Here is a 72,089-nt window from a genome sequence, read left to right on the forward strand (position 1 = left end):
TCACAAAGATTCTATGTCATGCCATTGACAAAGAGCTTCATGTCCATTGCCTTGCCCAGTGCATTCACGCTTTGTTGCGCCACATACCACTGGCACCCCTAAGCTCCAACCTCTTTCGAAGAAACGCAAATGGGAGTAATCCCATAATCCATTTGTTTCTTCCCCAAGGCCCTGTAATGGAGGAAACTTAAATAGGCCAATCGTCTTTGGCTCCAACCGTGACGTCAACCTCTTTCTGGCCACCATCCACATTCCCCAGTCCACCCAAAGAGAAGCTTCTCTTGGCTCCACCAGTGATATGTTTGGGCCTCACGACTTCTTTGCACTTGCCGAGAGAAGCGCGTGGAGCCTAAGTTCAAGATGCCCCATGAGACGGCTCCCACCACCCTACCCAAATCCGTCGCCAACACCCATTTCATACCAACCTCCACCATATCGCTTCGGACGGCCTTCTATCCGGAGCATCCTATACCCACCTCAGCAACACCCTCAAGGATGCATTAGAATGGATTCTTGCCCTCCGCTTCCCTCACATTTTCTCATGCTCTATTATCTCACATAGTGGGTTACGGTCAACTTAACCCCTCTATATAGGACAAAATACACTTGGTCTCCCCCCTGATCCCCCAACTTTATGGTGGTTTCATGGGATCTTTGAGTGGGGGCGTCTGGTTGTTGGCCTCCATCCACATGTTGCACCTCCACTATGTGCATGGTACTCTGCGGTTCCATGTTCTTTCATGATATCAAAGCTTCGTCGGCTCCTGATCAGCTTTAGGCTTTGCATCCAAGGGGTGTTGGCCAGCCCCAGTTGTTGGCCTTTGTCTTCCGCGTGCTATGCCTCTATTCGCTTGGCGTTCTTTCATGGTATCAAAGCCTCTTCAGATCCTTCTTGGCTTCAAGCTTCACATCCAGGGGGTGTTGGAATGGAATCTTGCCCTCCGCTTCTCATGCTACCATGTGGCGGTCTATTATCCCACACATAGTGGGTTGGGATCAACTTAACCCCTCTATATCAGGAAAAATGCCCTTTTAGTCTCCCTTGATCCCCCACCTTTATGGTGGTTTCATGGGATCTTTAGGTGGGGGGGACACGGTCGGTTGTTGGCCTCTATCCACGTGTTGCGCCTCCACTTTGTGCATGGTACTTTACGGTTCCATGTTCTTTCGGGAATCCTATGTCCAACCTGGTCACTTGATTGTTATTTCCACACTATTTACCAAGGAAGATCGTTTCATCCACCTCACGGCACCACCTGGCTTGAACTTCCCATCTATGCAGACTCATTCACTTGGCCATGTACAACCCACTAGGCATCCTCTGACTATATCATATAGTCTACCCTTACCTTGAACAAGCCCTCACAAACTGATGAAGCCACCATTTAGACCATCCACATGGCTTACCTACAAAAGATATCTCCATGGACAAGGCATAGTAGGCCTTTTCCTTTTTCCAAATCCATAAGCCTGAAGATGAGGAGGATGACATGAGGAGTTCTCCATAGGAACCTAAGGTTTGTAGTTTTGGTGTCTATTTTGTAGGTTCTCAAATCAGCCTGTGTGGGAGAACCGTCGAAAGGCAAGGATGACATGAGGAGTTCTCCATAGGAACCTAAGGTTTGCAGTTTTGTGTCTATTTTGTAGGTTCTCAAATCAGCCTGTGGGAGAACCGTCGAAAGGAGGATGACATGAGGAGTTCTCCATAGGAACCTAAGGTTTGCAGTTTTGGTGTCTATTTTGTAGGTTCTCAAATCAGCCTGTGTGGGAGAACCGTCGAAAGGCAAGGACGTAGGTGTTGAATTTCATCCAAGGTACACCTGGGTACGGCATCACCTACATCTTGGACAAGATCTTGCCGGGATTTTGTGACTCTAATTGGGTAGAAGATTATGACTCTATCTAGATTGCCATCAAAGCTCCTTGTGTCAGAGCACACAAGTGAGCTAATGCCATCAATTTGTAACTTTAGTTTGCAATAGTAATTCAACATTATCCTCCAGATATCTTACTTTGAATTCTTTGTCTTGTGATCAAGTTTTGCATAGTGTATAATCTTACATTTTCAAATCCTCCTATTTAGACCTAGTACAAAGTACACACTATCACATGGCTTATCATTTATACCTTTTTCTAAATTCTCTTCTTTAGACATACTATGTTCACTCTCGATCACACAACTTCTCATCCTCTAGGCACTTCGCAATGAGGATACAACCCTTTATGGTGTACTCTAGTGTGTTTTTTCTACTTTACATAACTTAAGAATGTGTTGGTCTCCAATACTTGTGTTCTAAAATCTCATGATGTGAATGCTTCATTCAAGTTATTCAAACTTTGTGTTGCAACTAGAAAATTCGTGTACCAATCCATATCTGCACCATGATACACATTGACAATCCCCTTTATATAAATCATATATACACATTGAGATCCTCTTTGTATAGATCCCTTCATTTGATAATCTATAAGACAATCCATGATACCATACATCATCGTTACATATACGCTCTCAAAGTGTTATAAATACTTGCCTGCATCACCATGCCCAATATAATTTTTCAAGTGCTTGTTGTTGATAATCATCAATGGCTTGGGTGTTTTTGCTACCATTTTCTCATCTTCTTTATATCTTATGTTTAAACCTAATTGTCATCATCAAGAACCATCATGGAGTAAACCTAGAAGTCTCTATAGGAGGTTGGCTATGTGAATTATGTTATGTTAGTATTGATTATATTATTACTCTACTTCTAGAAGTGTTTATAGGAGTTTGGTTATGTGAATTATGTTATGTTAGTATTGATTATATTATTACTCTACTTCTAGAAGTGTCTACAAGCGATTGGTCGTACGGATGGAAATTTTGATTATTCTTATTCTTCTTTTTTATCTATTGAGGGTCATGTTTGAAGCTATGGAGTGAGTTCTTCGGTATGAGAGGAACACACCAAACCTAAATCGCATACATAATCTTGTAAGATACTTTGGATTTTCTCACCTATTAACTTTTCTCTAGTATGAGGGCTAATGCCCTTTTGGGCAAACTCCCTTCTTGCCACCATTTTAGCTAGGAATTCGAGTGGCCTTAAGCCTCATAAAGGTGTGTAGTACTTGGTAACAATGCCAAAATTTTCTATCTTGTTTATTATAGGTGTATTTACCCTCACTAGTTTTCCCCTTTTTTATCGTAGTATACAAGTGCGTTTCCTAAGGTTTACCCTCATTACTTGTATAAACAACTACATTATTGTTGTGAGGCTTGACAAAGCCTAATGTGTTCCATGATGGGGCCACCCATTCAACCCAATCATGGCATGACAAAGCCTAATGTGTTCCATGGGGCCACCCATTTAACCTAATCATGACGTGAGTAGTGCTTCTACTCATGGCGTAAGTAGTGCTTCTACTCATGGTGTATGACCACTAACAAAGTACAAACACTCAAAATGTGAGTAATGTTTGTGCACATTGATGCTTTTCAAGCAAAAACTTATAAAATTTCAAAGTTTAGAGGTAGTGCTATTTGAACTATCTGAGGCAGTGCTATCTTTTCTTAATACCCATCATGCTAAGTTTCTCAATATTAACTTAATGGACCTCATTTTATCTTAGCTATCCTCCACTTCTCACATAAGTCTAAGTATTCTCCTAGTGGCAGCAAACATGTATTTATTTGTATGTACAACAAGATTCATTTTTCAATAGTATAATCTCTATTGTCTCTCTACCTTTCATCTCCTTGTTGATATTCTCCATATATTTCTCTAACTACTCACCAATTTACCCTTTCTTCATCATCCATAAATCTATAAACATTTATAGTATCGTGTCCACGCTCCTCTACTAATGTATTGAGGCGTTACCAAAATCTCACTTAGGAATTAATATCCTCCTCTTCTAATTCACAATTGGAAATTTTGAGAAGTTCTTAAGTTCCTAAATACTACAAGTCCATATATAAAGGCTTCCTTTTAGCATATACTCTCCTTTTAAAAATATAAGGTTGTTAAAAACATTCAAGCTGTCATATATAAAGAAATAGGATTATTTCAAACATACAAGGGGTCATATACATGAGAAACCATTGCTACCCATCCATCAATCCATGAACATGATTGAAACACACCCACAATCTCCTCAAGTTTCAATCTCAACTGGTTTGCATGCTATTAATTATATCAACACCAAAGCCTAGGCCTTATTTTTGCATGAGTGACATTAACACCCAAAAAGATTTTTGCATAATAACAAAGAATTTATGATCATGCAATTTATTATGAAGAGCATATCTTATGACTTATAGTTGACATTTTGAAAATGTAACACCTTTCACCCCCTTGTTTAAGAAAGCATCACCCTTGAAGGAAGTCACAATAGTATTGTTTCTTAAAATTAAATCTATAAAAGTCCTCCTGGATATATATTGGGTTTAGAAGGCCGCTACCTTCTATCTCTTCTTCTTCTTTTTTCTTGAGAGGATATTTTATTTATTTATTTTATTTTTATATTAGTGCCAAAATGGACAAACCCCATGCTTCATGGTATATCATCCTCATCATCTTTAGGTTCATGGCAAAGAAATCATAGCCCTTTAATTATATATATATATATATATATATATATATATATATATATATATATATATATATATATATATATATAACCTCAAGAGTTAATGAATAGTGGTTTGTTTGAAAGTCAATGTTAAAAAAAATATTGAAGTTGGTCGGATAGCTCTTCAAGTAGAAACACTTCTTCATCTTTCTTAACCAATGGCAAACAATAACAATGCATAATCTTTCATGACCCTTTAGGCAATCAAAGTAACATTGCTATCTATGTGAAGCTTTGTCATTAAGGACCCCTTGCTAAGATTAACTTTTCCATCATGCAATGCAAAAGTACTCCTTGGCTATTATAAAAAGGTAAATTTTAACTATTGGTGTAATTAATCTTGTAGTTAGACACAGAAGCAGTCAAATAAGGTTTCTAAGAGGATGATTAGTATGTGATAAGACTACATCAAGACCAAGAGTATAATTTGTATGTAGGTGGGCATGTTTTATGTGTTTAGTTAAGTGTGGTTCATTCAAACCAAATAAATGACACATAAATTAGTCATTCTAACTAAACTAGTCTATGATGTAGATGTGTGTGATCCATCTTTCACTCATGGTTTGCACTATCATACTTCCACAAAAATAGAGCTCCTACATAATCTTGTTGATACTCTTACTAATAAGATATGCCAAATTAATAATGGCTAAAATAGTTTATCTACACCTTGTACTTCACCCTTCAAAGCCATCTCAAGAGCTTTATTCTTAGCTCACATTTGATAAAGTTATATAATGTGGAAGAAAAACATAGGAGAGAGGGAGAGAGGCAAAGAGAGAGATACATTAGACAATGAACATCTTTATTATGTAGAACAAGTGCCTGTGATTGAATAGGTTCAATCAATAACAAGTTAAGAGGGAAGATGACTTTATATAGGGAGGTATGTAGCTGGCTGACTGCTCAAGGAATAGCTGATAGCAACCACAACCTAGCAAACATGGAAAAAATAGATAGTCCCAAATAAGAGGCCTAACTTGTCCAAATTGGATCAAACTGAAGCTGTAAGTCTCTAGATTCTAGTTGGACTTGGTTGGTGGCCTCCCTCACCTTTTAAATAGACCCCCATTCCTTTGTATTTTCATCTTAGAGTAATTCTATGGTAGTGTAATTTTCAGTTTAGTGTAATTCTTTATCTCTCTACCCCCTTTGCAGTTCATAGTGTGCAGAAGTTTGAAGAAGATAAGCTGATGAAGATGCAACCATGGACACTCCACCATTGCAAATACTAGATACACCTCAAAAAGAGCACTTACCAACCTGGCTCCTCAAAACAAATAGCCACCCTGAACAACAAAGAAATCCAGTTTTGGCTCCAAGTATATAATTATGAGCTTGTAGAAAACACCACTCCCATCATCCCCCAAAAGTAGATAATGAACACATCATGTCTCAAAAGATCTCGAACAATGAACTTGGAACTCATCCAGTCCATAATCTCTGCTACACCAAGCAATAGACTTGGAACACATCCAGTCCATAGCTCCAAAATGAACTTGTCTTGCCAGATATTTTACCTACTTGGAACTCCGACACACTGGGTCCCATGCACAAAAAGTAAAGGCTTATGACATTCCCCTCTCCTACCCAAAAACCTCCTTTGGCTAGAAGCACACGAGGGGGAAACCATTTGTATAATTATAGAAGCTGACCATCCAAGTCCTCCCTTGGTTGTTGCAGCCTTGGGAGCAATAGAAGTATCACTGGAATTATCACAGCCATCATCTTGTATATGATCATTGCCCTTCTTTGAAAACTTGGCTCCAGCCTAGGCTTTACCTTTGGTCTTGCAGTCCTTGGCCAAGTGACCCTTCTTTCCACAAGAGTAGCACCAACACCATCCTGTCTTTTGCACTGTAACACGTACTTGAGGAGGGAAGCTTACCTTCCTTGTAGAAACAAGGAGAGATTCCCCCTCCAAGAGGGAACGCGTATCCACAACAATATCAAACTTCTACAAGCAAGCCTTTGTGCCACCGATGATTGAGCACTCCACCCAATCTCCAACACTCCTCCAATGGAACAAGGCACAAGGATCAATCAGTCCCCTCTCGAAACTGAGAACGAAAGGGGCTGGACAACAACAAACAGTCCACCAAAAATTCTAAGAAACACCCACCACCGAGAGGGGAGGGACATTGGGGAAGAAGATAAACAGCAAGGGCCACTTGTTGGGTTGCACCATAAGCAAGAAACATACCTTCAGCGTTGTCCAAGCTATAAAAATAGTCCACCACTGATCACCAACACAACCCCCTAGATTTCACCTGGACTCCACGAGGAAAATGCACAACAAGAGCACCATAAGAGAAAACACCGATGAAGAGAGGAGCTACTTCAGAGAAGAAAAAACGCAACCACTTGTTGAAAAACACGGCAACACTTCTTGCTCCAAAAACACAATCTCCAAAAGAAAATGCAACCTCCTTCAAGCTCCAGAAACGCAGTGCCACAAGGTAGAAAAACGCAGATGTGGGCAACCAAAACATAGGCGACAGATACCATGATAAAGTTGCACAATGCGAAAGCAAAAAATAGGAGAGGGAGAGGCAAAGAAAGACATCAAACAACGAACATCTTTATTATGTAGCAGTAGGCTTTACAATGGCAATACTAGCCAATAGATGAGTGTAGAACAAGTACTTGTGAATAGGTTCAATGAATAACAAGTGAAGAGGGAAGAGGACTTTATATAGGGAGGTATGTAGCTGGTCGACAACAGCCCACGACCTAGCAAACATGGAAAAAATACACAATCCCAAATAAAATGATCCCCACACACAATGAGATGCACAAATTCTAACGACATTAACAATGACTTTATGAACCTTGGAAATGGTTAACATGCTACCATGATTGCTAATTGTCTTCTTGGAAATCATGTAGACTCACGAATGTTGGTTCCTAATTGTCTTCTTTGGAAATCATGTAGAGTCACGAATGTAAGTGATCATCACTCATGAACATAAACCATAGACTCGCAGACAATTCTTTAAAATGTAAATGAAAAACAAAACCTGAATGTGAGCAAACCCTTGCTCACGACCTTGAATCTAAAAGTTTGACAAACAATGAATTAAGAAGTTCAACTAACCCTTTGAACATATATGTGATTGAACAGCTTTATTTACAAACCTGAGTGACCCCACACTCACAAACATGACTAACCAACAACCATGATTGAACCAAATCGCTCATGAACGTAAGTACACACGCTTTTGGACATATGATTGTAAACATTCATGCTCGCATATCATTCAAGATCACTTAAGCACAAGAAATGAGAAGGGAAGTAACACTTTAGGTAGCTCAAGGAGCAAGAGCCTTGAGAAATGATACGAACACCAAAATGGCATTGTATAGAATAATATCATAGCATGAGTTACAATGAGAGAGATATGTGGTACAATGAGGAAATTCTGTACCATGGTATGGTATAAAAAGACATGCCTATCTCCAAAAGGTAATCTTTAAACATACTCTCTGCCATCCCCACGACTAGGCGATTCTTGCGCTCTGCAGCACCATTTTGTTGCAGAGTAATGTCTAGAAGAATGGCAAGTGGTGGAGGTTGTTTTGGGGAGTGTGTATCTCATCGGAGCGATTACAACCCCGTTACCGTATTGTATTACAATAAAAGTTTTGGTCTATACAAGCTTGGAATGGCTAAGAGCTACCTCCACCACCTCATTTGCATTATCACATTACTGTTGCTGATGAAAACAGAAATTGTGTTGGTGTACTGGATCATTTACCAAAAAATGATCACATAATCACAGACTTACCCACAACTAGGGGTGAATCTCTCTCAAAGGGTAATCTGGTTCTCCCATAAACTTTTAAAAATCTGATCCATTTCGTAAAAGTCTTCAAAAATGAAGCATAAGAAGAGATTTGCTGATTTTGCCACACTTCAGTGGTGGAGCAGCCCCTCACAACTTCAAATCAGGTTGGACAGCAACAAGTAGCCTTCAAAACAGCCCTAACACACCAACCAGCATTGGAACGCTTCCAAGCAGCAGTAGGGCAAGCATTTAGAGTAAAACAGCTCATAAAAGAGCCCAAAAAGTAGTCCCAATGCCCAGGTGGTGGAGAGCAAGAACCATGAAAAAAATGTGAGAATTTTTATGAATGTTGCATCTATAGAACAGAGAAGGGGGCACCCATCTTCCATGCTTGCCCTTTGCCTTTTACACATGGTTTTGTCACTTGTCAACTGATTAATGGGGGCTGGCCATGCCCATTCACATAGCCACAATCTTGGACAGCCCACACTTCAATAATGAAGGAGCATCCAATTTATAACTGGTCCTTGGGTTTTTAATTTAGTGTGAACCTGCACCATTCACATTAGTCATAAAAGAGCTGCATTTCATAAATTGGAAAAAAACAATACTTTACCTCTAGTAAAACACATAAGATGCACATCATCAGGCCCAAACAGGTTTATGCACACGCATCTACGATTTTCCAAGTGCCCTCCACCCCGGGAAATTTTCTAGGCATTAAATATAAGCAATGTCCACACCGTAAAACAAGTTCACGCATACAAAGCATATGCCAGAAAACAATTCATGCATCGTGAGACTTTAATTCGGATAATCCTCCATCTTTCAAGCATTGTACACATGTTATCCAGATCCTCAGGTATGAAATCCTACCTGGGAGCTATGGTCAAATAACTCAAAATCATAAATCACAAAATTTACGCACATAATAATCCACATTGGTGAATATTTATGCAAAAAAAAGCCATGCTGGTGATAGAGGTTGCACCAGAAAGTGGTCACTTGCCAACCATTAAGGTGAGCAAGCAAGAAAGCCATTATAGTCTTATGAGGGTATATAAGATATCAACACCCCAAATAAATTTAAGCCATGCCTCCTTTTTCAACCCACACTCTAATATATGAAACTACCCCCCCCCCCCCCCAAAAAAAAAAAACAAAAACAAAAACAAAACAAATCCTTGATTTCAAACTTCTATCAGAACATCGACTTGAAGTAAACAATGACTGAAAGAATTGCCTTAAAAAGAAAAGTATGCATTGCGGGATAGTTGACAGAGCTTTTGGCAAAATCAATGACACCAAAAACATATAGATGATTCTTAGTACCTGTTTGGCCTCCGTAAGTTTCTCCATTTCACTGCCCTCTGAATAATGGAATACCGAAAGCGTAATCTTTTCCATTTATTATGTTTTAAATGTGGGAATCGACTAAGGACATGCTCTTCCATGAAGTCATGCCGTGTTAATATGCCAACAATAGGTGAGCCCTGCATAAACAAGAGCAAAAGAGATTAGCCTTAGCGCCATAAGGAGCTAATGCTAGTTACACATAAATACATCCAACCATGGGAGGAATCCATCATGACTGCCCATGAAGCTTGGTCAAACAGCCTTGCCTGTCTACGAGGATCTATTAGTATTCAAAAGGCATGTAAAGAAAAACTTACCTGTTGAACTTTGGGTACAACACAGAGGTGTCGCAAACCCAGCTGACGAAATAGGGTGAAAGCCTTTGCCAAGGACATTGAATCCACTACTGTACAGGGTGAAGTATTTGTAAATGGATGAAGGTCCACATACATTTCCTGCTCACTCAAACTCAGTTTTACATCATCAATAGTCACTCCCTTTCCTGTTGCTGGCTTCCAAAAATCTGAAGATTGGAATGACTTTTGAGTGTCAAAATCATTCTTTGTAGTCTTGGATGGAAGAAAATATCTGCCTTTCAACAAGACCAACAAATGTGCTCTCAAAATGAGGCCATAGAGAATGGGTGTTTCGGATGGCACATCATTGTCTATTACAGGAAAAGCATTATGATTGGTTCTCTGCAAGATATCTATTATGTTTTTGACTGTTTCAACTGCACTCAATGTGACAAGTGGCCCGCTGCACACATCAAACGCTGTCAAATGCTTCATGTATGGTTCAGGATGCTCTTCAAGGAACGGCAATCCTTTGATATGAATTATCTGATTATACACACTATGGTTGAATAGGTCCCCAATTGTCTTGGAGATTAAAAGAACAAGCATAGTCAAGGGAAGCATAAAAAGGTTGTTAGTGAGCTCAAGAAGGATCACACATATCGACACAGTCATTCTCATGGAACCTCCTAGAAAAGAGGCAGCACCCAATATGGCATATAGACCTTCATCTAGCTCTGAAAGCCCATCACTCAAAGACCTCATAATCATGCCTGTCATACGACCATATGTAGCTCCAGTGATGATTACAGGTATGAATAGTCCAGATGGAACTGGGGTCCCATACGTCACAAGGGAAAGCATATAGCTTGAAGTCAAATATATAGCCAAAGATCTGTATTGGAACTCATTAGTTGTGCCCACACTAAACAGGTTCCTTACAACATCATCATTTATGTTGAAAACTAGGGTGGCCAGGTCACTGTACTGGCCATCTGGACATGTGAACTGTTTGAAATTTCCAGAGCTTCCTGTGGTAGGGCATTGCTCATCGATGTCGGATGGGCACGTGGTGCAAAAACCCAACCATGGGAGTCCAATGATGCATGCAGATGTGACGAGTGAAATGAGAACAGCATGAAGGATCTTTACCATCGGTCCATGTCTGCAAAGAGTCGACATGTTAAAGGCTTTTCTTTCTGCTTCACTCAGTGTCGAAAAATAGCAAATGCTTTTAAAAAACCACATACTTGTTATGCCAGAGAGAATAGAATTCGACAATCTTGCCATTAATATATGTGAATAGACTTCCCAAAAATCCACCAATAAATCCTAAAATCACCACGGGAACAAGCTCTACAAGCCCAAACCCAACAGAAACATTTCCAATGTTGTACACAATCAAGCCACCACTGCCAAACAAACCACAGTTGTCATCCCCGCAATAGTTAATGCCTGTTTGCAGCACAACAGCAACCATTGCCGTGGTGAAAAATACCCTCCATAAAAGCGAGCTACGCCACCTGCAAAAAGCAAGCACCAGTCAAGCACTGCCTTGAAGTGCCAGCTGTCCTCAGTATTACCTTCAGTGCTTTAGTACTACAGACCAAACACTTCAGCAGACGTTCTTAATATATACCATGATGCCACTTCTTCCAATGCATATAAAACACCACCCACAGGTGCCCTGAAAGCTGCAGCCACCCCAGCAGCAGCTCCACATGTGACAAGATCCCGCCTATCTCTGTCATTCTTGAAGTACCGTAACCACCGCCATGATACATGGTAGCGCTTGGAACCACCCTGACTTAGCAGTGCAGCAATGCAAGCACCCATATGGACCAAAGGTTCTTCCTTGCCAACATTAAGTCCGCCTGAGGCCGAACCTATGCTCCCAAACACCTGCACACATATCAAGTTGCAAACTCGAAAAGTTATCCACCAAACAAAAACCATCTTACAGACCATTGTGTCCGTCAAAAAGACAAGGGTCTATATTTGCATTCTTACCCAGCAAAGACACCCTTTTCCTGTCACAAGGCACATCCTCAAAATGGATGTCAAAAAGACATAGAACCATGAAAACTTCCCTATGATTTCTAACTTCTCTATTTGTTGTTTAATGGTTTTTCCTGACTAGTTGATTGGTTGAGCCAGATCAGAATTTGAGGACATCTACGAGCTGCTCAAATTGGAAAGAGCAGCATCATATTTTCCACCAATGTTGCAATAGGAACTAAAGGATCAGTTCTTGTTCCAAATAGAAAACTTGAAGACAGGACTTACATAAGGAAAAGACTACATGTGAAAAATTAGGGGAAAAGCCACACGTCAAGCAAGCATGCAGGGGAGTTGGGGAGGGGAATCTGCTCTGCAAGATGAAAGCATGGAAGGGATGCTTTGGGGGGGTGAAGAAGGAACCGATATGAAGTGTCACGTGGAGAATGGTGATTCGGGATCGCTGAAGAAGAACAAGACTTTTTTGGAAGCGCTAGGCAAGGATGAAGCTGCTGCGCACCACTTATCTTGGGCGAAACTCCAGATCGCAGAAGAAAGGAAGGATCAAGCCAACACGGTACTCTCTGCCTCAGCATCTCAAGCTAAAGCCAGGCATCTGTATATCTCCAGCAAAGTTTTGTTGATAGCCATCTAGATAGACCTGTTTGCTACCTGTAGCCTCGTTCTCTTCTGTACTAGGAAAACCTCATCCAAGGCTGACCTGGCCACTTCGCTAGATGAGGCCTACTATTGGAGAACTAGCTAGACAAATTGGTAGACCCATCTGTCCCCACAGGCCTGCACTTGGCAGAGCTTCTAGCAAAAGTCCTAGAATATGTAAGCCCAGCAGGGCGTGTCGTGACAGATTCTACCATGTCTCCAAGAGATAAAGATATAGAGAGAGGGGAGAGAGAGAAGGGAATAGGGATCTTGCACAGTACACCACACTAAGCGGGGGAACAAGCCCCGCCCCCTTTCAGGAATTTATTCACGAACAATCCACGGGCACACTGGCCAAGATCAATACAACAATGAATACAAAAGCAAACAAATATGCCAATGCAATATATCCAAGCCGATGTTGATGTCGAAACACGAGATCTCTGATGCCGAGCACACCACAGGGATGACCCACAAGAATCTCTCACCGGGCTAGTACCAGATCCAAAATCCAAATCCAAGTCTAAATCCAAATCCAAGTCCAAGTCCAGGTTAACAGCGAAAGGAGTGGTACGCATGTACCTTATCTGGTCAGAGGCAACATGGGTGTCCACGTAGCGGTGCGTGTGGACCACACAGTGGCCGGTCGACCTTTGGTTCTTGTGCAGCCATCGTACGGGCACCCTGGTAAGTGTGTACTGTCCCTTTTTTGGGGTGGGTCTCCAAATTTAGGGCACCGACCTCGATTTGTGTGCTGGACCGTCCGGGGGGGGGGGAGGGAGAGAGAGAGAGAGAGAGAGAGGAGGGAAGGGAGGAGGGGCGAAAAAAAATTTTGTCCGGGATATTCCCCTAGTCGTTGGGGTGCAGACCGTTCGTCGATCGGACGCCCGGTCGTGCATTTATTAAGGTTTAAAGGTCGTTGCTTTTTAACTAAAAATAACCAAAATTTACGTATAAGCTTGATCCGGTGTCCGTTTTGGATGCTGTAAAATCCTATATTAGAGTAAAATCGCGCGCAGATTCTAAATTTGGGCTCGGATTTTGATGATTCTAAGTAGAAATGGCTCATTTAATAAAATCATTGATTTTTATACCATAAAAACTCATAAATTCATCTATTACATGGACATTTCTTTATTAGTGAAGATGGGTATGTTACAGAACTCTCCGAAGTAACATGTGGATATGGACAACACCCTTGGTCCACAAAAGCAACCTGCTTTCCACGACCAAACTGTCCAAAACATCTCTGAATCCACTTAACTTACGGGCAATCCCTATATAAGTTATGGGATGGAAAGCACCATAAAAGCTCGCAATAATCTTATATACCTGCTATCCCGCCGTGTATTCCTTGTTTTCAGCACCTAGGCAGCCCATATAATCAACGATGATGTTTGGAAACTTGTACAAACATGTGACCAACCTATGTAGGTGTGCACACTGCCATAGGCAGCTGTTTACAGTTCTATCCAACCCTGTGGGTCAGTGCTTCAGTCAAAAATAGCATGTAAGAAGGATGCTTTTTAGCAGCAGTTCTGTAGGTGGCAGTTCTTTAGGTGGTGCAACAATCAGTTCAGACGATTCTATCAGCAGGATCAAGCGGAGAACAAAGGGCGACAGATTTCCTAGCTGTTCGTACAGTTCCGTACGACTGTACAGATCCATATAGTCGTACGGAAAAGTGATGACGTGGCACAACAGTTGATGGAGGCACTCTGAATCAACGAGCAATGATGAAAAACTTCATGATTTGGTTCATGATCAAGTAGATGATGATGGAGAAGATAATCCCCATGCTTCAACAAAGATGGCAATGCAATGAAGAGGTTCTTCTTCAACTTGATGCTCAAGAGAGGCTCGTGCTTCTTTTATACTTGGGAAAGCCTTGCTTTTTGCCAAAAAGTGATGCTTTTGCTTTGCTTTGCTTTGCTTTTGGTCTTTTTAATAGTAAAATATTACTCAACTTTAGTCAAAAGTTCTTGTTTTGCTTTTCTAGCTTTAGGGCCTTGCTTTTTGGCCCTCGAGCTACTTTTTGGAAGGCAGTTTTTTACTTTTTCGTTCGGTTCAGTCTCCTCTTTGTTAGCACACTCATCCCCAAATTCTACTCTTTTATGGTGCCCATTTGGTCCCTTTTGCATGGCCCTTGCTTGTGGGCTGGCCACCCCTTTTTCTACTATTTTTCTGGGATTTTTCCCAGCCTTTCTGGCATTTACCAGTTAGCCATGTCCATTAGCTCCAGTCGGCCTGTTTATCAGCTCCAGTCGGCCAGCATTCCCTTACTATAAATAGTGGGTGCTGGCCTCTCTTTTCTCATTCAGTCTTGTACATATTTTGCTCCCTCACTTATGAGACTATCTGTGTCTCTTACTTGGGACTGTTTTGCTTCAATATATTCAGCATAGTTCTTTCTATATCTCTCTCTCTCTCTTGCACTCTCTGTTCAGCACATTCTAGTGCCACTCTGCTTCCGCTCTGTGCACTCTTTCATGGTATCAGAGCTCCCGGTTTAGCAACCTCTTTGCTGCCCCAGATTCAGCCCTGTTTTCAGCACCTTCTCCTCTGCGTTTTTCTCCCAGATCCACAGCCCTTGCTGCTGCGTTTTCTGGACAGCAACTTCTGGTCTTTTCCCCTCCAGTTTTGGCTTCTCCATCAGCAGCCATCTGGCGTTTACTGATCAGCGTTTTTCCCACTTGAAGATTGGACAATAGGCGGCCTGTTTTCTACAGGAGGACAGCAGCCTTTCTTTGCTGCGTTTTCCTCTCCAGTGGCCCTTTCCCTTTGCAGAGGGGGCTTGTGGTGTTGCAGGCTTTGGTGGCACTCTTGGTACCTGTGGAGGACACTTATTTAGAGTTTGTGCATTTTTTGAGATAGAGCCCAAGCTTTTGTGATGGTTGCACCGACTTCTCTTCATATGTTTGCTGAGTCTGCCAAGTTGGATGGTTCCAACTACAGCCTATGAAAGGTGAAGGTGAAATCGACCTTGCGTGGCGTGGATCTTTGGGATTGGCTTGTTACACCAGCCAATGCCACCCCTCCCACCCTTGCTTCCGGTGGTGCGACTCAAGCACAAATTGATATTTGGCAGTCGAATGATCGACGCGTTTTCTCCTTCCCGATATTGAACTGTCAGGATGCTGTTCTCTCTCATGTGCGTACAACAAATGCTGCACATGAAGTTTGGAAGGCTTTTGCAGATCTCTATGAGATTAAGTCTCCGGGTCAGATTTTGGCATTGGAAAAGCAACTTATGAACTTATCAGTTTCTGCGTTTCCATCTTTATTTGCTTTCATCTCGAAGATGAAAGATCTCCGAGACGATGTGACATGGGAGAGGTTAAGACCGTAGTAATCACAACCTTAGTCTAACTAAACTGCACTTAATGATGTTTAAGAGACAGACAAATTGGTGTCAATGCAATGCAGCTATCTTAGATGAATGAATGCGGTTACAATGAGATCCAAATGGATCTGTACTGCTGAATATGCTGCCTATATGCTGAATATGCAGGATGAACTGCTGTCCACTCTTTCCCTTGTCTCCTGGGAAGGAAACGCTGAAGCGAGGCTTTGGAACAGATGCTGAATGCTGATGGGATGATGAAACGCAGACCTGATGGCTGAACTGAGCTGTATGTTGCTGCGTTTGCTGAAGATGAATGCTGTTGATGATGCGTTACACTTCTCAGCCTTCCTGGAGCAGAAATGCTGAGGGACTGAGTGCTGAATGGGTGATGCTGATGATGACAAGCTGAAACGCTTGATGATCCAGATGAGGATGCGCTTCACTGATGAGCCTTGTCTGGCTGAATGGAGAGGCGCCTGAATATATATGGGTGAGAGGGCTGGTCGGCCAGATGGGCTTCAGTCGGCCAGTACATATCTCCCATAAAATACCAATAATGCTAGTCGGCTGCCCCAAAAATGCCTGAAAAATGCCTTAAATGCCTGTAAAAATACCTGATGATCCTGATGATGCTAATGATGCCATAAAATGATGCCATGTCATTGTACACCTGACTGGTGTGCACGTGACATTCCCCGCTGCTAAACTGTTGCTGGGTGGATACCTGGCAACCTTCGACTCCTCTGTGATCCTTCTCCTCCGAACCACTGCCCCCTTCTGTCTTCTGTTGGGACTGAGGCCGTCTGCAGGAGTGAAATCCTTTGAGCCAAGACTCTATGTACTGCGGGAACTGAATGGCAAATACCTGAGTCACCCCTGACCTGCCGGTGGAAACCTTTCACCTACCATCTCCGTCGTACCTGAAGCTCTGAACCTCCTGAGGCGATGTTGGAGCAAACTTCCGTCTTCTGTGGAAGAGAAACCCCCTGCTGCTGCCAGTTGAAGTCCAAACTTATGTCCTCCTTTGATGATGGATGTCATTCTTCCCTGAGAGTTGATGGGCAACATGTATGCAAGACTGACTGCTAAGATGTCTGCTAAGATGTCTGCTATGCAAGCCATGTGCAACCCTATATGCTGTGCAAGAATGCAGATGGATGACAGGCTGAAACGCTTGATGATCCAAATGAGGATGCGCTTCACTGATGAGCCTTGTCTGGCTGAATGGAGAGGCGCCTGAATATATATGGGTGAGAGGGCTGGTCGGCCAGATGGGCTGCAGTCGGCCAGTACATATCTCCCATAAAATACCAATAATGCTAGTCGGCTGCCCCAAAAATGCCTTAAATGCCTGTAAAAATACCTGATGATCCTGATGATGCTAATGATGCCATAAAATGATGCCATGTCACTGTACACTTGATTGGTGTGCACGTGACAGACGAGCTTGCTATTTGTGGCAAGGACATCTCCACAGATGATATGGCTATTCGGCTGCTCTCCAAACTTTCAGAGAGGTTTGATGCATACTTTCAATGTCTAGTTTCTTCTCCTCGTCCTGTTCCAATTACTTGGGAGGAAGTTCTTCCCTCCGTTATGCAGATTGAGTCTTGCTTTGAGGAGCGGACTGGCACTTCTGGTGGCCCTAATGGAGCTTTGGCAGCACGAGATAAAGGGAAGACTCAACAAAAGAAAGGAAAAGGGAGTTCTGACAAGAACTCCAAGGATTCCGACAAGGATAAAGACAACAAATCTTCAAAGAATAAAGACATTGAATGTCATTATTGTGGCAAAAAGGGTCACAAGTCACCCCAATGTCACAAGAAGAAGCGTGATGAAGCAGCAAAGAACTCTTCCTCAACGGCGGTGTCTCAACCCAAGAAGGATGATGGCATTCTTCTCTTAGCAGGTACTCGGCATATACTTGCTCTTGTGACTTCTCAGTCACGGTCTTGGATTATTGATAGCAGTGCTACTGCTCATATGACACCCCATCGAGATTGGTTCGAGGACTTCACTGCCAGATCGGGCGAGATCACTCTGGGTGATTCTTCTTCTTCTATGCCAGTACATGGACATGGCACTATCCCCATCTTCCGTTCTGACGAGGACAAGAGGTACTTCTTTGACGTTCTGTATATTCCAAATTTGGCTTTTAACCTTTTGTCAGTGAGTGCCCTTACAGCTCAGGGTGCACAGGTGATCTTTTCTCGTTATGAGATTACCATTCGTGATAAAGCGACTGATAGCATCTTGGCTCAGGGAATCCGGTCTCTACAAGTTGACCGCTCTGCTTTTTTCTGGTGCTTCTTCTGCTCTTTGGCATGCTCGGTTTGGCCATTTGAGCTATTAGCTTCTGCAGCGAGCTTCGAAGGATGGGTTGGTTCAAGGATTACCAACCATCAAGGCTCCGTCTTTTGCTTGTTCCTCTTGTTTACAGGGGAAGCAACACCGAGCCGCTTTTCCGAAGGAGGCAACACACAGATCTTCGACATCACTTGCTCTCATTCATGCAGACTTATGTGGTCCTATGAGTACCGCGTCTTTGAGTAAGGCGTTGTACATGCTTGTGATGGTGGATGATTTTACCAAATATACTTGGGTTTTCTTTCTGAAGACCAAGGATGAGACTTTTCATCACTTCTGTGATTGGAAAGCTGAGGTGGAAAAAGAGACCGGTCACTCGGTCAAGGCTCTCAGGACCGACGGAGGGGGTGAGTTCACATCCCAAGAGTTTCAGCAATATTGCAAGACACATGGCATTCGGAGACAGCTTACTACATCATATACTCCATCACATAATGGAGTTGCCGAGAGGGGACCATTATGGAGATGGCTCGTGCTATGCTTGAACATTCTTCATTACCTCGACGTTTTTGGGCGGAGTTGGCTGCTGTTTACATTCAGAATAGGTCTCCTACTACTGCTCTTCCCTACAAAACTCCGTCCGTTGTTCATTTCCGGATATTTGGGTGTACGGCGTATGTTCATGTGCCTAAGGACAACGCTCCAAGTTGGACCCGAAGTCTCAGCGCATGACTTTTCTCGGATAAAGCATTGTGTCCAAGGCATATCGTCTTCATGATCCTCAAGCCGCTAAAGTTGTTGTGAGCCGTGATGTGGTGTTCGACGAGACTCCTACATCTTCAGAGGGGGGTGGTGAGCTTCTTCTTCCTGCACCTCCTCCTCCTCCTCCTCCTCTTGCTCCCATTGTTTCTGTTACACCTCCAGCTAAGGATTCTCAGTCAGATGATGATGACCCTGCTCCTCCTCCGGCGAGTTCGAGCAGATCTGTACCTGGTTGGTATTATCAGACAGTTCGTGATTCTGGGTTACGTGAGCTTCCTTCTGCTCCACCGCCTGGTTCTCTTCGGCGTTCTTCCAAAGTTACAAGGCAACATGTTTGTTAATTATGCTCTTATGTCTACAATTATTAATGGTCCTTCTAATCCCACTTTATAGACGAGGCTCTTTCACATGAGCCTTGGCGTCATGCTATGCAGGCAGAGCTGGATGCTATCGAACGGAATGGCACTTGGATTTTGGTGCCTCAACCTCTGCAGCGTAAGGTGATTGGTGTGCGTTGGATTTTCAAATCAAAGTTCCGAGCTGATGGTGGCAGCTTGGACAAGCACAAGGCGAGGTTGGTTGCCAAGGGTTATGCTCAGCGCCCTGGTGTCGACTTTGATGAGACCTTCGCTCCAACAGCGCACTTGGATTTTGGTGCCTTAGCCTCTGCAACGTAAGGTGATTGGTGTGCGTTGGATTTTCAAATCAAAGTTCCGAGCTGATGGCAGCTTGGACAAGCACAAGGCGAGGTTGGTTGCCAAGGGTTATGCTCAACGCCCTGGTGTTGACTTTGATGAGACCTTTGCTCCGATGGCCCGGATGACTACCATTCGTACCGTTCTTGCACTTGCAGGACATCATAGATGGCCTGTTTTCCAGATGGACGTCAAGTCGGCTTTCCTGAATCGAGAGCTTACACAGGAGGTTTATATTGATCAGCCGCCAGGATTTGTTGTTCCGGGCAAACAGGATCATGTGTACTGGCTAAAGAAGGCTTTATATGGTCTAAAGCACGCTCCGCGGGCTTGGTACCAACGGATTGATGAGTTCTTTCAGAAGCTCGGCCTGCGTCGTTCTCACGCAGATTTGAACCTTTATATCCTCCTTGAGAGGGGGTTGATTGTTATCATTGTGGTTTATGTTGATGACCTCATCTTTACAAGTTCTTATTTTGTGCAGATCCGTTCTGTTATGGATGCTTTGGAGACAGAGTTTGAGATGACGGATCTTGGCCCCTTGCATTATTTTCTTGGCTTTGAGATTTGGCAGACCTCGAAAGGCATTTTCTTCTCTCAGCAGAAGTACACTCGGGAGATTCTCGACAGATTTCAGATGACTGGGTTCAAACCAGTATTTCTCCTATGGATATTGGTGAGAAGCTTTCTTCACTTGATGCTTCTCGAGGGACTGATCAGGGACAGTATCGGGTTCTCGTCGAGTGTTTGGTATGGTTGACCTACTCCCGATTGGACATATGCTTCGTAGTCAGTTTATTGAGTTCCTTCTCATCAAAACCCCATCAGCAGCATTGGCGGTGTGCTCTCAGAGTTCTTCAGTACTTGCGTGGCACTCTGGATTTTGGCATCTTTTATGGCCAAGGATGCACTCTTGTTGGATGGTCTGACTCAGACTGGGCTGGAGATCCACATACACGGCGTTCAACCACTGGTTGTGTTTTTTCACTTCGGTCTGGAGCCATTTCTTGGAGCAGTAAAAAGTAGCCTACTGTGGCGCTTTCTTCTACCGAGGCGGAGTACCGTGCAGTTTGTTATGCTGCATGTGAGGCGATATGGTTGCGGATATTATTGGAGGAGCTCGGTTGTCCTCCTACCGGATCTACTCTTCTTTGGTGTGGCAATCAGAGTTGCATCGCCATCGCGAAGAACCGTGTGTTTCATGCTCGTACGAAACACATTGAGATTCAATATCACTATGTTCGTGAACGGGTCCTTGCTGGAGATTTGCGTTTGGAGTATTGTCCTTCCGCGGAGAATGCTGCAGATTTGTTCACCAAGCCGGTTTCTCAGGCTTCCTTAGCTCCTCATCTTCGGATTCTCGGAGTTTGTTCAGCATCTAATGCTGAGAGGGGGTGTTAGCACATTCATCCCTAGATTCTGCTCTTTTATGGTGCCCATTTGGTCCCTTTTGCATGGCCCTTGCTTGTGGGCTGGCCACCCCTTTTTCTACTATTTTTCTGGGATTTTTCCCAACCTTTCTAGCATTTATCAGTCGGCCATGTCCATTAGCTCCAGTCGGCCTGTTTATCAGCTCCAGTCAGTCAGCATTCCCTTACTATAAATAGTGGGTGCTGGCCTCTCTTTTCTCATTCAGTCTTGTACATATTTTGCTCCCTCACTTATGAGACTATTTGTGTCTCTTGCTTGGGACTGTTTTGCTTCAGTACATTCAGCATAGTTCTCTCTCTCTCTCTCTCTCTCTCTCTCTCTCTCTCTCTCTCTCTCTCTATCCGAGCCTGCCAACTAACTCTCTCTGGACAGGCCGGTTTCAGGAGGAGATTCTCTACTTTGGATCATATCTTTACCCTCGGGGCTATCATTGTGGAGGGCAGAGCACATGGGAGGAGGATCTATTATGGCACTTTATGAGATAGTAGTTGGGCAGGTGCGGACTTCAGAGGGTCTCTCCCAGCCAATACACTCCTATAGGGGTGAAACAGGGCTGCCCGCTCTCTCCGACTCTATTTGGACTATACATTGATAAGATCTCTGATTATATTGGGACACGAGGGGACAGAGGAGCCCAGTTGGCTGGCACTTGGATACCTCTGCTCTTATATGCTGATGATATTGTGCTTATAGGCAGACTCACCAGAGGGTATGCAGAGGCACTTGGATACTTTACATGCTTATGCACAGGACAGTGGGCCCTCAGTGAACCTTGGTAAGACCAAGGTTATGGTGTTTAACACTACAGCTCAGTGGGTCTGGAGATCAGCGCCTATTTTCACATATGGGCAGGAGACAGTGGAGTACGTTGACTCATACACATATCTTGGAGTGGTGTTCACTGGGCCCACATTTTCCATGAGGGGGGCAGCAGAGGCCAGATTGACTAGAGGATATGCAGCACTAGGAGGTCTAGAGAGGATGTGCTCACAAGTACAGTTTCAGGAGCCACGCACTAAGCTGTGGCTTTTTGACACGCTGGTCACATCGGCTATGCTATATGGAGTACGGATCTGGGGGCCTAGCCTAGATCGTCACAGTCGATCACGACACACATACGATGGATGGAGATCGATGGAGAGACCACTTGTGTCCATGATCTCCAGGATGATTCGGACTAAGGCCTCAGTACCCCATGAGATTATCCGAGCCGAGATGGGAGCACCACCGATCGTAGTAGAGGCTCTTGCCAGATCAGTGTCCTTCATTCATAGCACCTGGGAGCTTCCTCGGCACCGGTATGCACGACTTGCTTTAGAGTCCTCTCATCAGCTAGCCATGGAGAGAGACACTTCATGTTGGTATGCGCAGATAGCATCCTGGTTTGAGCTTCACGGGTTCAACTTAGACAGACTTCCACCCTTCCAGTACTCTCTGGAGGCACCCTCTCTCACCTTGACACATTCTGAGATTAGTAGAGTCATCAGACAGGACCTCATTCAGTTGGACACTAGGAGGACATGGCTAGAGCCCTCACAGGAGTTGGGGACGAAGATGGCTTTCTATAGAGACCATCTTCTCCGCACCACTGAGGATGGCTTTATACTTAGACCGAGCTACATGGATACCCATCTGTCTCATGGATTGAGGTGCACCATTGGGCAGATCCACACCTCCTCTCATCAGTTAGAGATAGAGACAGGCAGATTTAGAGGCATACCTCCAGGGGACAGGATTTGTCAGATTTGTTGGATAGAGCTAGAGACGGAGGAGCACTACATCTGTCGCTGCACAGCATATTATGAGATTCGAGGGCGCTACCATTGCCTTTTCAGAGAGGGATTTGGACCACTGGCTAGAGTCATGGACTATTGTGATCAGCGATGCTTGGGTTTTTATCTCCTGGAGATCCGCACGCTCAGAGAGTCCATCATCAAGAGCAGACGCCAGACTGGCACGGAGTCCACACAGAGACAGATTACTGACTTCTTTAGAGGGACTACCTGGGAGGACACACAGCCGACAGCCCAGCAGCGAGCACCTCGTGGGACTCTAGTTGAGAGAGCTATCCAGTTGGGCAGATCTAGACGCCCGAGGGTTCGCGGATCCTCACATCGGAGACGGTGCCTACACCGGAGGATTCAAAGCATCATTGCGAGGCATCGGGCTCGCCCGACCAGGCATCTCACTATGGCAGATATCCAGGCCATCCGGCAGAGACCCATGTTAGAGCTCGTAGGATGATTACGACTCCAGCCATATACTGTTGTACTCACTGTCACTTTTGTACTCCCCCATATTCATGTATTCATGTATCCATGTACTCATGTACCCCATTTTGACCAGTAGCATTAGCTTCCCACTCTCCCTAGTTGCTGCTTCCAGATGCCCCCCCTACTGATGTATTGTGGAGCTAGATACTTAGTTCTTTCTTTTCTTTTCCAGACAGTGTATCAGATGTCACATGGTTGTAGCTTTGGTCTCATAGGTCACTTTGGCCTTTTGAAGACGTTAATATAACATTTCATTTCTCTCTCTTGCACTCTCTGTTCAGCACATTCTAGTGCCACTCTGCTTCCGCTCTATGCACTCTTTCACTCTTGCCAGTGGTGCTCCTAGCTCGCGGCCAACCCAATTTGACTTCTTTGGTTTTTCTTGCTTTTTGACTAAGACTGGTGCTTTTTCTTGAACAAACCTTATGGTCCCTGTCCCCATGCCTTCTTCCACCTGTCTAGTGTCCCGGCAAGGGTTCCATCATGTGAAATAGAGCTCGGAGGACCAAATAGTTATAGAATGCATTCAAAGAAACCCCCGAATCCATGCTGGTAAATCTCAGTGCTACTAGTTCCTTGGAGATTAGAATATCATTTGGAGCTTTTGTTGGGGCCTGCTTCCAGTGTGGGAGATTTAGACATTTTGAAGGTCGCCAATGCCACTTCATATTAAAGTGTCGGCCCTACTTCATTTTTATTTTATCAAGCTTAAAGCCTGGGACCCTTTGTTATGTGGGGAATAAACCTTTATTAATTGTTTTTTTTTTGTAAGCATACGTAGCTTTTACCCCCCACAAAAAGCACTTTGCGTATTTATACTTGGGCTTGGCCCCGTGGTAAAAACATCATCAAGCACTTCTAGTGCATCAACAACATCAAATACCAAAAGCGTACCAACATTGCCACCTCAAGGACTTCATTGCCATCAACCACAGCAAAGCAACGCTGTACTGTCTCGTCTGTACTACCATGTCCATACTGTATGGTACACACCATATCTCTGTTTGGTGGCCACTTGCAGCTATTTGGCCCTCCTAGCTCTATTTCACATAATGAAACCCATGCCCGGACACCAGACAGGTGGAAGAAGATATGGGGACAGGGTCCATAAGGTTTGATTAAGAAAAAGCACCATTCTTGGTCAAAAGTAGGAAAGAGCAAAAAGTTAAATAGGGTTGACCGTGAGCCAAAGGCACCATTGGAAAGAGGAGACTAGGCCGGACCAAAAAGCTAAAAGCCGCTTTTTCAAAAAGCAACTCCAGGGCTAAAAAGCAAGGCCCTGAAGCTAGAAAAGCAAAACAAGAACTTTTGACTAAAGTTGAGTAATATTTTACTATTAAAAAGACCAAAAGCAAAGTAAAAGGCAAAAGCAAAGTAAAAGGCAAAAGCAAAGCAAAAGCATCACTTTTTGGCAAAAAGCAAGGCTTTCCAAGTATAAAAGAAGCATGAGCCTCTCTTGAGCATCAAGTTGAAGAAGAACCTCTTCATCGCGTTGCCATCTTCATTGACGCGTGGAGATCATCTTCTCCATCATCATCTATGACCAAATCATGGAGTTTTTCATCGCTGCCCCGCTGATTCAAAGTGCCTCCAGCATGTGGGACCGGGCCCATTACCACATGCTTGCAACGTTTGGTCACAAATGGAGTATGTTTGGATATCACACATCTAGTGCCTCGACATTGACATCGACTTGGATATCCTACATCGACATATCTGTTTGTTTTGTATTCATTGATTGTATTGATCCTGGCCAGCGTGCCCGTGGATTGTTCCTAAATAAATTCCTATAAGGGAGCGGGACCTGTTCCCCGCTCAATGTGGTGTAGGTGTATTGTGCAAGATCCCTATTCCCTTCTCTCTCTCCTCTCTCTCTATATCTTTCTCTCTTAGACACGTGGTTGAGTCTGTCACTGCACATCCCGCTAGGCTTACACTGGTATCAAAGCACGATTTCTCTTGAAGAAACTTTCCTGGGGTGATAGAACCATGGCAAGAATAGAGGGATACCAAGGGCCTAATGAAGAGAACAACTATGAGGACGATCCAAGACTTCAGGATGGAAACCAAGGTCATCAGAAGTATACCATAACTTTCAAGAGCTCAGACAATTTCTGCAAGATGAAGAATTCCTAGCTTGGAGAGCCAGGAAGGAAAAGGACCAAAGAAGGGCTCGAATGTTTGAAGATTTCATCAAGGATCGAGCCACCGAAGCCAAAGGAGTTGAAGCTGCTAAAGTCTATCGTCGGGCCAAAGGAGTCACCATTGCAAAAGGATCTAGAGCTACCCGCTCTATTTCTCATGGAGGAGACAAGGAAACTACTCCTAGGCCCGCTCTCTCAGATGCAGTTTCCTGAGGACAAGTAAGGGAAAGGAAGGCAAAGAAGCCAGAGAGATCGAAAGATCATCAGATTGACATCATACCAAGATGTTTGACAAATGGTTTGCAGTGATGCTTTAAAGCCATGGAATCTTTGTGGACCAAAGCTGAAATAGAACCCTTTTGAAGCATTGAGACTTTATGCTAGCAACGGACCAGTGTTGGTTATTCTAGACCTTTTTGTGGTTAAACATGATGAGATTGCATTGGAGCAGTCTTGAACCAAGCAGGCCATGTTGTGGCCTATGAATGTCAAAGACAAGAAGGAAGTAGATGCATTATCTCAGAGACCCTTGAGCCATGCAGCTTCTATGGGTTACCATATGGATTTCACTTTGATGAAGGATCCTTATGCTACCAAAGAGGATTTCAAAGATGTTTTGGAATAGATTGCAGAATAGAAATTTGGTGACTTTGTATGTCATCAAGTAGAGTTTTCTTACGATGCAAACCAAGATTATGTTTGACACAAGGAATTGAGGCCAAAGTAATGGAAGAGTACCATGCTCCTCCCTACATGGGGCATAGAGACACCTGGACTACACTTCAAGCTTTGGAGAGCTACTTCTATTGGCCTGCTATAAGAAAGGAATGTTCCAGAATGTTTTGTCAAAAGGTCAAAGTTTGATAGCTAGCAAGATAATTGCACCCATTATGCATAATATGGACTACATACTATGACATCCCCACTAACGTCATTAGTGCCCAATAGTGGGTGTAGAACTCTGTATCAAGATATGCTCTCACACACGCACTCCACACACACACACACACACACACATAAGAGCATATATTCACAGACACACACACACACACACACATAAGAGCATATATTCACACAATGTGAGAAAAAGAGGAAAGGCGTGGTCAGAAAGTTTCTCTTGAAAATGGATGCAAAATGGATGCCAGAGAAGTACTTCAAGGACTATCCAGATGTGCTTCGAGTTTATGAGGAAGTGGTTGGTTCAGATATATTTGAAGTACAGGTATATCGACGTCTTGCGATCAAGACAGATTCAAGAGGGAGGGATTGTATCTCTAGCCCTCATTGCATATATAGAATTGATCATTATTCTACTTATAATGATGACTTGGACATGCTCTAGTTTGGGTGGCAACGATGCCCAATAGCCTAAGGAGCAAGATTTGTATTTGGGTGGCAACGATGCCAGAATGAGATTTGTCTATGAACGATGCCAGATGACCCATTGATGGCGATGATGCCAGATATCTTGGACTTTGCAATCGGACAGTCATTTTGCGACCAGATGGCCCAGATGAGTGTATTGGTTTTCGCAGTCGAGCGGTCATTGCGACCAGATGGCCCAAATGATTGTATTGGATTTTGCAGTCGGGCGGTCGTTGCGACCAAATGGCCCATATGATTGTATTGGACTTCGTAGTCGGGCGGTCATTGCGACCAAATGGCCCAAATGACTGTATTGGATTTCATAGTCGGGCGGTCAATGTGACCAGATGGTCCAAATGACTATGCAAGAATTCTCAAGTGGTCCTAGTGACCAAATGGCTTTGAGCAAGAGTCCAAGCAGTTTTCCTTGAGAACCAGATGGCTCAGCACGGTTTTGATGAAACCAGACAAGACAATCCATGAACAGGAGGATCGTTACATGTGCATTGCATATTGATGTAGTTTGAACTTCTTTGACTTTGTGTGCTGTTTTTGATGTGTGGACAATGCTTGGATTTATGGCATGTGATGGTCCCCTGGACTGCAGATTACCTGGCCGGTACCTCGAGTACCCAGTAGACGCGAATGATGCATACTTGTTTGTTGACTAGCTTCTGTCTAGTTTTTGTAGAAGGTAAGTATGCATTGTTAGAAATTATTTCATCCCCAGATGGACTTTCCCATGCACATTCATGCTTGTATCTGGCTCCATATGAAGCCCTGCATTGGCATATCTTAGCAGAGATTATTCAGCACTTTTTCTGCCATTTTTTGGTATTTTTCAAGCATTTTATAGCATTTTTTTGCTACAGCTCTGCTGTCGGCCTGCTACTACAGCTAGCCGACCAGCTTCCTGAGGTAGTATTTAAGGGCTGGCTCCCTTTTCCCTCAGATCACCTCTCTTTTCAACTTCTGCAGAGTGATAGGCAGCATCTACGGGACCTCCCTCATGTTGCTCCACGTGATGTACTACCTTTTCTGGTGATATTCAGCAGTGATCTTCTTTTCTCCTTTATGCTTGCTGTCCATATACAGTGTTGCACAGTTCTAGCAGCATTTCTTTATGGGTATCACAGCATAGTACCCATTCTTTCATGCATTTATTATATCTAACACAAGTGACAGGCCCTAAAGAAGTACAATCAAGAATAAAGCTATTGGTCAAAGAAAAGGCATTGAGATGTTGCTAGATGAGCAGATGACACAAAAATATAGAAAAAGACCAGATGCACAAGCTCACCACATGGGACATATGGCCGTATTGGGAACATATGGATATATTTGAAACTTATGGACGTACTTGATGTACTTGGAACACATGGATATACATGGAACAAATGGATGTGCTTGGAACCTTCCAATCCGTAGTTGAGGACAACTGTGATATAAGAGGGAGGGAATGTAACTATTTGGCCCTCCTAGCTCTATTTCACATGATGAAACCCATGCCCGGACACCAGACAGGTGGAAGAAGATATGGGGACACGGTCCATAAGGTTTGATTAAGAAAAAGCACCATTCTTGGTCAAAAAGTAGGAAAAAGCAAAGAGTTAAATAGGGTTGACCGCGAGCCAAGGGCACCATTGGAAAGAGGAGACTGAGCCCCCCGGACCAAAAGGCTAAAAGCTACTTTTTCAAAAAGCAACTCCAAGGCCAAAAAGCAAGGCCCTGAAGCTAGAAAAGCAAAACAAGAACTATTGACTAAAGTTGAGTAATATTTTACTATTAAAAAGACCAAAAGCAAAGTAAAAGGCTTTTGCAAAGCAAAAGCATCACTTTTTGGCAAAAAGCAAGGCTTCCCCAAGTATAAAAGAAATATGAGCCTCTCTTGAGCATCAAGTTGAAGAAGAACCTCTTCATCACGTTGCCATCTTCATTGAAGTGTGGAGATCATCTTCTCCATCATCATCTATGAACCAAACCATGGAGTTTTTCATTTGCTGCCCGCTGATTCAGAGTACCTCCATCAACTACAGTGCCATGTCATCATCTCTCCGCACAACTATACCGATTCGTACAAAACTGTACAGACATGTACGGAACCGTACAAACAAACAAAAAATCAAAAACCCTAAAGCTACTCCAAAAACCCTAAAAACTGCTTTTTGGAGGTTTTTATCACCCGAAAACCATTAAAACAAGTTTTATATCAGTTTTCTTGCCAAAAAGAGGTTTTCCATGGTTTTCTTCATCGACAAGGCTATAGGAGTTGTGGAGATTACTCATGGGATGAGCGAGTGATTCTTGGACTTGGGTTTGGACTTTGACTTGGACTTGGATATGAACTTGGACTTGGATTTGGTATTAGCCCAGTGAGTGATACTTGTGGATCATCCCCATGGTGTGCTCGGCATCAGAGATCTCGTGCCTGGACATTGACATCGACTTGGATATCCTACATCGGCATATTTGTTTGTTTTGTATTCATTGATTGTATTGATCTTGACCAACGTGCCCGTGGATTGTTCCTGAATAAATTCTTGAAAAGAGGCGGAGCCTATTCCCCCCTCAATGTGGTGTATTGTGCAAGATCCCTATTCCCTTCTCTCTCCCCTCTCTCTCTATATATCTTTATCTCTTGGACACATGGTTGAGTCTGTCACTTAATGCCCCGCTAGGCTTACACCACCCATGCTCTGAAGTGCGGATGATTGGAATCGCTTTACTCATTCCCACCACAAGAGGTTCTCTACAATCCTTACTTTGTTCTTTGTCCTGTCCTGTCTGTACTGTATGGTACAGACCATATCTCTGTTCGGTGGCTTCCCATGCTCTGAATTGCTGCTGGTTGGAATCGATGTACTCATTCCCACCACAAGAGGTTCTCTACAATCATTACTTCATTCTTTGTCAGTATCTACAAATAGTGGCCATACATCCAAGGTGATCCTTTTAGCAGGCTGATATCAACGCCAACTTGCAAGCGTGACTACTTGGGGCTGAAGATTTTCATCATCACTTGATGGCCATCCTTCTACCGTATGATGGCTGCTATCTTTCTTGTACTTCACCCGAGGACTTTTGGGAGCGCAGCAAGAGCATGGAACGCATGAGAGACTTTGGATTCTCGAGACTTACACCAGCCCATCGGTTCCAGTTATTTCAACTATCCCGAAAAATCTCATCTTGAATGGGTTGGTCATATTTGGTCTCACAGGAGGTCGGGTGCATTACACAAGGCGGTAGCTCCGTTGTGCCAGCCACCTAGAGCCTTCGCATGATGCTGTGTCCCCTACTCCATGGGAGATGAGGGTTGTGACAAGGGAAGAGCACTCTTCCCGGGCCACAATTTTATGTTTGTTTGCTTTTTTAATGTTCATGTGGAAATCTAGTGGTCCTACGAGACGCCCGACTTGTACTAGAAACTCTTGAGTAATATATTATTACCTTTTGGTGTCGGGAAAGGGCAAGGGGTGGGGGCAAGGGCAGGGGGGCATGTGCGTTCTGTTCTAGTATGGTGTCCTTATCTCATCATGTTATTTCTTTTGTTGTAATGTGTATGTATGAATGGTTTATAAATTTGTCATTCTTGTTTAATAGTTAAGATTAATTCCTTAATCACTCCAATCAGACCACCCAAGTCAAAAGTCAATCTAGTCTAGGCAAAGGCTCGTTGAGTATGAACACCCTCCAGGGTCACTAACATCAGCCATGGAGACATGTGGAGCAAAGGAGTGCATCGAAGCCAGGACCGTGGGCAGCCCACTTGGGTGCCCATAGGCTAGGCCGTTTGGCCGACTAGAATTAAACCCAACACATGGGTTTGTTGGTCTGGTCCAACCAATAGGCCAATTGGGTCTTTCCTCTCCAAAAAAGGACCCATTCAGTAGAAAGTCCTTAAATTTTCTCATCTCATCCCCAACTATTCCATGTTAAGTCCATTCCATCTCACAACCTCAAGGAGTGAGTTCCCGAAATGCTTGCAATCCACCATAGATCACTAGAAGCATAAAGCAACATTTGCATCATCATTCACCATTCATCAAGAAGTTAGAAGTCTAGAAGTCAATAAAGGCATGTAGAAGCCAAAGGTCACCCTTTTGGGTTGACCAAGGGCCTTGAGGCTTGAATATGTAAAGTCATTCAATCATCCCTTGGAATAACGATTTGGATACGGCCTTCAGACGTTGGAAAGATAAAGTCAAGGAAGCACCTACCTTAGCACTACCTGATCCTAGTCAGCTTTATGTTCTTGAGATTGACGCGAGTGCCTATGCAATCGGGGCTGCTCTATTCCAAGATGGTAGACCTCTTGCTTTCGAGAGTCAAAAGCTGGACGACACTCATTGTTGGGCCAACCCTTGAGAAGGAGCTTTACGCTGTCATTTACGCTCTCAAGGTTTGGAGGCATTCTTTGTATGGCTCCAAGTTTGTGGTACTGACTGATCATCAATCAATCAAATATGTGTGATGCGGAGATTTGAGAGGACGCAAAGCTCGATGGGCAAAGTTAATGCAAGATTTTGATTTTGAGATACGCTATTGCAAGGGGTCTATGAATAGTGTTGCAGATGCGCTTAGTCGGATCAAAGAGATGAATACTTTGTCGTGCATCGAGATTTCTACTAACTTATTTCAGTCATTGAGAGGGCTTTGTAGGACTGATAGTTATTTTTGTCCATATTGGCAGAGGATCCAAGATGAGAGCTCATTGATTGACCAAGACTCGGTGACTTAGCAGCCTACGATTCAGGCTACGGGAGGCCAGTGGATGATTCGGAATAGTTTACTGTTTCGTAATGACAAAATTTGTGTACCTCAGGTCCTGGACATTAGGTCCAAGATTCTTAAGGAGTGTCACGATGCCCCTTCTGCTAGACATCCCGGGGTACACAGAACATTAGCTTTAGTGCGACAAACTTTCTATTGTCCAAAGATAAAAGGGTATGTAGAAGATTATGTCGTCAAGTGTCAGATTTGTCGAACGAATAAAGCTGAACGCTTTAGACAGGCTGGGATATTGCATCCTTTGCAAATCCCAAGTAATAAGTGGGAAAGTATTTCCATGGATTTGATTACCAGATTGCCAAGAACACGTCAAGGCCATGATTCTATTTGGGTTGTGGTAGACCGCTTGACAAAGATGACTAGATTTTTACCTACACGAAAGACTGTTACAGCTACGCAATTAGCAAGACAATTTATCAAGCAATTGTTTAGACTGTACGGATTACCGCAGGACATAGTCAGTGATAGGGACTCTAAGTTTACAAGTGACTTTTGGAGACTTGTTTTTGAAAAGTTGAAAAACAACTTTGAATCTGAGTTCCTCAAATCATCCTCAATCTGATGGCCAAACTGAAAGGGTGAATCAAACTTTGGAGAACATGCTTCGTGCATATGTCTCCAAAAGACGGGATTCATGGGAGGATTATCTTCCTATGTTTAGAATTTGCATACAACAGTACTAAGCATACAAGTACAAGTTTTAGTCCTTTTATGCTTATGTACGGATTTCAACCTAGATCACCTATTACCGTGGGATTTTCAGGACTTTAGCATGATGCAACGCGTACTTTTTTGCAAGACATGCAAGAAATGTTACAAGTTGTGAAGGAATCTATTAGAAGCGCTCAAGACAGAGATAGATTTTGTTCTAATAGACATCGTTCACCGAGAGAGTTCTCTGAAGAAACGATGCTGTATTTGCGAGTTCCGAAAGATTTCGAGACTTTACGGACAGGCCGAACTCCGAAATTATTCCCTCGATATTGTGGACCATTTCGGCTTAACCGTCGGATTGGTTCAATTGCATATGAATTGGACTTGCCTTCTCATGTGAAAGTTCATCCCGCATTTCATGTCAGTAGACTTAAAGACTGGGTTGAGCAGACCAGCTAGTTACTCCTCAAGAAATCATAGATGTTGAGGATATGACATTTGTGCCACACGAACCGGAAAAGATTCTTGGATTTCGTGAAAGACGATTGCGGCATACGCTACTCACGGAATACAAGATCAAGTGGAAGAATTGTGTTGAGGAGGACACTACATGGGAGACATTGACTACCCTTCAAAGGGATTACCTTGGGTTTTTACTGAGCTCAGGAGTGAGCTCTTAGAGGAAGGGGAGTATGTCATGTGCACATAGTGTATCTACCGTATGCAGCATGCACACAAGACTAGCTTCGAGGCTTGGGGTAGCTTGGAGCTAGGCAAGCACATTGGCGAGCTGAGCTAGGGATGGACTGATGGGCGGGTGCCCATGTGTGGACGCCTGGTGACCGGCCAAGAGTCTATAAAAGGGTGGCCCGGGTCAGTCAATTGGTCAGAGTCTCGCGAGACCATGCGAGCATAGTCACAGGGGATGGGGGAAACGCCATTCCATAACGTACTGGAACAGAGACAGGATGGGGACGGTTGGGGGACATGCAAGTCCATGCTTGTAACAACGGGACAGCGATTTGAGGACGCCAGGATGGCTGGCCATGTGGGACGGGACGGGACGGGACGGTCAACTGACCATCGTGCGTAGAGTCGACTACAGTCTGCCATAGCCGTTGCGCACTGTAGCCGTTGGGCACCCTATAGCCGTTGAGCAGCCCCTCCCCACTTGGCCAATGGCTGTAAGAAGAGCCCCCATTGGCACATGGTATAGGAAGATTCAAGACACACCTCCTTGGCACTTGCTCTAGCCTCTAGCCTCTTAGCTCTTGGCACTTGCAACAGTCCTCAAGCAAGGCTCAAGGGGGAAGCTCATTGGCTCAACACTCCTCAAGGCTCAAGGCTCAAGACTCAAGTGGGCATTGAGCAAGGCTCAAGCTCTCCTCAAGTGGCATTGGGACCTAGGGTAAGTTGTAATTTCAAGTTGTCACTTGTAGTCTTGTTGCTCTCCTACACTCACGTCTTGCTCTAGCCTCTCCATTGGCAAGCGCACACCGCACACACACACACTCACCTCTTGCTCTCCTACAGTCTCTCTCTCCTACTTTCACCTCTTGCTTTAGCCTCTCCATTGGCAAGCGCACACACACTCACCTCTTGCAAGTTGCTTTAGCCTTTAGCCTCTCCTACACTCACCTCCATTGCTCAAGCCTCCTTGGCACTTGCCTCCATGGCATCTTCATCGCGACCATCCCCCGCACCTTGTTCCGGCGGCGCCAATATGAATAGAGGAAGGAGGACCAAAGGTTGGTCTTGGTGGGAAGAGGTCAACTCCGATCATCCTAGAAGTGGAGGAGGCTCTCGCCCATGGTCATGCGAGCTATGTCCATATACGCGAACGCATAGTGGTTGAGTACTTTAGGTACAATGCGGTATGGTACGTGTACGGTACGAGTACATAAAGTACGCATCAAGATAAGTACTTTAAGTACATTCACGTTTATTATTATTATTATGTATGTATGTATGTGCGTGCATACGTATGTATGTATATATATGTATGTATGTATATATAAAATAAGGAATATCTAGCATCCATACAAAAATAGCATGAAAGACAATGGTAATACTGAAATGAAAATTAATCTATTAACTACTGAGCAATGACCACTCACTAAAATAATTAAAGAACAGGCCAAATAAGTGTTGTACATTGAACCTCATATTTGGTTCGAGGACCTTATTGGTACGAGGTACGAGGTACAGTACGTATGTAGTACGGAAAGTACTGAAGGTACACACCGGATGAGTACGGGTACGGAATGCAACTATGGGCGAACGGGTGGGGCGGATAAAGTGAGAGCTCACCTCTTGCATGAGCCCAATCATGAGGTCCGATTTTGTGATCAGGTCACACCGGAGACAAGAAGGAGGCTTCTTGAACGCGTTGCCGCACATGAGGCCTTGCTTTCAAGGAGGAGAGTGCCGCATGTGGCCGTGGATCCCACAACACTAGTGAGGCCATCCCAAGGTTCGACATCCCCACGTGCATCCACGTCATCGGCACCCACAGCCGCATCACCCGCCCCACAAGAACGGGCCCCAACACCATCCTTCTCCATGCCGACCGCATCCACACACTCACGCCGGCAAAGTACTCTTGAGGGTAGTTGGGACCCCAAGAAGAAGGAAGAGGTGGATACGGCCATAGCCCGCTTCTTCTTTCACGACCACATTGTTTTCCATGCTGCCAGGTAATCAAGAATTAAGATGTCTAGCTTAAGATCTATCATTTTACAATGTTCCTCTTACAAGTTACTTGAACTTTAGGAATAATGTCCCTCCCCCCCCTTCTTTACTACACCGGGCATGGAATAGGTTTCAGAAGCTGCAACACAACCCACATCACATGCTCAAATTTGCAACTCCGGTCGCCTGCAAGTCTGGCCAACACATCGAACTCATCTTCTGCATGAAGAAATTCATCTCAGCACCCAGCCTCGAATTCATCCCATGTAATCGGCTTATCCCAAGTCAACCTATAAATAGTGATCGGCTTAATAATAGCTTATAACTTACGGGGTCCTCTATTAAACCCTTAAACCATGTTCTTCTAGCCTGTTGCACTAATCCTCAGGGTCCCCTAACCCAAGTTTAGGCTCTCTAACCATGTGGTTAGTGTCACGTACGCAACATACCGGCTCTTGAGGTCAATCCTCAAGAAAACCTTAGCACCATTCAGACGCTCAAGGATGTGCGGGATTGAAAACGTGCTTTTAATTGTCAGCATGTTGAGTGCTCAATAGTCTACACATAACCATGCAATCCAGCACATGAAGCCTAATCTCGACAACTTAGCTTTCAGTCCAGCTCTACTTACCAAGACAGTACGGGAACTTGCTCAGATGTCCAGAGCCTGGCATAAGGTCGAGCTTATGATCCTCTAGACAATCGGGCACTACCCCAAGAGGAAGATTGTCCCATGGGAACAATTAACTTCTAAAACCAGCTAATAATGTTTAGGAAAACTGCTACTTCATTCCTTGCATCATGTTTTGCAACTGGGCCATCATGAGGGTTGTGTCCTTCTGGCAGCCAGGCTCTATGGAAGCATCGTCTCCCTGTCAAGGAAAATGGATCCTCCTAGGTCCAGTGCTCTGCAGTCTCCTCTTGCAGGCTTTGATGCCATGCTAATGTAACTTGGTTGTAAAAGCTGAATAGATTAACACTAAGCAAAGTAAGAGGCAAAATCACTTACCTATTCTCAAACAGATTCATATGCTTGGACTGACTTTCCCCAATGGTCTTGGCCAAATCCAAACCCTTATTCATACCTCTTAGTGGGAAAAAGGTTTATTCATAAGTCATTCATCCATCTCTCACAACCGATTGAATCCTCAGAAAACCAATCATCCAATTTATTAGAATGCCCCAAAAAGATAAGTCATGAAAGAACTCACAACATCCACAAAGAGATAGAGTGGAAAGGAGGGGGGGGAGGAGGATGAGATGGGGTGAATAAAACAGGAAATTTTAGTCCAAAACAACAAGTCAAAAAAGAATGCACAAACCCACAATAGCATACCTTCACAATAAGGGTTTTCGGAGCAAGTATATTAGGTGCATCAATACCATTGAGATAAGCTTTCACTTCAGGTATTCCAGATCCAGCTGCAGCAGGAGCAATATAGGCACATAGCAGAGCTGAAGATAGCACCAGTACAAGGTTGCTTCCAACCAAGATAGCAAAGGCCAAACCTATCCTGCAAATCAACTGTCTAAGTATTAAATTCTCTCATATGTGCAATCACCACACACATGCTTTTATGAAGATTGCATGTCAACAAAAAGGATCCTTGAATAACATGCAATGATTACTACACGAGGAAAATTGGCCTATTAAAAGATACGAATCCAAGATAAGACATGCAATGCAAAGCACGTCTTTCTTCCAATATTAAGTTTAGCATGCACGAATACGTACCCTCCCCCAACACACACACACGCACACACACACACACACAGTGAATATGCAGATACACCAAAAACTGTTAACAATTGCAACCAAAAAAATTCGTGAGCAAAATTTATAAATCCAATCAGATCATCCATATAAAAATACCTGGATCTCCAATACACATGATGTATGCCCTAATGTTAAGGGAAAAGCACCTGTTGTTTTGGATATACTGAGCCACTCTCAAAAGCTTGAATCCTGCAATGTTCTCTACAGCAAGATTGATGGCAAAGCCAGTGATGCCAGTCAACAAACCCAACAGGCATGCTAGCAGCCATTTGAGTACTATGTACTGCAAAATCTGCGCTCTGGTCTGCGATCGCCAGTCCTGCTTGAAAACATCATTTTCCACAATTCTGGAATGGTAGAAACACAATGGTTAAATCAAGAAAAAAAAAAGGGGGAAATAAAGTTCAGGTTTTTACATGATCAAGGTGTTAGGGCCTTTAGAGAGGGTTTCTGAGTAGGGCCTTCTTAAATTCGACTGAGCTTGTTAACTCGGTAAATTGTAGGGCCAGCTATGACATGGTTAGGGCTCTTTACGGTTTCTTAATCAGATCACAAGGGTTTCTTACAAAATCAATTAGGATAATCAGGGATGTCTTACACAGAATCAGGGTTTCTTACACCGAATTAGGTTTTCTTACATAGAATTTAGGGGTTTTTTTATCAAAGTTTGTGTTTTACTCACTCGTAATCCAGGCTCTCCAACGGAGCATACTTGGCGCCGATGATAGCTAGCTGAGAGGAGCCGCGAGTGAGGTTCTGCTGCTGCAGCAGCTGCAGAAGAGGGGAGAGAAGGGGCAGGGTTTTGTCGACGTCGCTTCTGTTGAAAGGGAGGGCAAGCTCGTCATCATTGGTGAGGGCGGGCTGCATGTCAAGGGACGAGAGGTGGTCCGGCGCTTTCTCAACAAGCTCTTTGCGAAGCTCGTGTGGTTCTTCCATCATCAACAAGCAGGAAGAAGAAGAAGAAGAACAACAACAACAACAAAGGGTCGTTCAAGAAGCCATTCCAATGGCCAGAACTCTGCACAGAGCTTAAGCCTTCATAATTGTCGAGGAGGGCAACGACAAGAAGGGCGAGAAGCCGTAGCTGTCCATCATTCCTTCGGAACTTTCTGTGTAGAGAAGACGAGGGAATGAAGTATGGCGCCAATCAAAGACTCCAAGTCAAAAGAAAAAGGGCACTTTTGAAAGCCCCTCACTTTCACAATTTTTCGGTTCACAATTTTGTATAAAGTTTGGTTCACAATTTGTATGGGCAAGCAAAAAAGAGCAACATGGCTTTGTGTACTCAGCCTAAGATATTCTCACTTATATGAAAAAACCCAATCATTGCAAGAGGAAACTGTGAATTCAATAGTGAAATTCAAAGCGTCTCTGACTCCTCTTAATGGCCAGCCATTTTTTAAGTGGAAGTGAAGATGAGTAGCATTCATGGGAATTGCTAGAGTAACTTTACCCATTTGCACTGTGCTACTTTTAATGGGTAGAAAGCACTTGGTTTGAGGCTAGACAAGAGAGAAGAGAGGAAGAGGCTAGTTGACAAATGGGGTAAATTTAGGTTAATCAAACACTCTTTACTTATTCTTCAATTAAATTTGTATTTGATAGGAAAAGCACGCCTCTATGCTCAAGGAGAAGTGCCAGCATGATGCCACCACTAGAGAGACAACTAGAGACGAGGACACCTAGGAGGAGGAGAGGCACGGATATCAACAAGAAGCTTCAGTATTCCCAAGAGACCTCTAGCCCAAGTGATCTACATGCTACCTCTGAGGATGAGTGGGCCAGTGGGATATGCTTTATGTCTCTCGCAAACCCATTTGTCCTCTAATGATCTCTGCTGGCAAAGCCTCTTACTAATACTCACACACCCACTTCCCCAATGGGATTTTGCCAAAGTCTCATGCCATCCATCTTGAAGAGTAAAACCTAAGAGCCAAAAGGAACCATATAAATATGAGAACTACGTATTAACAACAAGAATTCGTAGATAAATCTAGCAAAAGCTCAAAAGCAAAAGAGTTGTATCAACATTTGCACGTTGTCTGTTTAAGCTATTCGGGGTCCACCCCTTTGCATTATAGTCTCGCAAAAAGTTAATTTTGGAGCACCATATTTCCCATATGCATGTATGTCTAATAAGGCCAAACATGATACATCCATTAGCAGGTGTTATCTCTTTCCCTAAAGGCCAGTATGTCTAATAAGGCCAAACATGATACATCCATTAACAGGTGTTATCTCTTTCCCTAAAGGCCAGTATGTCTAAGACTCCCTTTGTGCAAAAAAATTTCTTGAAACCACCTACCCATTTGTGCCCACATGCTCCTTTTAACATGGCAACAGTGTATCTAAAGATGAGAGATTTTACATCTCCAAATGCAACCTAAACAAATATAAAATAATTAGTGTATCTAAAGTTGAGAGATTTTATATCTTACGATGGGGATGTCAAGTGATGAGTGATTTTAGACATTTTAGTTATCCACTTGGGGTTGGGACAACCAACAAGAAATTGGTTGATTGGGTCATACATATGAAGAAATGAGACAATGCCCTACTTCTTTTCTTGCTAGAGTCATAGTAATCAAGTTCATATACTATTATCTTATATGGTAATCGAGTTCATATACTATTATCTTATATGGTAATCGAGTTCATTGTATTGCTTACATTTAATTTTTCTTCCCCTTCATATTATTGTCTTATATGGTAATTGACTACATAGTATTGTCTTACATGGTAATTGACTACATAGTATTGTCTTACATTTAATTTTTATTCCCCTTCATATTATTGTCTAATATGGTAATCCAATTCATAGTACTATCTTACATTTAGTTTTTCTCCCCCTTCATGGACTTCAAAAAGGGACATTAGCTCAAAATTATATCTCGAATCAAAGCTAAAGAAACAAGTTGCATAAGAAGCCTTCCCCCATTCTCTAGTTTGGAAGAAGATGTGTACCCAAATATTTTGGAGGATTGGGCATACTGGATGTAGGTTCATTCTAAATCCAGAACTACTGATGAGTTTGGGAAATTTGTATTATAGGATCAACCTTGGGCTTTAATGATTATACATATGGATATCCATTTCCAAGTTGTGTATAAGGGGACTAGAAAGGCTTGGGTGGACAAGATACTCTCTCAAGCTCCTCTAACATATAAAGGCAATCCTTTTTTTGTGAGCGTTGACTTGGTTATTATCCTTAATAAAGTGCAGAAGCTTGAATATTAACACTTCATATAGGATTGACACGTGGTTTCAGCCTAAGATATTCTCACTTATATGAAAAAACCCCCTAATGATCGTATGTGTGTGCACCAATCATTGCAAGAGGAAACTGTGAATTCAATAGTGAAATTCAAAGCGTCTCTGACTCCTCTTAATGGCCAGCCATTTTTTAAGTGGAAGTGAAGATGAGTAGCATTCATGGGAATTGCTAGAGTAACTTTACCCATTTGCACTGTGCTCCTTTTAATGGGTAGAAAGCACTTGGTTTGAGGCTAGACAAGAGAGAAGAGAGGAAGAGGCTAGTTGACAAATGGGGTAAATTTAGGTTAATCAAACACTCTTTACTTATTCTTCAATTAAATTTGTATTTGATAGGAAAAGCACGCCTCTATGCTCAAGGAGAAGTGCCAGCATGATGCCACCACTAGAGAGACAACTAGAGACGAGGACACCTAGGAGGAGGAGAGGCACGGATATCAACAAGAAGCTTCAGTATTCCCAAGAGACCTCTAGCCCAAGTGATCTACATGCTACCTCTGAGGATGAGTGGGCCAGTGGGATATGCTTTATGTCTCTCGCAAACCCATTTGTCCTCTAATGATCTCTGCTGGCAAAGCCTCTTACTAATACTCACACACCCACTTCCCCAATGGGATTTGGCCAAAGTCTCATGCCATCCATCTTGAAGAGTAAAACCTAAGAGCCAAAAGGAACCATATAAATATGAGAACTACGTATTAACAACAAGAATTCGTAGATAAATCTAGCGAAAGCTCAAAAGCAAAAGAGTTGTATCAACATTTGCATGACAACATTTGCATGTTGTCTGTTTAAGCTATTCGGGGTCCACCCCTTTGCATTATAGTCTCACAAAAAGTTAATTTTGGAGCACCATATTTCCCATATGCATGTATGTCTAATAAGGCCAAACATGATGCATCCATTAGCAGGCGTTATCTCTTTCCCTAAAGGCCAGTATGTCTAATAAGGCCAAACATGATACATCCATTAGCAGGTGTTATCTCTTTCCCTAAAGGCCAGTATGTCTAAGACTCCCTTTGTGCAAAAAAATCTCTTGAAACCACCTACCCATTTGTGCCCACATGCTCTTTTTAACATGGCAACAGTGTATCTAAAGATGAGAGATTTTACATCTCCAAATGCAACCTAAACAAATATAAAATAATTAGTGTATCTAAAGTTGAGAGATTTTATATCTTACGATGGGGATGTCAAGTGATGAGTGATTTTAGACATTTTAGTTATCCACTTGGGGTTGGGACAACCAACAAGAAATTGGTTGATTGGGTCATACATATGAAGAAATGAGACAATGCCCTACTTCTTTTCTTGCTAGAGTCATAGTAATCAAGTTCATATACTATTATCTTATATGGTAATCGAGTTCATATACTATTATCTTATATGGTAATCGAGTTCATTGTATTGCTTACATTTAATTTTTCTTCCCCTTCATATTATTGTCTTATATGGTAATTGACTACATAGTATTGTCTTACATGGTAATTGACTACATAGTATTGTCTTACATTTAATTTTTATTCCCCTTCATATCATTGTCTAATATGGTAATCCAATTCATAGTACTATCTTACATTTAGTTTTTCTCCCCCTTCATGGACTTCAAAAAGGGACATTAGCTCAAAATTATATCTCGAATCAAAGCTAAAGAAACAAGTTGCATAAGAAGCCTTCCCCCATTCTCTAGTTTGGAAGAAGGGTGTGTACACAAATATTTTGGAGGATTGGGCATACTGGATGTAGGTTCATTCTAAATCCAGAACTACTGATGAGTTTGGGAAAGTTGTATTATAGGATCAACCTTGGGCTTTAATGATTATACATATGGATGTCAATTTCCAAGAAGTGTATAAGGGGACTAGAAAGGCTTGGGTGGACAAGATACTCTCTCAAGCTCCTCTAACATATAAAGGCAATCCTTTTTTTGTGAGCGTTGACTTGGTTATTATCCTTAATAAAGTGCAGAAGCTTGAATATTAACACTTCATATAGGATTGACACGTGGTTTCAGCCTAAGATATTCTCACTTATATGAAAAAACCCCCTAATGATCGTATGTGTGTGCACCAATCATTGCAAGAGGAAACTGTGAATTCAATAGTGAAATTCACAGCGTCTCTGACTCCTCTCAATGGCCAGCCATTTTTTATCTTTCGAACAAGAAGTGGAAGTGAAGAAGAGTAGCATTCATGGGAATTGCTAGAGTAACTTTACCCATTTGCACTGTGCTACTTTTAATGGGTAGAAAGCACTTGGTTTGAGGCTAGACAAGAGAGAAGAGAGGAAGAGGCTAGTTGACAAATGGGGTAAATTTAGGTTAATCAAACACTCTTTACTTATTCTTCAATTAAATTTGTATTTGATAGGAAAAGCACGCCTCTATGCTCAAGGAGAAGTGCCAGCATGATGCCACCACTAGAGAGACAACTAGAGACGAGGATACCTAGGAGGAGGAGAGGCACGGATATCAACAAGAAGCTTCAGTATTCCCAAGAGACCTCTAGCCCAAGTGATCTACATGCTACCTCTGAGGATGAGTGGGCCAGAGTGGGATATGCTTTATGTCTCTCGCAAACCCATTTGTCCTCCTCTAATGATCTCTGCTGGCAAAGCCTCTTACTAATACTCACACACCCACTTCCCCAACGGGATTTTGCCAAAGTCTCATGCCATCCATCTTGAAGAGTAAAACCTAAGAGCCAAAAGGAACCATATAAATATGAGAACTACGTATTAACAACAAGAATTCGTAGATAAATCTAGCAAAAGCTCAAAAGCAAAAGAGTTGTATCAACATTTGCATGACAACATTTGCATGTTGTCTGTTTAAGCTATTCGGGGTCCACCCCTTTGCATTATAGTCTCACAAAAAGTTAATTTTGGAGCACCATATTTCCCATATGCATGTATGTCTAATAAGGCCAAACATGATGCATCCATTAGCAGGCGTTATCTCTTTCCCTAAAGGCCAGTATGTCTAATAAGGCCAAACATGATACATCCATTAGCAGGTGTTATCTCTTTCCCTAAAGGCCAGTATGTCTAAGACTCCCTTTGTGCAAAAAAATCTCTTGAAACCACCTACCCATTTGTGCCCACATGCTCTTTTTAACATGGCAACTGTGTATCTAAAGATGAGAGATTTTACATCTCCAAATGCAACCTAAACAAATATAAAATAATTAGTGTATCTAAAGTTGAGAGATTTTATATCTTACGATGGGGATGTCAAGTGATGAGTGATTTTAGACATTTTAGTTATCCACTTGGGGTTGGGACAACCAACAAGAAATTGGTTGATTGGGTCATACATATGAAGAAATGAGACAATGCCCTACTTCTTTTCTTGCTAGAGTCATAGTAATCAAGTTCATATACTATTATCTTATATGGTAATCGAGTTCATATACTATTATCTTATATGGTAATCGAGTTCATTGTATTGCTTACATTTAATTTTTCTTCCCCTTCATATTATTGTCTTATATGGTAATTGACTACATAGTATTGTCTTACATGGTAATTGACTACATAGTATTGTCTTACATTTAATTTTTATTCCCCTTCATATTATTGTCTAATATGGTAATCCAATTCATAGTACTATCTTACATTTAGTTTTTCTCCCCCTTCATGGACTTCAAAAAGGGACATTAGCTCAAAATTATATCTCGAATCAAAGCTAAAGAAACAAGTTGCATAAGAAGCCTTCCCCCATTCTCTAGTTTGGAAGAAGGGTGTGTACACAAATATTTTGGAGGATTGGGCATACTGGATGTAGGTTCATTCTAAATCCAGAACTACTGATGAGTTTGGGAAATTTGTATTATAGGATCAACCTTGGGCTTTAATGATTATACATACGGATGTCAATTTCCAAGTTGTGTATAAGGGGACTAGAAAGGCTCGGGTGGACAAGATACTCTCTCAAGCTCCTCTAACATATAAAGGCAATCCTTTTTTTGTGAGCGTTGACTTGGTTATTATCCTTAATAAAGTGCAGAAGCTTGAATATCAACACTTCCTATAGGATTAACACGTGGTTTTAGCCTAAGATATTCTCACTTATATGAAAAAACCCCCTAATGATCGTATGTGTGTGCACCAATTATTGCAAGAGGAAACTGTGAATTCAATAGTTAAATTCAAAGCGTCTCTGACTCCTCTCAATGGCCAGCCATTTTTTATCTTTCGAACAAGAAGTGGAAGTGAAGAAGAGTAGCATTCATGGGAATTGCTAGAGTAACTTTACCCATTTGCACTGTGCTACTTTTAATGGGTAGAAAGCACTTGGTTTGAGGCTAGACAAGAGAGAAGAGAGGAAGAGGCTAGTTGACAAATGGGGTAAATTTAGGTTAATCAAACACTCTTTACTTATTCTTCAATTAAATTTATATTTGATAGGAAAAGCACGCCTCTATGCTCAAGGAGAAGTGCCAGCATGATGCCACCACTAGAGAGACAACTAGAGACAAGGACACCTAGGAGGAGGAGAGGCACGGATATCAACAAGAAGCTTCAGTATTCCCAAGAGACCTCTAGCCCAAGTGATCTACATGCTACCTCTGAGGATGAGTGGGCCAGTGGGATATGCTTTATGTCTCTCGCAAACCCATTTGTCCTCCTCTAATGATCTCTGCTGGCAAAGCCTCTTACTAATACTCACACACCCACTTCCCCAATGGGATTTTGCCAAAGTCTCATGCCATCCATCTTGAAGAGTAAAACCTAAGAGCCAAAAGGAACCATATAAATATGAGAACTACGTATTAACAACAAGAATTCGTAGATAAATCTAGCAAAAGCTCAAAAGCAAAAGAGTTGTATCAACATTTGCATGTTGTCTGTTTAAGCTATTCGGGGTCCACCCCTTTGCATTATAGTCTCACAAAAAGTTAATTTTGGAGCACCATATGTCCCATATGCATGTATGTCTAATAAGGCCAAACATGATGCATCCATTAGCAGGCGTTATCTCTTTCCCTAAAGGCCAGTATGTCTAATAAGGCCAAACATGATACATCCATTAGCAGGTGTTATCTCTTTCCCTAAAGGCCAGTATGTCTAAGACTCCCTTTGTGCAAAAAAAATCTCTTGAAACCACCTACCCATTTGTGCCCACATGCTCTTTTTAACATGGCAACAGTGTATCTAAAGATGAGAGATTTTACATCTCCAAATGCAACCTAAACAAATATAAAATAATTAGTGTATCTAAAGTTGAGAGATTTTATATCTTACGATGGGGATGTCAAGTGATGAGTGATTTTAGACATTTTAGTTATCCACTTGGGGTTGGGACAACCAACAAGAAATTGGTTGATTGGGTCATACATATGAAGAAATGAGACAATGCCCTACTTCTTTTCTTGCTAGAGTCATAGTAATCAAGTTCATATACTATTATCTTATATGGTAATCGAGTTCATATACTATTATCTTATATGGTAATCGAGTTCATTGTATTGCTTACATTTAATTTTTCTTCCCCTTCATATTATTGTCTTATACGGTAATTGACTACATAGTATTGTCTTACATGGTAATTGACTACATAGTATTGTCTTACATTTAATTTTTATTCCCCTTCATATCATTGTCTAATATGGTAATCCAATTCATAGTACTATCTTACATTTAGTTTTTCTCCCCCTTCATGGACTTCAAAAAGGGACATTAGCTCAAAATTATATCTCGAATCAAAGCTAAAGAAACAAGTTGCATAAGAAGCCTTCCCCCATTCTCTAGTTTGGAAGAAGGTGTGTACTCGGGGGGTCCACTATATGGAAGCCCCTCCTACGACATGCGTTCAAGCGGTATTTAAAAATCCCCTTATCTGTGAATTTTGAGCTGATAAAACTACCCCCTTTTCTTTATAAACTTACGGTTTTTTTTCCAAAGTACAATTAAAATACCCCACTTGTAATTGTATTTCTGTAAATTTACCCAATATTTTGGATTAAAAAAACCCCACCTAATGATCGCACGTGGTAGACTTACATATTTTGAGGTGCACCCCCCGAGGGTGTGTACACAAATATTTTGGAGGATTGGGCATACTGGATGTAGGTTCATTCTAAATCCAGAACTACTGATGAGTTTGGGAAATTTGTATTATAGGATCAACCTTGGGCTTTAATGATTATACATATGGATGTCAATTTCCAAGTTGTGTATAAGGGGACTAGAAAGGCTTGGGTGGACAAGATACTCTCTCAAGCTCCTCTAACATATAAAGGCAATCCAGCCTCTACATGCTGGGCAAAACCCTACGGGACCATACACCTCATTATCGGCCGCTGGGCGAGGACTCAAGCCAGCATGTCGCCCTCTCAGGCTTTCACTTAATATGTTGGAAAGCTACCCGACTAATAGGGTCCACCCGTCCGTAGAATGGTGTCGTTGGGGCATTCAATCCTCCCACTTTCCACCCTACTCACGTGTCAATTTGTTTTTTGATTAATCCTACCACACTGTTTGACATAAATAAACATGTTTCTTAATTAAGGCCCTTTTCACAAGGTTCATTAAAACAACCTTTTTTCACAGTACAATAATGCCAAAGATAAGATTTATAAAAAAGAATTATACATGAATCAATTCCATACAAGCCAAACGGCTCTCTTGTTCTTTTCCTTTATACTGTTGATGATCTAGAAGTTGGCCTTCTAGCCTCTACATGCTAGGCAAAACCCTACGGGACCATACACCTCATGGACCCCCGCTAGCGAGAGGACTCAAGCTGGCCTTCTAGTCTCTACATGCTAGGCAAAACCCTACGGGACCATACACCTCATGGACCCCCGCTAGCGAGAGGACTCAAGCTGGCCTGTCGCCCTCTCAGGCTCTGTCGCTCGATCCTCTCACTCCTTAGAGGATGTCTACGCACTAGGGTGGGCTAATTCACTGCACTAGCATGGGCCCTCAAGACTAGGCAGCATCACAATCACTCGCCTCAATCGGTGAACCTCATTCTCCCAATGGTATAAGGGATACCATGGGCCAAACTCCGGGCCTTACTAATGTCTCCACCATCCGGCTACACAAGCATGAGAACGGGGCAGCGTCAAGGCAGGGAGAGTCATACCTGTACCTTAATTTAACTAAGATAACAATCCATTTACTCAACTAAACCATAGGACTAGAATCCATGTTACTTTCTTAAGAAAACAATCCTTTTCACGAAGATTTTAGCATTTCAACTTGAGATTGTGATAAGACATTCTTTATTAAGGCATATGATGTTGTTTAAAAGAATACAAACTTTAACTAGTAAATCAATCAAATAGATTACTATTAACAATTGATAGAGAAGTCGAGGCTATACCTCAACCCCTAAGAATGATATATAATTGAAAAAAAAATATACCTTATAGAAATTTATCGTTTATCGTTGTCTTTGCTCGTTAATAAGAGTTTCAGAACTTGATATATGAGAATAGAGAGTCTTCTAATACCTTCTCCTATGAATTGAAATCATCGAATCATCCCCAAGATTTATCTCCTCTTACTTGTACTCTGACTTTTCTCTCTTTCGAAGGTCGTGGCAAAATAGCCTTCTCTTATAGGGCTACGACATACTATTCTTTCTTTAAAAGAAAAGCTATGGAGTTTTTGGTCTCTTCCTCTGAAAGACCATAGCAATCTAACCTTATCTTTTAAGAGATTAGATAAGAATGAAGGGATATATACATCTCAAGCTCTAGGACTACCTTGATGCTACTTGCTGCCTTCTTATAGTTTTCCATGTGTAGAGACCCTGACAGAATCAACAAACTATTTCGGCCATAACTCTCTGATAAGAACTCAGAATATAGTCAAAAGAATCGGAAGCCATCTAGTCTACAAGCCAACTCGGGTAGAATAGGCAAAAACGTCTGTATATAGCTGCAAACGCACCATCTTTAGAAACGTGTTGATTTTCCACATTTTTAGTATGCATGGACTCTAAATATGACCTCCTATCACCTAAATTCAAATTTTTATTTTTGGAGATACTTATCTCTTAATAGAACTATTCTTGTCTTCTTATTTCTTTTAGGATTTTTTGGAGCTAATATTTTTATTCTAACACTTTCCTAATGTTTCTAGCCTTATTGTCTCACTCTTCTTTAAGTGCACTCTCTTTCCTTATTGAAATCTATATTAAAAGAGACACATACACATATGGCTTGGGAGGGACCTTAGAATCTCCCCCACTTAAAAGATTCGAGATGTCCTCATCTCGCGAGCTGGGGTAGTATCTAAGTAAATCCTCCTATGTCTTTAATCTCCCCCACTTAAAAGATTCGAGATCTCCTCATCTCGCGAGCTGGGGTAGTATCTAAGTAAATCTCCTCATGTCTCTTAAAAGAGACAGGAAGATTTATTTAGTATTTAAGTAAATCTTCCTGTCTCTTTTAAGAGACAGGAGGAGATTTACTTAGTATTTAAGTAAATCTTCCATATTACCCTAGCTCGCGAAATGAGGACATCTCAAATCTTTTAAAGAGATAGAAAGATTTACTTAGATACTACCCCAGCTCTCGAGATGACATCTCGAATCTTTTAAGTGGGGGAGATTATAAGGTCCCTCCCAAGCCGTGTGTATGTGTCTCTTTTAATATAGATTTCAAGAAGGAAAGAGAGTGCACTTGGAGGAGAGTGAGATAATAAGGGTAGAAGCATTAGGAAAGTGCTAGAATCAAAATATTAGCTCAAAAAAAATCCTAAAAGAAATAAGAAGACAAGAATAGTTCCATTAAGAGATAAGTATCTCCAAAAATAGAAATTCGAATTTAGATGATAAGAGGTCATATTTACAGTACTTTTACATATTTAGAGTCCATGCATACTAAAAATGTGAAAATAATGATATAAAATGAAAGTACAAGCGAGTACTAAAAGGCCTAGAGCAAAGTGCCCAACACACATAAGTTTGTTCACACGGGGAAAAAACTTGTGTCCAGTCATAGGGAAAAAGTGCCCATGAGTAAGTTGGGTTCACACCTTAACTAGCCGGCGGGCCCTCAAGTGAATGGTGTGAACGAGTAGCAGTAGGGTGATAAAGCTATGAATGCTGCCCTACACTATGCTCCACAGTAAGAGTGAACTACAGTGCCAATGGAAAAAGCAAGCACTACATGAGGGGAAAAGGAGAATCCCTAATGTCATAGTGCTAATGCTAGAGCACAGTAGTACATAAATGCATCACCATAAATGCATGGCAAAGATCATGTGGACATCAATTGCATCAAATCAAGAGGCATCGCATAATACCCATCAGAAGGCAAGTACCAAATGCCAAGCTGAACTGCATGTAATCCACATCAATGCTTTGTAACTGCACCAGTGTGATAAGCATAAGAAGAGGTAGTAGATATATGCATGTGTAAAGGCAACAGGATCCAGAAGTCATGCCTATGAGACATGTAGTGTAAGTTGCAAGTGATACTCATCAATGGAGGATCCGATGAGGAAAAAAATCAGATATATGCATGTGTAAAGGCAACAGGATCCAGAAGTCATGCCTATGAGACATGTAGTGTAAGTTGCAAGTGATACTCATGGATCCGATGAGGAAAAAATCAGCAATGGTAGGGCTGATATAAGTAAAAATTCAGCAATGGGAAAAGCTGGAAATGGGGAGAGAAAGTGGGGGCTCGAGGCGGGCATCAGCCAATGCTATGAGAGGATATGAAAACTCTCAGCGATGCCATGATCAATGGCATGTATGGCAAGTGTAAAGATGCATAATCCCACAATGAATAATATACATGTGACATGTCAAAACCATGAGAGCAAGCCAACACTGGCCAAGTGTGTAAAAGGCACTCCCAGTAAACATTACATGTGAGAAAGTGACAATGTCAACACTGTAGAAACAATCCCGCTGCAAGGGAAAACAACATAAAAGGCATCTCCAGTAGACATCACAAAAGAGAAAGCATCTAGCATAGACCAGCATAAGGGTCAACAAGCATAAGTGACCATGAGGCATCACCAACAACTGCATGTGGGCAAGTAGAATTCCCCCCTGAAATGCATATGCCAGATAATGCATACCATGGAGTACAGACTATAAAGCATAGTCATCAAAAGCAATGGCATCAGAAGACATCTCTGCAGCAGCAGGCAATGAAGATGTAAGTGTCAAGGTTGACACATGTTTAGCTAAATTGGCCTGATTTGCACTTGTGGAAGAAGATTCCAGCTTCTTCTTTTTTTCACTCTCAATACACTTCCTGCATTCCTCTATGGTGTGCCCTATTTTCCTACAATAGTTACAGCGCTTTTTCTTTTCAGGCTTGTCCTCTGTCTTGGGAGGATTCGATGGGCGCTAGGTTTAGGCCGCCTAGATCTATTCCCACGAAAGGGAGCAGCCATTATACTGACTCAATAGACATCATGTTTTTCCCAGGAAAGGGAGCAGCCATTACTGACTCAACAGACATCATGTTTTTCCTGTTGGAATGAGATTACTCTTCATTGAGCAAGAGAGTCACAAGGTTGTCAAAGGTGACCGCATTAGGTGCATTGCCAGCAGCACAGCCAACAACCGCAAAGTGGTGCTAAATGTCTAATAAGAGTCAGGCAAGTTGTGCAAAACTGTTTGAACAAGATAGCTATCTGTCACGACCTCATTAATGTTAATGAGCTGCTCTCGTAGGTCCTTCACATGCATAAGGTACTGATTGATAGAGTCACCTCAAGCTTGCCCCAAAGGCAAGCTACACGAGCCTCATTTTGTGACCTGAATATAATGCCGCCAAGGTATCCCAAGCACCCTTTGCACAGTGGTGCAAGAATGAATGTGCGAAATGGTATGCCTACGAGAGAGCAATCAATGCATGGGCTTGAGCATCCCTAGCATCCCAAGTACGCTGCTGCTGTGAGTAGGAGGAAGATGAGGAGGTGGACTTGTAGGAGGATGAGCGGGAATCACTTCACCTTCCGCTGGAGCAAGTTCAAGAGGATGCTCCTCAGTGCCATCCACATATAGCCATACATTTTTGGTGAGACCAAAACATGACGTATCATATAAGCCCACATAGGGTAGTTGTCCCATTGAGCTTGTCCTCTTGAGATAGCATTCCAAAGAGGTCATTATTACTGTTGGCCATGATAGGACAACAAATCTGTCATCACAAGTCACCACAAGTATGCAATGTCTAGCAAAACTATAAGAATGCGGGAGATAAATAGCAGGATAACCAATGGACTGAAAGGGAACTCCTTCACCCCCACGAGAAATACATATGCATGTCCTAAAACTCCAAGTGTACTGCACGATGATGCAAATTTGTCAAAGTGTCAACAATGGCAATATATACTACAGTAAACCACAAATGTATACATGTGCCGTGAAAAACACAATCAGTTGACACCTGTAAGAGCTGCAAGTGCTCAAATCCTGGTAGATCAAATGTAAATTGGTCGAATGCTCCAAAAATGGGCTCAATGTAGAAAAGCCCTAATTTTTAGGCAACCAATTAGACCAAATCTAAACCGGATCTGCACCTGTAAATTTGCTAATGCGTTTATCACATGTACCAAGTGTTGCAATGCCCAAAAATTGGGGGAAATGCCCGGATGCCAACCAAATGTGTTTGTAATACCCAAAAATTGGGGGAAATGCCCCAATGCCAACCAAATGTGCCTGTAATACCAAAAAATTTGGGGGAAATGCTCCAATGCCAACCAAATGTGCCTGCAATACCCAAAAATTTGGAAAAAATGCCCCAATGCCAACCAAATGTGCCTCAATACCCAAAATTACTTGCAAATAGTGCCAATTTCTGTAAAATCAAGTCAATTTCTACAAAATCGAGTCAATTTCTGCAAAATCCCTAAATTTATAGTGCAATTATACACCAAATCTATTGAAATCAATGCCAATGTGTGACAATGTTGCAATTACAGGCTCAATTACAAAAAGGCCCAAATTTGAACAAGCAATGTGTGTAATTTCAGATCAAACCTTGCAGATCTGGAATTTGAAGTTGCTTTGGGCACAGTGCACAAAGCAGGCACAGTTGCAGGTACAGGTGCAGGTATGATTGTACGACGGTACAGTTGGTACAGGCACAGATGGCGGGCCAGCGACACACAACGATGTCAGATCTAGGGCGGTGCGGGCAAGGGTGACAGCGCAAAGGGGAGACGACGGCGTCAGATCTGGGGTAGGGCGACGGCGCAAGGCGGTATAGTACAATGTATGGACAGAGCGACGGCGGTGTGTAGAGGCGGTTGAGGGCAGCTGAGGGCGGCTGAAGGCTAAACCCTAACTCTAACCCTAATGTGTAGCAAAACCCTAATGCCCTGATGTGTGCAATAGGCTCAAGCTCTGACGGCGGGCAGTAGGGGGCAAACCCTAATGCTAACCCTAACCAAGCTCTAATACTAATGTTGGGTAGGAGGGAAGCTAGCGTGCACACACACACACACACACACACATACTAATGTTGGGTAGGAGGGAAGCTAGCGTGCACACACACACACACACACACATAAACAACCTCAAAGCACAGAGAAACATGAGAGTGCTGGAAAAGATATACTCAATAATGATATGAAATGAAAGTACAAGTGAGTACTTAAAGGCCTAGGGCAAAGTGCCCAACACACATAAGTGTGTTCACACAGGGAAAAAACCTGTGTCCAGTCATAGGGAAAAAGTGCCCGTGAGTGAGTAAGCTGGGTTCACACCTGAACGCCAGGAGAGTGGACATGACCAACAAAGTTGACATCAAAGTCTATGGCATCTAAGCATCTCTCCACTAGCGTTCACAATGCCATATAACGCATCATGTAGTTGGTTGCTTCTCAATCCTTCCAAGAACAATGAGATTAGCCTAGTTTGTTTTGGTTTTTCTTCAGTATGACACCTTTTGTTTAAGTTTTTGAGAAGATTGATGAAGTATCTCAATGTTTCACGATCAAGATGCTTGAATTAGTATAACTAAGTTACAAAGTTATTCTTGACTCTAGTCTTCCATGGTCTCCCTTTGTGAGCCTTCTAGCATTTGAAACTAGAGCAAAGTGTTTCTTTCTAAGGTTAAGCTAAAGCATCTATCTTTGTTCGAGGAGATCCATCATCCTTTCTACCGTAGAGAGTTGCTTAAAAGCAGCCAAATGTCTATAGGATCTCCCATTCCATCAAACTTTGAATTCAACTTTGCTAGCTATGAGAGGGTGTCGTATTTTGGGATAACGATACTAAAATTCCTCTCTCATTCCCCTTATAGTTTTGATGACTAGCAATGAGAATGACATTCATAGTTCTTCTCATCTCCTAGGCTATGTGAGTTATGCCCCTATTTGAGTTGGCTCTGCTATTGGCTTAAGAGCCATTATAGTAGCCATCATGTACAAACTTAAAAGCAAGAAAATGGCTATAGGATGTCCGATTCCATCAAACCTTGAATCACGGCTTTTAATACTGGGCTCAGTTTTAGTCAATGATTCCAACCGAAGGCTATATATACATGGGATGCCTATAAAGTTGACATCAAAGTCTATGCGATCTAAGCATCTCTTCACTAGCATTCACAATGCCATATAATGCATCATGTAGTTGCTTGTTTCTCAATCCTTCCAAGAACAACGAGATTAGCCTAATTTGTCTCGAGTTTTCCTGAGTATGACACCTTATGTTCAAGGTTTTGAGAATATTGATGAAGTATCTTAATGTTGCAAGTTGAAGATGCTTGAATTAATATAACTAAGTTACAAAGCTATTCTTGACTCTAGTCTTTATAAGAACCTTATCGTAGAAATGCTAGCTTCAAGTTTTCCATTGTCTCTCTTTGTGAGTCTTTTAATATTTGAAACTAGAGCAAAGTGTTTATTTCTAAGGTTAAGCTAAAATCATCTATCTTTGTTCGAGGAGATCCTTCATCCTTTCTACCGTACAGACTTGCTTAAAAGTAGCCAAATGGCTATAGGATCTCCCATTCCATCAAACTTTGGATTCAACTTAGCTATGAGAGGGTGTCTTATCGTGGGATAACCATACTAACATTCCTCTCTCATTCCCCTTATGGCAATGAGAATGACATTCATAGTTCTTCTCATCTCCTAGGCTATGTGAGTTATGCCCCTATTTCAGTTGGTTCTACTATTGGGTTAAGAGCCATTACAGTAGCCATGTTAAAACTTGCTTAAAAGCACCCAAATGGCTATAGGATCTCCCATTCCATCAAACCTTGAATCATGGCTCTTAGGCTTAGTTAAAGTTAATGATTCCAACCAGAGGCTATCTATATATGGGATGCCTATAAAGTTGACATGAAAGTCTATGGCATCTAAGCATCTCTCCACTAGCGTTTGCAATGCCATATAACGCATGATGTGTTATGGAAATGAGAATTGTGGAATTATTTTATATTTTATTTGATATTTATGGTACGCTCATTTGCCACATGGTCGTGATTGGCTATGTGCGAGAGCGTGGAGGAGTGGTCACATCATGTTGGGCGGATAAGCAAGATTTAATGTGTCTTGTGTTTTTGGTGAGCAAATTAGTGCACGGAGTAGTGTGGGTGCGATGGATTTTGACCGGTGCACGGCCGTTGTATTTTGATGTACAATGATGGTTGCCCACCCATAGTTTCATTTAGTTAAATTGCTACAATTTTAATGTAAAAAGACTAGCTTGGGGACCAAGTTACTTTTTGATATTAATGGCGCAAAGTGGAATGTATCAAGCTATATTTGTGAGCACTTGATTTTTGGCTAATACGTAAATACATGCATGAGGAAGCGTGCTCACTCATGCATGGGGGGAGATTGAAGCCACTCTTTTCTTGTCATGCATAGTTTCTTTATTTATCTTCTTCTTGTTTATCTGAAAAGCTTGACGCTATAGTTATGGAGGAATATTGACAACATTGGTAGGATGAGAGCTTTGGATTCTTGAAGCCGGTCAAAGACTTGTGGACAAAGAGGTGAAAGAGACAAAGGTAAAGGTAATTTTGGTAAATTTTCAACTCAATTTGAAGAAGAATACGTTTATGATTATGTATGGTTGAAAGAAAGTTTGTTGTTAACCATTGGACAACAAATCCCCATAAATATATTACCTAAAGAGTAAAGAAAGGTTGAAAACCATTAGTGGGTTTTTGAAAAAGAAAACCACAAAACCACCTTCCTCAATTCTAAACCTCTTCATAACCTGTCCATATGGATCTAATCAGCGAATTAAGGAGGTCAAATCCTTGATTTCAAAATTGCTACACCTATCCTGTGTTCAATTTGTATAATGGAGCGTTTTAAAATTTCCTTTCCCCTTCTCTAAAAGCATGTGCTTGTCATTTCCTTTTCTTGAAGAACAAAAAGAAAAACAAGATTTTCTTTTTATTTATTTATTTTTTCTCTCAAATTTAATTTACCCTCCATCCACCGACGGAGGTGGCAATGAAATCATCCAAAGATCATTCTCTCAATCTCAGCGGTTTCCTACAGTCGGCGGGTGTCTCTAAAACAAGATGCTCAGGGAAACAACAGTAGTAGTAAGAGGTCTGGCTTGCATCTATCTTTGGAGAGAATGCCAAGAGAGGACGATCTGGATGAGTTGCAACGGGACACAGAACCAAGGAACCATTCTTTGGGTCTTGACATTCATATAAACGAGCCTAACATCGCCATACCCCTACCTGCCCATGCTGATGTGGTGGGGGTATCCACCGCCCATAATTCATGGGCGGGCAATCTCCCCCGCCCATAATTCATGGGCGAGCAATCTTCCCCGCCCATACACGGGTGGTGGGGTATGTGTAAAGGGCCTAATCTATACAAGATAAAGGAAGAGTGCCTACCCCTTTACGTGGAGAAAGGAGAGCGAGAAATTTTGAAAAGGAGAAAGTCTATCTATCTATCTATCTATACAAGATAAAGGAAGAGTGCCTACCTCTTTAAGTGGAGAAAGGAGAGGGAGATTTTTTGAAAAGAAGAAAGGAGGAGAGAAGACAAGTGTTTGGGGGTTTCTTTCCCACACGCCTAGATGCATTGGGGGTGGCTCACAACAATTAGTTGTCACCATCAAACCATTTACTCATTGAATGAGTTTCTTATATATATATATATATATATATATATATATAATACATTGGAAAGCAAATTGCCCACCCCTCCCCCCTCCTCCTCACACACACACACACACACACACACATACATATCTTTTATTATATTATGTGCATGTGTAAGAGAGAGAATATACATACACACACACACACATATATATATTATGTGCATGTGTAAGAGAGAGAATATACATACACACACACACGTGTATATATTATGTATGTATGTGTATCTAAAGGTATGTAAGTATGTATATATAAATAGATTTATATGTATGTCAAAGGAAGAGTGCCTACCCCTTTACGTGGAGAAAGGAGAGGGAGAATTTTTGAAAAGGAGAAAGGAGGAGAGAAGACAAGTGTTTGGGAGTTTCTTTCCCACATGCCTAGATACATTGGGGCTCACAATTAGTTGTCACCATCAAACCATTTACTCATTGAATGAGTTTCTTATATATATATATATTAGAAAGCAAATTTCCCACCCCTCCCCACTCCTCCTCACACACACACACACACACACATCTTCTAATATTATATTATGTGCATGTGTAAGAGAGAGAATATACATACACACACACACACACGTATATATATTATGTGCATGTGTAAGAGAGAGAATATACATACACACACACACGTATATATATTATGTATGTATGTGTAAGAGAGAGAATATACACACACACATATATATTATGTGCATGTGTAAGAGAGAGAATATACATACACACACACGTATATATATTATGTATGTATGTGTATCTATAGGTATGTAAGCATGTATATATAAATAGATTTATATGTATGTCGACACACACATGTATGTTCACACACACACACACACACACACACACACACACACACAAGCACATGATATGTGCATGCATGCATACAAACACACATACACACACTCACACGCATGGACACACGTGCAACACATAGAGATATGCACACTTGCACACATACACACAAGCACATAAATACACTTACATACACAAGTACATGTGCACACACATGGACATGCACACACTCACATGCACATATGCACTTGCACGTGCACACACATAAATGTACATACGAGTATATTCACATGCTCACACACACGTACATGTAGACACTCGCTATGGATACACATAAATAAAAACATACAGACCATGTACACACACACAATAAATATACACTAACATATACACACAATCAAGACACTTGCATGACACATGCATGCGTGAAGACATTACACAATCACACATACGTGTGTATGTGCACACACAATCACACACATATGTATGCAAAACAGAAGACAAAAGACATTGTATATAAGATACACTTATTTAAGAGTGAACTCACCTCATCTTGTATCCCCACGTATTAAAATTTAATATTAATTAAAAATATCTGTGTATATGTGTTTATTTATTTTATAAATACACATGTATACATAGGTATACGTCTCTAAATATAATAAAACATAATATTATAAATAATATATATTTATATGTGGGTGTGTGCGTAAGAGAGAGAGAGAGAGAGAGAGAGAGAGAGAGAGAGAGAGTGCACGTGTGCATGAGAAAGAAGTGTGTTTGTGTGTGTGCATGAGAAAGAAGTGTGTTTGTGTATGTGCATGAATGTATGTAAGAGAGAGAGAGAGAGAGAGAGAGAGAGAGAGAGAGTGCACGTGTGCATGAGAAAGAAGTGTGTTTGTGTGTGTGCATGAATGTATGTAAGAGAGAGAGAGAGAGAGAGAGAGAGAAACACAGAGGGAGATAGAGACATGGAAGTCTATGTGTGAGAGTGTGTGGCGGGAAAGAGCGTGTGTTTGCATTAGTACATGTGCATGTGTGTACATGTGTATGTGTGTAAGAGAGAGGGGAGCGCTGGATGTTGCATTTTTTTCTTGGATAACTTTAAAAAAATGTATATATTTAAGCTTGTATAATATGTAAATTAAGCTTATAAGCTTGTTATATCAAACTCAGCCCAAAAGCGTAACGTAGACCCGCCCCAGCGTCAATTAGATGGGAGTTTATGATGAGGAGGCGAAGAAGAAGACCGCTTGCCAATGCGCTTTTGGGACGAAAAGGAAAGTCTCTCCCTCTCTTTTCCTACACTCTTCCACACAGAAGCTCTATCTCTCTCTCTCTCTCTCTCTCTCTCTCTCTCTCTCTCACACACACACACACACACACACACACATGCGTGTATGCACACACACTCTCTCTCTCTCTCTCTCACGCACACATACATATATGTAAATATATAGTATATACAATATTATGTTTTAGATACATATACCTCTACATAGACACATATACTTATACATATATACATGTATTTAAAAATACAAATACTAACATTGATATAATTTAATTAATTTGATTAGCACTTCACTTAGGCACTGCTTTCTCGGCCCTTGTCCATCGTACCAGAAGCGCACCATTTTAACCGTACCGAGGTTGGTCTAGACTTGGGCAAGCTTTTCCGCGCGTGAGCTATCCTTGGAAAACTCCCCGCGCTAGCTCTGTTGCAACCGAACTTCCCTTAGAAAAACACATACCAAATGCTCCCTCCAGCATTCTGGCGTAAGACAGTCCTTTAAGAAAACAGGGTTTCTATGCAAGTTTTCAGTTTGATTTTCTTTTGAATACAATGAGTATATCTTATATCAGTATCCCCAAAACTTCATAATCGCAATACTGAATTTCAAAATGGAATACCTCGAATTCTGTAACCTTGTTCCTCAGATCAATTTGAAGGGTCTCAACTTAGTTTTAGATTTGGTGGAAAATTTGAGTGTATTTTTAATGTGCGAAGATGGGTAATAAGCTGTGGTCACTTTTAAATATATAGATAGATATATCATACACACGTCGAAACACACACACACACACACACACACACACACATATGTATATGTATATACATATACATATATACATATGTATGTATGTATGTATAAATATAAATAAAAACACACACACATGTATACACACATATACATATATGTTTTCTATTTAATTTATATTTTTGTTTATATTTTATTAAAAGCTACTTTTTATTCTCTATCTCTCGCTCTCTTTCTCTCTTTTCACCCTCTCTCTCATTACATCTCTCTCTCTCTCTCTTTAGGTCTGTCCCATCTCACTCTCTCTCAAGCACATTCTACACATAGATGCAGATGTACGCACATGCATGCATATACTCTCTCTCTCTCTCTCTCTCACACACACACACACACACACACACACACACACACACACACACACACGTGTACACACTATACATACACTAATGCAAACGCACACTCTCTCCTCCCTCACAAACTATCTCCTAAACTATCTCCTACGTAGAAATTCTCTGCCTCTCTCTCTCTCTCTCTCTCTCTCTCTCTCTCTCTCTCTCACACACACACACACACACACACGCACACACACACACACACATGTACACACATGCACACACACACACATGTACACACCGTACATACACTATGCAAACGCACACTTTCTCCTCCCACACACAAACTATCTCCTACATAGAAATTCTTTACCTCTCTCTCTCTCTCTCTCTCTCTCTCTCTCATGCACACACTCTCCCTCTCTCTTCACTCACACTCTCTCTCTCTCTCTCTCTCTCTCACACACACACACACACACACACACGCTTCAATAGATTTACACACATATATATAATTTTAATTAATTAAATTTTAGATTAAATTTTAATGGTAGGGATAAGTGGTGAGGTGTGCTCACTCTCAATAAATGCATTTTACATGTAATCTCTCTCTCTCTCTCTCTCTCTCTCTCTCTCTCTCTCTCTCACACACACACACACACACACACACACACATGCACATGCACACCCTCTTTCTCTCACATGCACATGCACACACTCTCAAATGTCAAAACTCTCTCTCTCTCTCACAAAGCTTTGTGTAAAACTTTAAACTCAAACTATTAAAAAAAAAAAGAGATTTCAGTCCTTGTCCTAAGTCTCATAAATTTTCTTTGCTTACATAATTAGTCGTAGATTGTTTTGTTTAAAAAGAAAGAAAGTTTGGTCAAAGCTTCACTCCTTTGTCCTTTGTTTTATTAAATTGGGCTGCCTTCGTGTTTTATCTCTTCCTTATTTTATCACCTTTTCTTGTTTTCTGACCACAATTAATTTTGACCCAACTTTTGAAGACAAAGCATATAATTGAGCTTTAAAGCCTTAAAGCTTTATATTACAATCTTATAAGCCTTCAACAAGCACCTCTTCAACTGAATTCAAAGATTCTAAAGATCCAAGACAAGCAACATGAGACTTTCAAAAGCTTTGTCGAGGTTTGCTTTTTATAGATTTCATCAAGGATTGCTATTTGTCACGAGTCAACCATGAGGACGACAACTTCTCTTTCGACCAAAAGGATAATTCTCAACATCAAGGTATTTACGATACTGCAGGTTTGCCTAAACCTCTTGATGATAACCAATGTTCTGTTTGCAATTCTAATTTGATGAGCTTAAACATGCTTAAACATGTTTGTTTGAATAATGTGTCTGCTATTTAAGTGCAATCTTTTGATGCCATGATTGACTTATATGTTGATGATCCTGATTTTTTACCTGTATGGAATGCCATACATGCTAACAATTCTTTGTAGCTAAATGATTATTCTTATGCAAATGGATTTTTGTTCTTTCAAAAGAGACTTTGCGCATCACTGCACCATTTAGAGAACTAGCAATAATTGAGATGCATGCTCCTGCATATATGGGACATATAGGAATTCAATCCACATTAGCTGCTTGTAAAGAATATTTCTTTTGGCCTGACATGAAACATGACATTATAAAATTTGTGCCTGAATGTATTGTTTGTCAAAGAATTAAACGCCATCATGGTAAACCCTTTGGGCTTTTAATGCCCCTACCTATTCCCAAAGGTCCATGGGAAGAGATTTCAATGGATTTTATTAGTGGCTTGCCAACTACCTCCTCTTATTAATGACATGATATGGACCATAGTTGATAGATTTAGCAAGCAAGCATACTTTGTACCTTGCAAGAAGACCTTGTCTGCCCCTCAAGCTGCTAAGCTATTCATTAAAACTATCTTTCCTCACCGTGGCTTTCCCAAAGTCATTCTCTCTGACCGAGATGGCCGCTTTTGCAATCATTTTTGGGTTGCTTTATTCAAGAACTTAGGTTCTAAAATGGACTTTACATCTGCTTTCCACCTAGATAGCAATGGCCAGACTCAAGGTACCAACAACACTATTTATGGATCTTCTTAGATCCTACACTATTGACCGACCCTTTAATTGGGATCAACATTTGCCTCTACTTCAATTTGCATACAACAATACTCCCCATTCTCCATTCGACTACTGGTAAAGCTCCCTTTGAAATTATCTATGGCAAGAAACTTCCCATTCATGTCTACCATAATTAGTGATGTTCTAGATGTTGACACATTAGCTCATGCCATACCACTATTTTAGTTGAAGTCATTGAATCTATTAAATGAGCACAATTGAAATACACAGCTCAAGCCAATAAAAAATGACAACCAATGAAATTCAAAGAAAATGATCTAGTTTGGCTTCGCATAGAGAAAAGACGCTTAAAGAATATTGCCAAGCATCCTAAGATTAAGTTAGCTCCTAGATTTTATGGACCATTCACAATCATCCACCAACAAATTAATGAAAATGCATTCTGCTTGGGCATTCCCACTCACTGGAAGATACATAACTCATTCCACATTAGTTTATTGAGATCCTTTAAAGGCCCCACTCTCTTGTTAACCCTATTATTGATGATCCATCTCTGCTCGAGGATGACTCTGAAGTTCTAGTATGTGAAAGTATTATAGACCATGATCAGACAACCACCCATACTGGCACTATGTATCATCGTTACTTGGTGTAGTATAAGAATCATTCTAGTGGATTCCTGAAACATCGCTTACCCCGCACTACCGACACTTGATTCTGGCATACCACTCACATTCACATTGATTCTTTTTTAGACACCGATTCACCGACTGAGGCAGTGTCAGAGTTCCTCCACATGTTTTGGTTCTGATTCGCCGACTGAGGCAGCACATTCATTTAGTGCCAATTCGTAGCACGTTACTTTAGTGCCGATTCACCAATTGAGATAGCACGTTGATTTAGTGCTGATTTGTCGACTGAGGCAGCACGTTGATTTAGTGCCAATTTGTCGACTGAGGGAACACATTGATTTAGTGCCAATTCGTCGATTGAGGCAACACATTAATTTAGTGGACTGAGGTAGCACATTAGCATGAGGTTGGCCACCCTTGCTTTTGTTTATTTCACACAACTAAGGAGAGTTGCTTTTTAACCCTGTGGTATGTTATGGAAATGAGAATTGTGGAATTATTTGATATTTTATGTGATATTTATGGTATGCTCATGTGCCACATGGTCGTGATGATGACTGGCTACGTGCGAGAGCGTGGAACGGTTGTCGCACATTGTGTTGGGTGGATAAGCGAGTTTTAATGTGTCATATTTTTGGTGGTGAGCAGATCAGTGCATGGAGTAATGTGGGTGTGATGGATTTTGGCCGGTGCACGGCCCTCATATTTTGATGTGCAATGATGGTCGCCCACCCATAGTTTCATTTAATTAAATTGCTACAATTTCAATGTAAAAAGATTAGCTTCGGGACCAAGTTACTTTTTGAAATTAATGGTCCAAAGTGGAATGTATCAATCTATATTTGTGAGCACTTGCTTTTTGGCTAATACAGAAATACATGCATGAGGAAGCGTCCTCAATCATGCATGGGGGGAGATTGAACCCACTCTTTTCTTGTCGTGCATAGTTGCTTTATTTATCTTCTTCTTGTTTATTTGAACAGCATGAAGCTATGGTTATGGGGGATTATTGACAGCATCAATCTCCCATATAACACATCATGTAGTTGCTTGCTTCTCAATCCTTCAAAGAACAATAAGATTAGCCTAGTTTATCTCAATTTCTCCTCAATATGACACCTTCTATTCAAGTTTTTGAGAAGATTGATGAAGTATGTCAATTTTTCAAGTTCAAGATGCTTGAATTAATATAACTAAGTTATAAAGCTATTCTTGACTCTAGTCTTTAAGAACGTTATCATAAATGCTAGCTCCAAGTCTTTTATGGTCTCTCTTTGTGAGTCTTCTAACATTTGAAACTAGAGCAAAGTGCTTCTTTCTAAAGTTAAGCTAAACGCATCTATCTTTTTTTGAGGAGATCCGTCATGCTTTCTACCACAGACTTGCTTAAAAGTAGCCAAATAGCTATAGGATCTCCCATTCCATCAAACTCTGAATTCAACTTAGCTATGAGGGTGTCTTATCCTGGGATAACCACATAATAAAATTCCTCTTTAATTCCCCTTATGGTTCTCACTAGCAATGGGTATGACATTAGTTCTTCTCATCTCCTAGGCTATGTGAGTTATGCCCCTATTTCAATTGGCTCTGCTATTGGCTTGAGAGCCATTGTAGTAGCCATGTATAAAGCAGCCAAATGGCTATAGGATCTCCCATTCCATCAAACCTTGAATCAAGGCTCTTAATACTAGGCGGAGTTTTAGTCAATGATTCGAACCTCAACTCATCTATATATGGGATGCCTAAAAAGTTGACATTGAAGTCTATGGCATCTAAGCTGTTACCATATTATAGTAGTGATGTGTGTGAACACACTTAGGACCGCCGGGGCACTTTTTCCCTCACTAGGAGGTTTTTTCCCCCGTGCATTGTATATACGCCCATTATCTTCTAGGGCTTGTTATCTTTCATTTTTGGCACTCATAATACACTACTGTGTTGTGCTCAAGCTTCCTCATCTTCTTGAAGTTGTGTGTGCATTCCTGCAACCCTAATTCCAACAATTGGTATCAGAGCAGGCTTCCTCCTCTCGGGCAGCATCACCGGCACCTGCCGCTTCATCTCCTCCGATTGCAACGAGGTTTCACGAGCGTCTGCAGGTTAGTATATGCCGTGGGAGAGCCCATAGGGCAAGTTCGTTTCAGAATTTTGATCTGAAGTCATTTCGCCCTCCGTTTTTGCATTCCAAGTACTGCGCAGGCAAAATCGTCCTACTGTGCAGATTTTCTGTCAAGATTAAAATCTGCAGGACAGGTGCCCATTCGTCTGTTTTGGGCTGTGCTATATAGCACAGGTCGATTTTATACAGGTTTACCTCTTGCAGACAGCATTTACATCTAGTAGTACAGTCATTGGCCATGGCTGACAACAATGATGTATTCCGCATGTTGGCTGCTGAGGATAAGTTGGATGGCACCAACTATCCATTGTGGGCATATATGATGCGACATGTATTGGTAGCAAAGGGGTTATGGAATATTGTGCAGGGTATTGATGCACGTCCTATTGTGGCTGGGAATGCTGCAAACACATCAGAAACAGGTACTGTTGATGATGGTGCAGGCACAAGTGCTGTAGCAGCTGTTCGAGAACCACCACTTTCAGCAGAGCAGATTCGTTGGGATGGTAGAGATGCGCAGGCTCATGCCTTGATTGCGCTGTCTGTCAAACGTACCATTATCCCACATATTCGCTCCTGCAGGACTTCTAAGGATGCTTGGGATGTACTTGCCACATTGTATCAGGCAAGAAATGAGGCTCGTGTTGCTTATCTCCGAAAACAGTTGGAGAATGAGCATATGAACGAAGGTGATTCTATGGATAGCTTTTTGACAAAGATCAAGGATTTCAAAGAGCAGCTCATTTCTGCAGATGAAATCCTGTCAGACAGTTCACTTGTGCAGACTGTTTTGAATGGTCTACCAGATTCTTATCAGGGTTTTGCTTCCACTCTTCGCTTGATGATGAAAGGCAATCCCAATGCCTTATCATTTGAGGAGTTAGTTTCTGTTTTGCTGCAAGAAGACCAGTCAAGGCAAAACAGGAATATTATGCGTGTCGCAGATCAAGCTTTCGTTGCTAGTCAGAGAAGCGGGAAAGGTAAAGCTGGCTTTTCTTCTAGTAAGCAGAAATCTGCAAATGCTGCGCAACCAAAGAAGGAAGACAAAGATGAGAAGAAGGGTGACAAACAGAAGACATTTTGCAAGTACTGTAAGGGAAATGATCATGTCATCAAAGCGTGTCCTAAGCTGGCTGCGAAAGAGGCTAAGAAGAAAGAGGCTGGTATGGCTGTTGCAGATGCCTCTCCTTCTAACAATGAATCTGCTAATGTTGTGCTAGATACAGAATGGGCATTCAATGCGCAGTGCAGTTATGACCCATCTTTGCATGACACATGTATGTCTGCAGTAGATTCAGATGTATGGTACTTTGACAGTGGTGCCACTAAGCATATCACCTCGCAGCGCAGTTTATTCACTTTCCTTGAGTCTGCTCCCACAGGGAATACTGTCACTTGTGCCAATAACTCCTCTTATCCCGTCAAAGGAGTTGGACAGATTGTGCTGAATGTTGCAAATGGCAACACCTTTACACTTTTTGATGCATTGTATGTGCCAGGGATCAAAAAGAATCTGCTGTCAGTCTCCGCATTTGCCAAAACAGGTTTGGTTGTAAAATTTGTGGATGACAGATGTACTGTTCATGATCTCTCTTGTGGTGACATCATTGTAGCATCTGGTTCACTATGTCGAGGGCTGTATAAGCTCAATATGGATGGCAAATGTGTAGAGGATTCAGCATGTGCTATTATGGATACGCAGGCTATTTCAAATGCAAAACTGTGGCATGCACGTTTTGGTCATCTGAATTTTGCAAGTTTGCTGCGCCTGCAGAAATCTGAAATGGTGTCTTCTTTGCCTAAGCTTGAGGCACCTGTCAAGCATGTTTGTGAGGGCTGCATATTGGGTAAAATGCAGCGTGCTTCCTTTCCCAAAGATGGATCAGTGAGAGCTGAACGCAGATTGCAGCTTGTTCACAGTGATGTTTGTGGTCCCATGCAAACTCCATCATTTGGAAACTACCTTTACTTCGTGACTTTCATTGATGATTTTACCAGGCATGCATGGGTATATCCTTTGAAGGCAAAGTCCGAAGTGTTTTTGTGCTTCAAACAGTTTTTGGTTATGGCTGAAAATGTGTCAGAAAGTAAGATGGGCACCCTCCGTTCAGATCGAGGGGGGGAGTATATGTCTTCAGAATTTAATGCATTTCTGGCTGAGCGTGGGATAAAACACCAATGTACAGTGCCGTATACACCACAGCAAAATGGTGTGGCTGAGAGAAAAAACAGGTCTCTCATGGAAATGGCAAGATGTATGGTTAAGAGTCAAAGTCTACCACATGGTTTTTGGCTTGAGGCTGTCATGTGTGCCACTTATGTACTAAACAGGTGTCCCACCAAAGCATTACAGGTTGTCACTCCATATGAGGCTTGGCATGGCCGCAAGCCATCTGTTGGCCATTTACGTGTTTTTGGTTGCCTGGCATATGCATTAGTGCCTGTGCAACATCGCAGAAAATTGGATGACAAAGCTGTCAAATGTATTTTTGTTGGATATAGTGCTGAGAGCAAAGGCTATCGTTTGTATCATCCACAGACAAAGCGCATTTTGGTTAGCCGTGATGTTGTATTTGTGGAAGATGCAGTTCAGCCCTTGGTTTCATGTACTAAGGAGACAGATATCAGCTCACGTGATGTCTATGATACATTGTTGCCTCTTTTCAGTGGTGCACAGTCAAGTGCAATACCTCATGAGGCAGTTTTTCAGCCTATGCAGGTTTTAAATGATGGCACAGATCAGCCTATATCTGATGCAGATGTGCATGATGCACTTGAGGATGAGAGACAAGAGATTGAGGGCTCTAGGAATATGCCTAGATGGCTGGTGCAGACTTTGCGTGACAGCAAGTTGGATGCCCCTTTGTCTAGTCGCACTCGTTCTGGCTCTCATGGTGCCTCTTATGCGTCAGATTGTTATGCATTGGCTGTTTCTAGTATGTGCGATGAAAGTGAGCCTGTTTCATTTGATGAGGCACAAAGTTCAGAAAATTGGATGGCTGCTATGCAAGCAGAATACGATGCTATTATGAAGAATGGTACATGGTCTTTATGTGACTTGCCCCCTGGCAAGAAGGCCATTGGCACTAAGTGGGTATACAAATTGAAGCGTAAGCCTGATGGCACAGTGGATCGCCATAAGGCTAGGCTTGTTGCAAAAGGTTATGCTCAAGAGAAGGGCATTGATTTTGATGAGACTTTTGCTCCCACATGTCGTATGACCACTGTTCGTAGCATCTGTGCATTAGCAGCTCATAATGGTTGGAATGTACATCAGCTGGACATAAAGACTGCGTTCTTAAATGGAGATTTGCATGAGGAGGTGTATGTATCGCAGCCTCGTGGTTTTGTTCAAAGAGGGCAGGAAAACAAAGTGTGCAGGTTAAAAAAGGCTTTATATGGTTTAAAGCAAGCTCCCCGAGCTTGGTATGAAAAAATACATGCATATTTGACTGCACATGGGTTTCAGAATAGTCCAACAGAAAGCACTTTGTATGTTAAACGTGTGGATGGTGTACATCTAATCATTGCTCTCTATGTCGATGACATGCTGCTCACAGGACCAAATAAGAGTCATATTGCTGATTTTAAGGCTGATTTGAATGCCTCTTTTGAGATGTCAGATTTGGGGCATTTGCATCATTATTTGGGGATACAATTTAAGCAGTGTGATGGAGGTATTGCTTTGTGTCAGACAAAGTATATTGAAACTTTGTTGCGGAGATTTGGCCTTGAAGACTGCAAGCCTATTGCTACTCCAATGGAGACAGGTTTGAAGTTGAGTCTTCATGATGCTGGAGATCACTTTGATGTCACACTCTATCAGACAGCTGTTGGTTGCCTCATTTATGTATGCATTACGAGGCCAGACATTCAGTTTGCAGTCTCACAGGTGAGCAGATTTATGCATAGCCCAGGCATTAAGCATTGGCAGGCAGTGAAGCGTATCTTTCGCTATTTGAGTGGTACTCGGCATCTTGGGTTGTTTTATCCCAAGGGGGGATCATTGCCGCCAGATTTACATGCTTTTTCAGATTCTGACTGGGCTGGTTGTTATGACACACGCGTGTCCACGAGTGGTTTTTGCTTCATGCTTGGAAGCTCATGCATATCATGGTTGAGCAAGAAGCAGCCTACTGTGGCCACTTCTAGTTGTGAAGCTGAGTACAGGGCAGCTTTCACAGCTACGGTTGAGTGTGTGTGGCTCAGACGCCTTATGGCTGATTTGGGTGTTGGGCAGCCATCTGCCACCACCATCTTCACTGACAGTCAGAGCGCATTGGCAGTTGCGCGGAACCCAGTGTTCCATGCTCGTACGAAGCACATTGAGGTGCACTACCATTATGTCAGGGAGAGACTCTCTGCAGGAGAGATCAGTTTGGCTTATGTGCCAACACAGGATAACCTTGCAGACCTTTTCACAAAGGCTCTGCCTCGTGAGAAGTTCGAAGCTTTTCGCAAAGCTTTGGGCTTACTCCCTTTTGTGGATTCGTCCACATAGCTAGACACTTCCCTATACATGAGTGCTAGCTCTTGTTCACCGCATCACTCCAGGGGGGATTTGTTACCATATTATAGTAGTGATGTGTGTGAACACACTTAGGACCGCCGGGGCACTTTTTCCCTCACTAGGAGGTTTTTTCCCCCGTGCATTGTATATACGCCCATTATCTTCTAGGGCTTGTTATCTTTCATTTTTGGCACTCATAATACACTACTGTGTTGTGCTCAAGCTTCCTCATCTTCTTGAAGTTGTGTGTGCATTCCTGCAACCCTAATTCCAACATAAGCATCTCTCCACTAGCGTTCCCAATGCCATATAACCTATCATGTAGTTGCTTGCTTCTCAATCCTTCTAAGAAAAAATGAGATTAGCATAGTTTGTCTTGATTTTTCCTCAGTATGACACCTTCTGTTCAAGTTTTTAGGAAGATTGATGAAATATCTTAATGTTTCAAGTTTAACATGCTTGAATTAATATAACTAAGTTATAAAGCTATTCTTGACTCCAAACTTTAAGAACCTTATCGTGTAAATGCTAGCTCCAACTCTTCCATGGTCTCTGTTTCTGAGTCTTGTAACATTTGAAACTAGCGCAAAGTGTTTTGTTCTAAGGTTAAGCTAAAAGCATCTATCTTTGTTTGAGGAGATCCGCCATCCTTTCTATTGTACAGACTTGCCGAAAAGCAGCCAAATGGCTATAGGATCTCCCATTCCATCAAACTTTGAATTTAACTTAGCTATGAGAGGGTGACTTACCCTGGGATAACCATACTAAAATTCCTCTCTCATTCCCCTTATGGTTTTGACTAGCAATGAGAATGACATTTCTAGTTCTTCTCTTCTCCTAGTAGGCTATGTGAGTTATGCCCCTATTTGAGTTGGTTATCCTATTGGCTTAAGAGCCACTCTAGTAGCCATGTACAAACTTGCTTAAAAAAGTAGCCAAATGGCTATAGGATCTCCCATTCCATCAAACTTTGAGTCATGGCTCCTAATGTCAAGTTTAGTCAATGATTCCAACCTAAGCCTATAAAGTTGGCATCAAAGTCTATGGCATCTAAGCATCTCTCGACTAGCATTCGCAATGCCATATAACACATCATGTAGTTGCTTGCTTCCTAATCCTTCATGGAACAAAGAGATTAGCCTAGTTTATCTCAGTTTTTACTTAGTATGACACCGTATGTTCAAGTTTCTGAGAAGATTGATGGAGTATCTCAATGTTTCATGTTAAGGATACTTGAAATTAATATAACTAAGTTATAAATCTATTCTTGACTCTAGTCTTGAAGAACCTATCATAAATGCTAGCTCCAAGTCTTCCATGGTCTCTCTTTGTGAGGCTTCTAACATTTGAAACTAGAGCAAAGTGTTTCTTTCTAAGGTTAAGCTAAGAGTATCTTTCTTTGTTCGAGGAGATCAATCATCTATTCTACCACAGACTTGCTTAAAAGCAACCAAGTGGCAATAGGATCTCCCATTCCATCAAACTTTGAATTCAACTTAGCTATGAGAGGGTGTCTTATCCTGGGATAACCATATTAAAATTCCTCTCTCATTCCCCTTATGGTTCTGAGTAGCAATGAGAATGACATTTATAGTTCTTCTCATCTCCTAGGCTATGTGAGTTATGCCCCCCCTATTTCAATTGGCTCTGCTATTGGCTTAAGAGTCATTGTAGTAGCCATGTACAAACTTGCTTAAAAGTAGAAAAATGGCTATAGGATCTCCCATTCCATCAAACCTTGAATCACAGCTCAGTTTTAGTCAATGATTCCAACCTAAGTCTATCTATATATGGGATGCCTATAAAGTGGACATCAAAGTCTATGCCATCTAAGTATCACTCCACTAGCATTCGCAATGCCACATAACGCATCATGTAGTTGCTTGCTTCTCAATCCTTCCAAGAACAATGAGATTAGGCTACTTTTTCTCGATTTTTCCTCAATATGACACCTTATGTCAAGTTTTTGAGAAGATCGATGAAGTATCTCAATGTTTCAAGTTCAAGATGCTTGAATTAATATAACTAAGTTATAGACCTATTCTTGACTCCAGTCTTTATAAGAACCTTATCGTAAATGCAATCTCTAAGTCTTCCATGGTCTCTCTTTGTGAGTCTTCTAACATTTGAAACTAGAGCAAAGTGTTTATTTCTAAGGTTAAGCTAAAAGCATCTATATTTGTTCGAGGAGATCTGTAAGATACCTCCCCAACCCCTCAAGATGTTTAGTTTCTTCCCCTGTAAATAATCAATCTCCTTTTCAGAATAATAAAAGATCTTGTTTTTACCTGTTTTAGCCTAGAGAGAGAAAATATTCTAGAGAGAGATAATTTAGTTTTTAGATATCTTTGGATGGAAAAATATCCCTTCTTATTAAAATAAATTCCCCCAAAATAGAAGTTTAAAAAGAAATTCCTAAGGTGCATTAGAAATAAATTATAATGTGCACAAAAGACCTTAGCCTAAAGATTTTCTGAAAATTTTGGATTAAGGTTCCTATGGACCAATAAGATTAGTCCAAATGTAGGGAGGAGATAAATTGAAGAATAAATGAAATTTTTAATAATTCAATTTTTTTTGGCCTAATCCTCTCCAAAGTGAATTGGTGGCCACTCTTGCTTCAAACAAGAGTAGAATCCTCAATCCCTCAAGCCAAAGGAGAGCTTACAAGCTCCATGTAAGCTAATTTTGTTACTCTATTTATAAATTTTAATGAAAAATCTATGGTTTTCTTAATTTTTATGTTTCGCAAATGTTTGAATTAAATTCAATGCTATGCCTTTGATAAAAAGGCCACCCCCTTCTCTTCTTTACATTTCAACCTTTCTCAATCCTAGAAAGATTAACTAAGTGATTAATTAAACTCTTCTTATTGTTTACTCTCTTGAATTTAGAAAATTATGTAGATTAGAGTTCTATAATTTTAATTTGGGTTAATTAAGTTAAATAAAGAATGATAAAAATGAGAAATGGTTAGCCATACAAAGGAGGTTATGGCAAAATTTTCTAGAATTTTGTGAAAAAGAAAGCTTGTTTTTATGTTATTCCAAAAGAGTAATTCCCACCATTTTTTGCATCTAAAAGAAATATTCTAATTACTCCATGTACATATTCACCTATGAAGATGCATGGATATCATTGATATTAATTATTAAATTTGATTTTTATGCATAGAAAGATGCATAATGAAACTTTTATTATTATAAAAGTGTTATTCCTATTAAATTTGATTTCTATGCATAGAAAGATGCATAATAGAATTTTTATTATTATAAAAGTG

At 41.7% G+C, this 72,089-nt stretch overlaps 1 protein-coding gene across 2 annotated transcripts; it reads right to left on the bottom strand.

Moving 5' to 3' along the window:
- Positions 1–7,960: 7,960 nt before the first annotated feature.
- Positions 7,961–38,110, bottom strand: LOC147616424 (putative chloride channel-like protein CLC-g). 2 transcript variants are annotated; one of them, XM_086777504.1, is made up of 8 exons: positions 37,631–38,110; positions 37,095–37,295; positions 36,508–36,685; positions 11,697–11,959; positions 11,308–11,580; positions 10,079–11,222; positions 9,738–9,898; positions 7,961–8,956 (listed from the first exon to the last, which is right to left on the bottom strand). In XM_086777504.1, the coding sequence occupies exons 1-8, from the start codon at positions 37,885–37,887 to the stop codon at positions 8,941–8,943; spliced, it is 2,493 nt and encodes an 830-aa protein (XP_086633630.1). In that variant the 5' UTR covers positions 37,888–38,110; the 3' UTR covers positions 7,961–8,940. The 2 variants fall into 2 exon arrangements, with proteins under 2 accessions (XP_086633630.1, XP_086633631.1); XM_086777505.1 differs by having other exon boundaries at positions 36,508–36,696; positions 37,631–38,100.
- Positions 38,111–72,089: the final 33,979 nt, after the last annotated feature.

Source organism: Cibotium barometz, chromosome 38 (assembly GCF_041138505.1).
Source record: "Cibotium barometz isolate CiBa-2024 chromosome 38, ASM4113850v1, whole genome shotgun sequence".
NCBI classification, from domain to species: domain Eukaryota; kingdom Viridiplantae; phylum Streptophyta; class Polypodiopsida; order Cyatheales; family Cibotiaceae; genus Cibotium; species Cibotium barometz.

Excerpts from the sequence above, each read along its gene's own strand:
- LOC147616424 (XM_086777504.1), bottom strand. The coding sequence starts at position 37,887 with ATGATGGAAGAACCACACGAGCTTCGCAAAGAGCTTGTTGAGAAAGCG. Across the intron at positions 37,296-37,630 it reads TTGGAGAGCCTGGATTACGA|AATTGTGGAAAATGATGTTT; the intron begins GTGAGTAAAACA and ends CTACCATTCCAG. Across the intron at positions 11,223-11,307 it reads TATTCTCTCTGGCATAACAA|ACATGGACCGATGGTAAAGA; the intron begins GTATGTGGTTTT and ends GACTCTTTGCAG.